This window comes from Panthera onca, chromosome E2, assembly GCF_046562875.1.
Source record: "Panthera onca isolate mPanOnc1 chromosome E2, mPanOnc1 haplotype 2, whole genome shotgun sequence".
Classification (NCBI taxonomy): domain Eukaryota; kingdom Metazoa; phylum Chordata; class Mammalia; order Carnivora; family Felidae; genus Panthera; species Panthera onca.
In genome coordinates this window covers 12,632,449-12,701,393 of record NC_138353.1, presented here as the reverse complement: position 1 = coordinate 12,701,393, position 68,945 = coordinate 12,632,449, and the positions used below count along the sequence as shown (strand labels likewise).

Sequence of the window (68,945 nt, the reverse complement as noted above, 5' to 3'; positions counted from 1 at the left end):
CCCGTATCAGGCTCTGCGCTGAGCACAGAGCCTGCTTAGGGTTCTCTCTCTCTCCCTCTCTCTGCCCCTCCCCCACCCTCATGGGTTTTCTCTCTCCCTCCCCCCCCAAAATACATGCATAAATAAACGATGTTCTTATCTGTAAAATGGGGTGGTAGTGATTCTAAGGCAACAGGGTTGTTTCGGCATTCAGGAGGCGTTCCTACTGCACCGTGTCAGGAGTAAGAGACAAGGCCCTCGCAAAGGGACACCCAAGCGGGGCACGTGCATGAAAACCGAGGAGGCTTCCGACAGAACGTCAGGTGGAGAGAACTGCTGTGTAGAGAAGTACAGCCGAGCGAAGGGATGGGGGGCTGGGGGTGAGGGAGGCAGGCTGCTTTTGATAAGGTGGTCAGGGAAGCCCACTCGGAGGAGGTGACCTGCCAGCAGACACGGGAAGAAGAGGGAGAGGAAGCGACGTGCAGCTGGAGAGGGAGAGCCTTCCAGCAGAGCGCACAGCCAGTGCAAAGGCCAGGAGGTGGGCGTGCAGGTGGTGAGCCTGAACGACGGAGGAAGGCTGGGGTGAGGTGGGCACGGAGCAGAGAGGCAGGAGGAAGTGAGTGTCTGAGCGGCCCGCAGTGACGGGATCATGAGGAACCAGGAGCTTGCACATTGTCCTTGCGAAAGTGAAACCAGTTAATATGTGGGAAGCGCTCAGGACAGTGCCTGGGTCGTGGTGAGTGTCCAGGAAGTGACGGCCTTTACTTTCCTATCGGCACCTTATCCACAAAATGCGGTGTCTCCCTGCTTGGGGGTCCTAAGAGGAAAACCCCCGTGGGATGGTTGCCCTTTCCTGGAACTAAGGAGAAAGAGGCTCACTGAGGGAATCCTGACAAGGGAAATGCACTTTGGACTCTGAGTCGGTGCCGCTTGAGTTCCTGTAAGACTGAGTCCAGGGGTGCCTGGCTGGCTCAGTCAGTAGAGCCTATGACTCTTGATCTCTGAGTCATGAGTTCAAGCCCCATGTTGGGCATGGAGCCTACTTTAAAAAGTAAATAAGGAGGAGCGCCTGGGTGGCTCAGTCGGTTGAGCGTCCGACTTCAGCTCAGGTCCTGATCTTGCGGTCTGTGGGTTGGAGCCCCGCATCGGGCTCTGTGCTGACAGCTCAGAGCCTGGAGCCTGCTTCGGATTCTGTCTCCCTCTCTCTCTGCCCCTCCCCCGCTCACGCTCTGTCTCTCTCTCTCTGTCAAAAATAAATAAACATTAAAAAAATAAAAAATAAATTAAAATAAAACAAAAAGTAAATAAGGAGCCAGGGAACCTGGGTGGCTTAGTTGGTTGAGCGTCTGACTTCCGTTCAGGTCATGATCTCCTGGTTTGTGAGTTTGAGCCCCACATGGGGCTCTCTGCTGTCAGCACAGAGCCCGCTTCCGATCCTCTTTCCTGCCCCCCTCTCTCTGCCCCTCCCCTGCTCATGCTCTTTCTCTCTGTCTCTCTCTCAAAAATAAACATTTTTTAAAGTAAATAAAATAAAATCCTTTAAGAAAGACTGAGTCCATGTATTATTTATGAGATTTAAAAAATAACAAAATGGGGCACCCAGGTGACTCAATCGATTAAGTGTCCAACTCTTGATTTTGGCTCAGGTCACCATCTCACGGTTCGTGGGATCGAGCCCCGCATCGGGGTCTGCGCTAACAGCACGGGGCGCTTGGGATTCTCTCTCTCCCTCTCTCTGCCCCTCCTCCACTCATTCTCTCTCTCAAAATAAACACATTAATTAAAAAAAACAAACAGAAGGTGCTCCATAACAGCTTTTAGAATGAACAGAAATAGTCTCTTCCTTTTTTAAAGTCTGTACTGGCAGCATAAAAAGCTGACAATCCCATGTATGACCCTCCAATCTTGTCTTCGCAATTTGCCGGCTCCCAAACTCCAAACTGGGTGATGTAACAAAATCCCAAGGCCAAGGTTCTTTGGCTAAATGGGCCGTGGCCTATTTCTGCAGCCACATCTGGTGACTCCCTCCCACGCCAAGCTGCACACTCTTCCCAGAACAAGGCGGGTTCTCCCGCGCCTTTGCTACGTGTGGGGTAAGGCCCTGTTCCAACGTCGCCTCCTCCAAGAAGACATCCCAGAGCCCAGGCAGAGCCACTCTCGAGTGGACACAGTGTCTCTGCTCCAGGATTTGGTTGAATGTCTTCCCCGCGACAGCCAGAGAAGCCAGGAGCGGACAATGCTCCTCGCAGCCACCAGAGGGCGCTTTCAAAACACCAACCGGCCCTGTTGGTTTCAAAACCCCCAGTGTCTCCCAGGTGCTCTTCCGGTTACCAGTTAAGACACCTGCTGGGTTCGAATCCTGGGCGGGCCACTTATTCTGAAACTCTGAGCCAGTGGCATCACCTGTCCAGGCCTCTGTTTCTACACAGTGTCGTCAGGTGGGTTAAGTGGATGGTTTCCTATAAAGCATTTGGAAAAGTGTCAGACACGTAGGACGTTCTCAGCACATGCTGGCTTCTGCATCCCTAAGTTATTTACTGTTTTTAGTTATTAGTTATATGCTAATATTTTTTAGTTATACTATTTTAGCTATACTATTTTTATTTATTAGTTATATACTATTTTTCAGCAGGAAACAGCAGACTCAAGTTGAGCGACTGGGGAAAGTTAGCGGCTAACACAAGAGCAGAGGCAGTGAGCAGGGAAAATCAAAAGGTGGCTCCGAAGCCCCAGGGCTGGGAAGGAGTGATGGACAGACAGAGGGATGGAAAGAGGGGTGGATGGGATACAGCGAGCAGAGTACAATGTTAACTGTAGAATCTAAGTAACGGGTATGCAAGACTTCACTGTAAAATTATTCCGACTCCTCTGTACGTTTGAAATTTTTCATTAAAAGAGTTTGGGGAAAATGTAAAAATAAAAGCTGGGGAGGATGTTGAGTCAGCAAAGAAATGTGGACGGAATTGGTGAGAGAAGCCAAGAAAAAAAGAATTTCACTGGGACTTTCCACAGAAACCACAGCCTGCAGCTTTCAGGAATGAATTAGGCCAACCATCAAGCCTCGGCTCCTGAGGAAGCCTGATGGCAGGAAAAACGAAGAGAAGGGGCGAAGACAGTGCTCCCACTTCTCAGGAGTCCCGCCATCACGTCCTGAGGTCCGTCTCCCTTCTGAGCTCATCTGTTTCTCGTTCAACAAACATTTACTGGAACCTCTGTGCCTGGCCCTGAGCTGGGCAGTGCTAAAAACACAGCCCGGCGCTGCCCTCAGGAGACTCGGGGTCCAGTGGCAGAGCCAGACTCGCTCCTCTGACCATCTAGAGTGTCAGAACACCTATGGGGGAAGCCCAGGGACCGTGGGAGCCCCAGAGGAGGCGCCCGATCCAGATGGAGGTCAGAGAGGGCTTCCTGCTGGAGAGGACATCAGAGCTGAGTCTTGAAGAAGGAGGGGGTATCGGCCAGGTAGAGAGAGGGGAGGACAAGGGAAAAGCATCCTGGGCAGAAGGAACGGCACACGGGAAAGCAGGACGGTGCTGAAGGGCATGATGCTCACAGTGAACTATGTGTCTAGGTCTTAAATTTTTTTTTTAATGTTTATTTATTTTCGAGAGAGACAGAGCACGCATGGGGGAGGGGCAGAGAGAGAGAGACGGAGACAGAATCTGAAGCAGGCTCCAAGCTATCGGCAAAGAGCCCGATGCGAGGCTCAAAACTCACCAACCGTGAGATCATGACCTGAGCCGAGATCAAGAGTCAGATGCTTCACCAACTGAGCCACCCAGGTGCCCCCCTTTTTTTCTTTTTTTAACTGAAGTATAATTAACATTCAATGTTATATTAGTTTCAGGTGTGTAATATAGCGATTCAAGATTTCTATACACACCTGGTGCTCATCACCTATTTCACCCATCACCCCCCCCCCTTCCCCTCTGGAAACCACCAGTTTGTTCTCTGTATTTAAGAGCCTCTGCTTTTTGTTTGTCAATGAGAGTAAATCTTAAACGTTCTCAGTACACATACAAAACGTGGTTAACCATGTGAGGTGACGGACGTGTTAATTAACTTGAACGTGGTACATTTCAAGGCACCCAAATCATCCTTTTGTGCACCTGAAATCTATACAAGTTTTAATCATCAACTATACCTAAATAAAGCTGGAAAAGCCAATCAGGTGGCTGTTGAAACAAAAATGGACTAGTGCTGCCCATGACAGGAGCTAAAATTGGTACACCCAGCACTTGTCTAAACCAGCACCACCCGAAACCAACTTTATTTTTTTTTTAATTTTTTTTTTAACGTTTATTTATTTTTGAGACAGAGAGAGACAGAGCATGAATGGGGGAGGGTCAGAGAGAGGGAGACACAGAATCTGAAACAGGCTCCAGGCTCTGAGCTGTCAGCACAGAGCCCGACACGGGGCTCGAACTCACGGACTGCGAGATCATGACCTGAGCTGAAGTCGGCCGCTTAACCGACTGAGCCACCCAGGCGCCCCAAAACCAACTTTAAAAAATAAAAAAATAAATACTAAAAGAGGGGCGGGGGGACCTGGATGGCTCAGTCGGTTGAGTGTCTGACTTTTGACTTTGGCTCAGGTCATGATCTCACAGTTCATGGGTCTGAGCCCCACGTCAGCCTCTGCACTGATGGTGCAGGGCCTGCTTAGGATTCCCTCTCTCCCCTCCTCTCTCTCTCTGCCCCACCCCTATTGGTGCTCGCTCGCTCTCTCTCAAAATAAATAAATAAACTTTAAAAAATAAATAAATAGACCATCACCATCCAAGAGAAATATAATGTGAGCCACATGTATAATCCTAAGTTTTCTAGTAACCACATTAGAAACAGCAAAGAAACAGGTGAGATTGCTCACAGTTCAACCCAACATGGCCAAAATATTATCATTGTAGAATGTGAACAATATAAAAAGTATTAATGAAGTCTTTTACATTCTTTCATTTTTCCTGCTAAGTCTTCAAAATGAAATGTGGGGGCGCGCCGGGGCAGGGTGGGGGTGGGGCTCAGTCAGTTAAACGTCTGACTCTTGGTTTCGGCTCAGGTCCTGATCTCGTGGTTCGTGGGTTCAAGCCACGCGTCGGGCTCTGTGTTGATGGGACAGATCCTGCTTGGGATTCTCTCTCTCCCTCTCCCTCTCTCTGTCCCTCCCCCACTCACACTGTCTTTGTCTCTCTCAAAACAAATAAATAAACTTAAAAAAAAAAAAAAAAAAACAACCACCAACCTGCAGGGTATTTTACATTCACAGCACATCTCTATTCCGACCAGTCACTCTTCAAGGGCTCAGTAGCCACATGCGGCCACCGTACTGCACAGTGCAGATGTAGACACATTCGCCAATTACTGTGTCTTCACCACGGCCCCAAAAATAGTTCCTGCTTCCATTTTACAGATGAGGAAACTGAGGCACAGAAAAGGCAGCGACTTGCTCAAAGTCGCAAACTGGGGGAGGAGGAGGGCTGTGGACCCAGGCAATGGAGCTCCTTGTATGTGGAGCCCAGATGGGCTGGTACACAGGCTGGGTGAGCGAGAGCCCCGGAAGCACCCCCCACCCACGCTCACCGGAGGGCCCCGCAGAGGAAGAGGATGATCCTGGAGAAACCGGAAGAAACTGCACTGGACCCAAGTGTGGGGGAGTGGGTGGGATGAAGAGCCGTGGGGAAGGACTGGATCACCTGCCCCCTCACTTGCCCCAGACCGCCCAGGACTTAGGAAAATGCCCTGTGCATCTGGCTGCAGACCACGGGCTGCGGTGCCACGGACCGTGGGGGATGAAGCGGAAAGTTGGAGGGAGTCCCCACGAAGGCCCAGATCCAGGAGGGTCAGGGTGGGAAGGCCTGTCTCTTCATTGGCCCACCTGGTGTGCAACTCCCCAGCGAGAGCCCGGGTCTCTCATTTTAATGACCGTCCCTTTCCAAACGGGGAAACTGAGGCTCAGAAAAGCCCCACCACCCGTCCAAGATCACACAGGAAGAACGGAAAGGATGCATCAGGAAGGATGAATCCCATGGCCACCCAATTTTCCCTTTCCGGAGGCAAGGGTACTCACGGTCTTGGGGGTATCTCCTGAAATATTTTAGGCCTGGATCATCGCTTTTACACAGAAGTGGGACCCTATTCGGCACCTTATTTGTCACTGAGCAATATTATCTTCACGATCTCTCCAGATTAATACATCTAGATGTGCGTTTTTTTAATGCCCATAGACATGAAAGAGTCTCCTCTTTTTTTTAATGTGTATATATTTTTGAGAGGGGGGTGGCGGGGCAGAGAAACAGGCTCCAGGCTCTGAGCTGTCAGCACAGAGCTGGACGTGGGCCTCGAACTCACGAACCTCGAGATCATGAACCGAGCCGAAATCCAGAGCTGGACGCTTAACCAACTGAGCCACCCTGGCGCCCCAACAGGCGCGCTGTTAATAAACATTGAGGCTATCCCTAGTTTTCTGTCATTACAAGCCGAGCTAGAATCATTGTCACTTGGGCAGACCTTCAGCCAGCCGCCAGCCACGAGGCCGCACCTGTAAAACAGATTCCCTGGAGGAAGACGGCCAAGTCAAAGGGATGTGCATTTGTCATTTTGAACAACATTTGCTTGCTACGCTCCAAATTCTCCCCTCCACTGCTGGTTGACTGCCGGTCTCTCAAAAGGGCCTTTGGCTCTCTCTGTGTTGTTTAAATGTTTCACACGGAGAAGGTATCCACGTACTGCTTATGTAATTAAAATTAAATAAGCCCTTCATTAAAAACACAAACCTGGGAAGGAGAGAAACCAGAAGGGCCAGTCCCTTCAGAGCCTCCCACCCTGTCCCCTGTCACACCTGCCTTGTCTCCAGCAAGACCTGCCTGATGGCGAAATCCATTTCTCAAGCACAAACATGGGCCTCAAAGACCTTGGGGAAAATGCAGGGATGAGATGACGCCATTTTTGCCTCTGTTGCTTTTTTTTTTTTTTTTTTTAATTAAAAAAAAATTTTTTTAATGTTTATTTATTTTTGAGAGAGAGACACAGAGCATGAGTAGGGGAAGGGGCAGAGAGAAAGGAAGACACAGAAATCGAAGCAGGTTCCAGGCTCTGAGCTGTCAGCACAGAGCCCGACACGGGGCTTGAACCCACGAACCGCGAGATCGTGACCTGAGCCGAAGTCGGCCTTTTAACCGACTGAGCCACCAGGCGACCCTCTGTTGCTTTTCATCTGAGCTAGATTCTTCTGCTCATGTTCTTCTTCCTTCTCCTCCCTCTTCTTCTCGCTCAAACCTCTGTTTTGGTGAGCACTGGACTGAAGACGTTTTTAAGAAGGCTTAAGTTAGGCAGAATCTGGCCTTTTTTCACCAGAAAGAGGAAAGAAAAGCAGAGCTAGGAGCTTAGAAGTAGAAATCAAAGAGCGAAAACAACCATCTATTCTATTTTAAATACTTTAATCTCTTCCTTTCCCTTCCCTTCCTGCACCCAAGCAAGCAGGTCTGGAAGAGAGATCAGAGCAAGGGGGCACAGGGTTCAGAATTGGGTGTCAGAGACAAGTGGGATCAGCAGGGCGTACGTCCCAGGGGCTGGTGGCGCGGGCAGATGGCAACCACAAGAGATTAGCTACATTCAGGGGGATCAAGCAAATAAGCAAACGTATTAAGATTTCTCACTGATGGAGACATGAGCTACAATTATGCGAACAGAGAAAAGGAGAATGGACTGTGCAGTGTGGGGTTGGGATTGGAGACAGCAGGGGACGCTCATGGCTTTCGATGTGTAAAAACAGATGCAGAAATAAACACAGACGTAAGTCTGGGTGCATGTATATATGTAGGTGTATGAGTATATATTCCCTACCTCTGTCCGCTGAGAGAGCCTGGGTGCAGCAAGAGCCCATGGCAACAACCCCATGTAGCAGCCAAATCCAGGTTTCTGAATCTCAGTCTCCAGCAAAATATAGCAAGGCTTCTTGGGGTGAAGGCTACTTCTGGGACCGGGCCGGGTGGGAAAGCACATCTTGTTGTACCAGGAAGCAAAGAAATGCTCCAAGAATGAGGGGGTCAGGCCAAAAGGACACAAAAGTCAGCTCCCAGGGGCTCCCTCTGGTCCAAGTGGGGACACTTTGAACATCAAAGTAAACAATGGTTATAATACATTGGAATCCGTTGATGCTGAGTCTATTTTGAGGGGACTAAATGAATAAATCAAAAGTTTGCATGAGGAATGGGATATTTGCATAGCCCGAAAATATCTCCCTAGAGCACACATGAATTACCAAGGGAGAAAGAGTAACTTTACAGTGGGGAGGCCTGGAAGACACCACCTTCCTGAAGTAGCAAAGCACAAGTCCCGGTAGGGGTATAAGAAGACCCCACATCGCTTCTGTGTCACTCCTGCCAAAGACACTTAACCAGGCTCTGGTTGTGGGAAGATACCAGGCGAACACACATTCATGGACACCCAACCCCCAAACTGGCCTTTAATGTTGTTCACGAGAGTCATGAAGGTCAAGGAAAGAATGCAGAATGTTTCCAGACTAAAGGAAGATACAGACCACGACAAGGGAGGAGGGGCGCCTGGGTGGCTCAGTTGGTTGAGCATCCGACTCTTGGTTTCAGCTCAGGTCATGATTTCATGGTTCATGAGATCGAGCCCCACGTCGGGCTCTGCGCTGACAGCATGGAACCTGCTTGGGATTCTCTCTCTCCCTCTCTTTCTGACCCCCCTCCATGGTCTCTCTCTCTCTCTCTCTCTCTCTCTCAAAATAAACTTAAAAAAAAATTTTTTTTTAAAGAGAGTCACGACAGGGAAATGGAAATACAAGGGTCTAGATCAGAATCTTTGCCACAGAAGCCATTATTGGGATAGCCAGCAAAAACTGGAGTATAAAAATTGAGTGGCAGTAATTTAATGATGCTAACACTTTTCACTTTTGAGGCTCTAGTTTGGTTATACAGGAGAAGGACAGGGTTCATAGGAAACACACATTGAACAACCTATCCAGGGGTGATGGGGGCATAACACCGGTAACTCCGTCTTGGACAGTTTAGGAAAGATCATTTCTTTGTACCGCACAATTGCAACTTTTCTGTAATTTTGAGATCTTGCCACTGAAAAAAAATATTACAGCAGTGCTTTTAAAACTTGTTTGAGGGGCGCCTGGGTGGCGCAGTCGGTAAGCGTCCGACTTCAGCCAGGTCGCGATCTCGCCGTCCGTGAGTTCGAGCCCCGCGTCAGGCTCTGGGCTGATGGCTCGGAGCCTGGAGCCTGTTTCCGATTCTGTGTCTCCCTCTCTCTCTGCCCCTCCCCCGTTCATGCTCTGTCTCTCTCTGTCCCAAAAATAAATAAAAAACGTTGAAAAAAAAAAATTTTTAAAAAAAAAAAATTAAAAAAAAAACAAACTTGTTTGAGCACACTGGGAGTCAGAAATAGATCCGACATCAAGACTACTGTGGAACACATTTGCAACACTGAAATAAAAATGTCACAAAATGAAACATATCCTTGCTTCGAAAGATAATATCAAATATGGGTTGTTGTTGTTGTTTTTTATAAATTATTAACATAACACAGGAAAGTAATTCCAAGAGAAACCAGTGAGGAAACAAACCCCCAAAATATTGGTGGAGACTAAGTTGACTTCATGACCTACAATTTTTGTCCAGACTTTTTGCAAGGACATTATAATAAGGACATACACGTATATAGGTTGCTTCAGGCCCCGGGCACTGTTGTAAGTACTTTGTAGCTACTGCTTACTCCTCAGGACAGTCTTATTCCCAACGTAGTGAAACTAAGGCTGCCGAAAGGTTAAGTAACTTGCCCAAGCTCACATTACTAGGAAAAGGTGGGGTCGGCTTAGAATTTTAGCCTGACTTCACAATACCCTGCAGAAGGGACGTCATCCCCCACTTGACAGACTGCGTAACTGAGTTTCGGAGCAACTAAATGGCCAGCCCAGAGCCGTGCTGATTTTGAAAAGCATAGACTAGTCCCCAGGAACAGTCTGGCAGAGTCAGGGAGACAGGATGTCCATGTTAAATCCCAGCTCAGGAACCTCTATTTGTTCATCGAACCCAATTATGAGAAGTTTCACCAATACTCAGGAGGTCAGTCTAGAGCTTTGCCATCCAATACAGTAGCCACTAGCCATATGTGGCTATGTAATTCTAATTAATTAAAATTAAAACTTTGGGGGCGCCTGGGTGGCTCAGTCGGTTGGGCGGCCGACTTCGGCTCGGGTCATGATCTTGCGGTCCGTGAGTTCGAGCCCTGCGTCGGGCTCTGTGCTGACAGCTCAGAACCTGGAGCCTGTTTCAGATTCTGTGTCTCCCTCTCTCTGACCCTCCCCCGTTCATGCTCTGTCTCTCTCTGTCTCAAAAATAAATAAACGTTAAAAAAAAAAAAAATTTTTTTTTTTAAATAAAAAAAATAAAATTAAAACTTTGGTGTCTCACACTCACTGCTTTTCTTTCTTTTTTTACAATTTTTTAAAAAAATGTTTATTTATTTTTGAGAGAGACAGAGCATGAACAGGAGAGGGGCAAGGAGGGAGACACAGAATTGGAAGCAGGCCTCAGGCTCTGAGCTGTCAGCACAGAGCTCAAACTCATGAACGGTGAGATCAGGACCTGAGTCAAAGTTGGACACTTAACTGACTGAGCCACCCAGGCGCCCCGCTTTTCTTTTTAAAGATTTTATTTTATTTTTTAAAGTAATCTCTATACGGGGCGCCTGGGTGACTCAGTCGGTTGAGCGTCCGACTTCTGCTCAGGTCATGATCGCGCAGCTCGTGAGTTTGAGCCCTGCGTCGGGCTCTGTGCTGACAGCTCAGAGCCTGGAGTCCACTTCGGATTCTGTGTCTCCCTCTCTCTCTGCCCCAACCCACTCGCATTCTGTCTCTGTCTCTCTCAAAAATAAATACACACCAAAAAAAATTAAAATAAAGTAATCTCTATACCCAGGGCACCTAGGTGACTCAATCGGTTAAGCAACCCACTCTTGATTTGGGCTCAGGGCATACTCCCAGGGTCACAGGATGGAGCCCCGCGTTGAGCTCCCCGCTGGGCATGGAGCCTGCTTGGGATTCTCTCTCCCTCTGCCACTCTTCTCCACTCCTACTCTCTCTCTCTCAAATAAAAACACGTTTGTTTTTTTTTTAAGTAATCTCTACACTTAACGAGGGGCTCAAACTCACCACCCCGAGGTCAAGAGTTGCACACTCCACTGACTGAGCCAGCCAGGCGCCTCTCACTGCTTTTCAACATGCACTCACAGCCACTGGGCTGCACATCACAGACTCCAGGACATCTCTGTCACCACAGGAAGTTCTATTAGGGTGGAATCTAGAAATTACTTTTCTTGTCTTTTTTTTTTTTTTTTTTTAGAGATTACTTTTCAAGGGCTCAACAATTATTCTTTCTAAAGGGGGGCAGGGGGATGGAGCATTCCAGATTAATTAAATGACAAATTTGATGAAATGACAAATGCAAGAGGACATTCTATCAGGCTGGGGGGTTAACAACCACATTCCATCGTGTTTGCACTGGGGTAACACTGTCAGATTTGTCACATAAACGAGTTAAGTCAGGGAACAATGCCCACTGGCTCACAAACCCCCAGTGGGTTTCAAACCATGGTCATGACACCTGATGGTACCTATGAACGCTCACTTTGTAGATTTCTTTTCTTTTTTTTTTTTTTAATGTTTCTTTATTTTGGGGGGGGAGGGGCAGAGAGAGAGGGGGACAGAGGATCTGAAGCGGGCTCCACGCTGACAGCAGAGACCCGATTCGGGGCTCGGACCCATGACACCATGAGATCATGACCTGAGCCGAAGTCGGACGCTCGACCGACTGAGCCACTCAGGCGCCACCCCCCCCCCCCCCGCCCCCACTCCTGGGAGATTTCTAATCCATTGCACTGAAACCCCGGATCTTGCTCTGGCATTTGGCATTCTGTGTCACACAAGGTACCTATTTCCTTGAAGAACTCCAAGTGGAGAAAACAGAAACAGAGTTTCAGCAGCGACCGATAACTAATCGCTCTCTCTAGCCAGGGCTGTTTACAGACCTAATCATCATTCTCACGCTACCCCTAGGAAGCACGCGTGATCACGGCCGTTTTACAGATATGACAGGTGGCTCACAGAAGTGAAGTCACTGCCCAAATTCACACAGGTAATAAACAGAGAATATGAGCTTGGATCGGTCCCACCTCAAACTCCACATCCTGCTTCTTCCCATGAATAGATTTACCTAATCTAAAGCAAGCCCAGGAGAGACACGGATTCCGCCACAAAAGCGATTCTGACTCAGCCCACGGGAAGGCTGGGAAAGTTCAGTCAAGACCACTGGCACAGAACACACTTGGGGCCCCCTGGGGAGGGGGCTCAGGCGGTTAAGCGTCCAACTTCTGCTCAGGTCATGACCTCGCAGTCTGTGAGTTCGAGCCCCACATCAGGCTCTGTGCTGACGGCTCAGAGCCTGGAGCCTGCTTCGGATTCTGTGTCTCCCTCTCTCTCTGCTCCTCCCCTGCTCTCTCTCTCTCTCTCAAAAATAAATACACATTTAAAAAAGAAAGGATTACAGCGTGCTAACGACTGAATTCATGCTAATGATAGGTCAGAGGTAGGGTGGAAACTAGGAAAGAGTAACAGGCATATGAGGGCAGATGGAAGGTTTAAAAATAGAGTGAAGAGTGAGGGGAGGAAATGTCCAGCTGGTTAGGTTTCCCCCCAGTCTGGTGCTGCCATATTCTCTAACCGATGCTCACTGCCCACTGTCACGTGGGTTGAAATCACAGGTCTTTTCCACTGGAGTCCAGTGTGCTAATAATGAGAATTTTGATATCTGTGCCATCCATACGGCGGGGCTCGAACTCACAATCCACGAGATCATGACCTGAGCTGAAGTCGGATGCTTAACTGACTGAGCCACCCAGGCGCCCCTAATTATTATTTTATTTTATTTTATTTGAAAGAGAGAGTGCACGTGAGAGTCGGGGACAGGGGCAGAGGGAGAGAGAGAAAGAATCTCAAGCACATTCCAGGTTCAGTGTGGAACCTGAAGCGGGACTTGACCTCACGACCCTATGATCATGACCTGAGCCAAAATCAAGAGTCAGACACTCAACTGGCTGAGCCACCCAGGCGCCCTGAGGAACTGAATTTTAAATTGTATTTAACTTTAATGAATTTAGACTTAAAAGCATACACTGCCCGTGGCTAGTGGCCACCATACTGAATGGTGCTGTGCTAAACAGGGAGCTGTAGAAGGTTAGGGCAGGGCCTCCCCATTTGTGTCCCGCAATGTCGAACATATCTGGGGGGCACCCTCTGGGGTCAGATTCCCCTGGGTCCAAATCCCAGCTCAGGAAAACCTTCAGGAAGTGACTTAATCTTGTTTGCACCTCAGTGTTTGCATCTATAAAATGCAGCATCATTAAGTGGGCCTGAAAAAAATGTTAGAAGTTACTGAATCTAGGGGCGCCTGGGTGGCTCAGTCGGTTGAGCGTCCGACGTCAGCTCAGGTCACGATCTCACGGTTCGTGAGTTCGAGCCCCGCGTCAGGCTCTGGGCTGATGGCTCAGAGCCTGGAGCCTGCTTCCGATTCTGTGTCTCCCTCTCTCTCTCTGCCCCTCCCCCATTCATGCTCTGTCTCTCTCTGTCTCAAAAATAAATAAACATTAAAATAAAAATTAAAAAAAAAAAAAGTTACTGAATCTAAGTGAAGCGCAAAGGAATGTGCATTGCATGATCTTTCCAACTGGTCTGGGTGAGATTTTTTTTTTTATAATAAAAGTTGGAAAACCAATGCTAGCTCTATTCTACAAGACCATGCAGGGCATTCAATGGTGCCTATAAAATGCTTACCTCAGTGCCCGGCACATAGAAACAATGGATGCCTTAAGGAGCAAGCATTTACCTGGCAAACATCTACTTTCTGTAATGTTCCAGAGACATAAAGATAAAATAAATAATAGGGGTGCCTGGGTGGCTCAGTTGGTTAAGCGTCTGACTTCGGCTCAGGTCGTGATCTCGTAGTTTGTGGGTTCGAGCCCCGCGTCAGGCTCTGTGCTGACAGCTCAGAGCCTGGAGCCTGCTTCGGATTCTGTGTCTCCCTCTCTCTCTGCCCCTCCCCTGCTCCTGCTGTCTCTCTCTGTCTCTCAAAAGTAAATAAACGTTAAAAAAAAATTTGTTTAAAGAAATAATAACACGGATCCAGCACCTTCTAGATGCCAGGTACTGTCCTAGCCGTTTATATATATGAACTTATTTTAATCCTCACAACTCTCTGAGGCAGGTACATTATTATTATTTGCTTTAGTGGGGTACTATGGTTCCCTCTTAATTTTTTTAGGTGTTTGACATAATTTCAGACTTACAGGAAAAACTATAACAATGCAACAAAGAATTTCCACCTACCCTTCAACCACATTACCCTGAGTTAGCATTTTACCACATTTATATTATCACTTTCACTATCTCTGTATAAATATTTTTTTTCCTGAACAGCCTGACAGTAAGTGGTAGACATGTTGCCCCTTGACCTCTAAATACAGGTTGATGTGGATTTCCTAAAAACAAGGACATTCCTCCTACATAAGCATAGTGTATCTATCTAGTTTTTTTTAACGTTTATTTATTTTTGAGACAGAGAGAGAAAGAGCACGAATGGGGGAGGGTCAGAGAGAGGGAGACACAGAATCTGAAACAGGCTCCAGGCTCCGAGCTGTCAGCACAGAGCCCGACGCGGGGCTCGAACTCACGGACCGCGAGATCGTGACCTGAGCCGAAGTCGGCCGCTTAACCGACTGAGCCACCCTGGCGCCCCGCATAGTGTATCTATCTAAATCAGGCAATTAACACGGAACATAAATGATCTAATTTGTGGACTTCCTTGAGATTCTTTTCAATTGCTTAAATAATGTCTCTTGTAGCAAAAGAAAATCCTGACTCATACACGCACTCTGTTGTCAGGCCTCTTTATCCCCCTTGCATGTACAACAGGGCCTCTGTCATTCTTTGTTTCCTGCCAGGGATATTTTTGAGGAGCAGAGGTCAGCCACTTCGTCAAATGTTCCTCCGTTTGGGCTCGTCTGATGCCTCCCCACGGTTAGATTCAGGCTGGGCACGTTTTGCCCAATAGCACAAAAGTGAGGCCTGTCCTTTCTCGGGTATCGTATCAGGAGGTCCAAGCTGTGTGTCCGTCCCATTATTAGTGATGTTAACTCTGATCATTTGGTTAAAGTGGTGCTTCTGGGGTTTCTTTCCTTTTCTTTTTTTAATTTTTAGACAGAGAGAGCACTTGAGCTGAGGAGAGGGGCAGAGGGAGAGAGGGAGAGAGAGAGAGAAAGAGAAAGGGGGGGGAGGGGGGAGGATACTGCAGGAGGGAAAAGAAGCCAGCGCTCAGTCTGAACTCAACTGAAACAAAGAGAAGGTGGGTTTTTAAGAGCTGGAGTTAAGGGGAGATCTTAGATCACCTGCGTTTGCTAACTGGCTTTCCCCAAAGGAAAAGGAAATGTGCTTGTGTCTCTGTGACAGGAGGTAGTTTTACAACTGGGAAAAAGGTGCCCACAGAAGTTAGGCTCTCACCCCCTTAGGGAAACTGGGAGATAGGGGGGCAATCTCCTTAGATGTTTACATTCCAAAGAGATGGTTCCCAGGTCCCCTGAGACCGACATTTCCTGGATTGTAAAACTGGCAAGCGGCTTTTAAAGATATTTACATATCTCTCAAAGGGACGGAGCAAGAATTTATAATGACAAGTTTTCTAAAGTCAATGCTCTAAGAAAAGCGAGGTCTGGGACCCCTGTGGTTAGGCCATCTGGATTCGGGAAGGGCCTGGGTGAGAGGGAGGTCAGCGGTTTAAAAACAGAGAGAAGTAGGGGTGCCTGGGTGGCTCAGTTGGTCGAGCATCCAACTTCGGCTCAGGTCATGATCTCACAGTCCGTGAGTTCGAGCCCAGTGTCAGGCTCTGTGCTGACAGCTCGGAGCCTGGAGGCTGCTTCGGATTCTGTGTCTTCCTCTCTCTGACCCTCCCCCATTCATGCTCTGTCTCTCTCTGTCTCAAAAATAATAAACATTAAAAAAAAAAAACTTTTCAATAAAATAAAAACAGAGAAAAGACTATCTAAAGTTTAGTCAAGCTGAGGGAAAAGTCACAGCTATCTTGGTCACGCTCAGTAAGGCCAAACCACGCCTCTTGGGTTCAAATCTGGATTCCAGTGACTTTTAGCTGGGTGACCTGGGGCAAGTGTCTCAACCTCTCTGGGTCTCGTCTGTTCATCTTGTAAAATGCAGATGATTAATACTTACCTCACAGAATGGTTGTACAAATTAAGTGTGTTAATGCAAGTACAGCACTGAACACAGTACCGGATACATGGATGGTCTGCTGTGGTGCTAAATCACTTTACCAATTGTGAGCTTTGGTCTCCCCAGCCATCCCTTCTGAGAATCTAAATGGAAAATAAGACTGTGGACGCAAACATCCTTGGTACAGGCCTGGCATGTGGTAAGACTTTTTAAAAAATTGGGGCGCCTGGGTGGCTCCGTCGGTTAAGCGTCCGACTTCGGCTCAGGTCAGGTCATGATCTCACGGTTTATGGGTTCGAGCCCCGCATCGGGCTCTGTGCGGTCAGCTCGGAGCCTGGAGCCTGCTTTGGATTCTGGGTCTCCCTCTCTCCCTGTCCCTCCCCCGCTCATGCTCTGTCTCTCAAAAATAAATAAAACAATCGTTAAAAATCTTTTAAAAAAAGCAAATGATTAACATTCCATAACTAGTTATTATTGCTGTTGCTCGTGCTCTTATTAATTTTCTATTTTGTCCCTGTAATCATTATTTACTACCGTTTTGTCATACTACTACTCCCCATTAATAGTGATGTCGGAAATATCACTGTTACTATCTCGCTCCTGCCCACATCTGGTCCCCCTTCCATCAAGCAGTTGCAAAGCCTGCCGGGGCCTCAGGCTGAAGCCAGGCTTTTTCTCCCTGGGGCCCCTACACCTTCACCTGATTGGAGGAGACGGAGGTGGAGCTTAGACGAACACAGACTGACAGCGGCACCCGTGAGACCTCTGGACAGGTGCGAGGCGGTGGCTAAGCCCACCACACAATCCTTGGGAAACCAAACAGATGACAAGGTGGGTGGGGCCTGGCAATGGGGGACAACCCATTAAGCAGAGTTCCCCTCTGAGCCCAAACCTTGCTAAAAGCCCCAGGCACCCTCGCCACTGCCTAACGCTTTCACCTGGCATCCCCTTCACCAGTGGTGGGATTGCCCACAAGCTGGCTAAACCCCAGGAGAGCACAGGAGTTCCAACCCCAACCTCCCCCCTGGGCTGTGGCTCCAGGTCTCAGCTTCTCTGCGAACGGTCTTGACACTCCCGCCCTAGCTCGGCTAAGAGGCGACACTAAGAGGTCAGTGTAAGAAATGAGTCCTTTGAAACGCTTATACAAAGGAATTACACTTTTATTGAGACCTTCATGTGCCAGAAACTGACCACATGGAGGCCTGAGGCGCGGTCCCTGCCCTTGAGGAGCTCACAGTCTAATAAGGAAGTCAGATGCTGAACCGATTCCCACAGAGAGGGGACGGGGAGCAGGGACACCAGCCAGCAGAGGAGGGAACCATTATCCTGCTCCGCACCCCCCCCCCAAATTCCGGACTGGCTATAAGAAGGTGAATAGAAAGCTTATCAGTGTTTCTCCCATCTTCCCTGTAACAACCCTGACTTTTCTCTGCCCAGAGACACCATGAGGAGACCAGGGAGAGACAAAGAAGAGGGAGATACACCTGTTGCCTTCCAGAAGCTACAACACCCTGGCAGGATATATATACAACGGTAAATTTATTTCCCAAAGCCGCAAACCAGTGCAGCAGAAGCTGGGGATAGTGGGGGGCGGAGATTGGAAGAAGAGGGGCTGGGCCAGCCCAGTCCAGTGAGGAGAAAGGGAAGTCATGGGAAGAGAGGGTACCCAGGGCTGGGGAATAAGGCAAGACAGAAGTTTCTAGATGGCAAAATTCATGGTAGGGTGCCAGCAGCCAAGGCCAACACTAGAGCTGCCAACCCAGCCGAGGAAGTTGAAGAGCCTTTATTATGGGCCCCCCCTCCTGTAGGGTGCTGTCCCATATTCCTGCGGTCCTGGTGGCCAGCGGCACCTCCAGCCAAGCCAGATTCCTCTTTCTGAGAGGTCTCAGGATGTACTTCCCGTGGGGAAGTCTGGCTGGCCGTGGTGGGTTTAGTGGCAGAGACAAGAGTGGTTGGGGCTGGAGTAGAGGTTGTGACAGAGGTGGTTGGGGCCTGAGTGGTGGGCTTAGGAGGGGGCAGCAGGACAAGGGGTGGGATCCGAGGGGAGAAAAAGGTCTTGTTGTGGAGGTCCGAGTTACAGCGGGACCCCTGGCAGCAGGAGCCACTGAGTGTGAACCCTGGGCCTGTCACCGCATCCCGCGTGCAGAACTCGTCCTGGACACAACCCCGCACAGGCAAGGATACAGTCACATTTGCTGCAGGAGGGAGACACAGGGAGGTCGGTGGTTGGAGGGTTGCAGAGCCAGAAGGAAACTTAAAGGCAAGACCAGGGCAAGAACCCCCAAAACAGGGGACGGGGGGCTCTACATCCATTAATCCAAAAAGCGCCCCTTTGAGAAACACTGTCCCACTGTCTTTGGCACTTGGTGGACCACGTTTCCCATTTTGGAGAGGAAAGGTGTGTAGGACGAACTACAAGTCCCACAATGCCTTGGAAGAAAGTCTGGAAAGTTTGGACAGAGATACACCTCTCATGAGACCAAACAGTGAAACAAACATCCCTCTCATCGTATTTCCCATCTCCCTCTCTCCTGCACCTGCCAAAATTTAGTGTTAAGAATCAGAACTACATCTCCCATAATACACCTGGCAGAAGAGGCGTTTGAAGGACGTCTCCCAGGGTTCCCTGAGACAGAGGCCAGGAGGTGGCCTCTCTCCTAGGTGGCTGGGTGGGGACCCTGACCCCTTGAGTTTTGAGGAGTCACAACTAGACTCCCTGGATTCTAGAAGCTTGGAGGCTTCCATTTCCCAAAGCACGTCGTCCCACTCTGCACCAGGCAGACCTCTATGGAAATGTATTTCCCCAAAAAACCTCTAGGACAAAAGCAACCGTAGCCCCACGCTACGTTGGGGATAGGCCTGCATTTCTCACGACGCTCTAGGGTGAGACGAGAACTTTGGCCTACAATTTTCCAGAATGCGCTGGAGATGGGTCCCTCTGGGTAAAGGGACTACCCACCGCCCATGAGGCCAGAGAGGGCACTACAACTGTAGGCCCCCTCCTCCTGGCTCGCTCACCTGCCGTCAGAGTGACGTTACCGTCGAAACAGCCCTTGTAGACGCGCTCACTGGCGTTGTAGCAGCTCACGACAGGTGGAGACGTGCCCCGGCACGCCTTGTGGCTCAGCCCCACGCAGCTGTAACACTCGGCACCGTTGGACGGGTACGCACTCTCATTGCCTGCGAGGGGAGCGCGACGGAAGGAAGGGGTCGAGAAGGTTCAGGCAGCACGGCTTCGCCCAAAGTCCCTCCAGCCTAGTACACCGAGCTCAGCCTCTAGCCGGGCCCCAGCGCCGGGCCCCGCGCTTAGCGTCCCCGCTACGTTGCCTACAGCGACGAGGCCCCGCCCGCCGCCGCGTGGCCCCGCCCCCCGCCCGTGCGGAGTTCTCCCGCCTCCAGCTGGGGATCACCCCAGTGGCTCAGCCGCGGTGTGGCTCCGCCCGCGGGCCTAGGGCCCGCCTCCACCGACCTGCGGGGTTGAGCGCTCGCGACGTGAGGTTGAGTTTGGCGTTGCAGCGGTCCTGGGCGCATTGCTGCAGCTGCATAAAGGCCAGAAGCCCGTGAAGATCCAGTCCGCGGTCATTCTTGCCCGGGAGTCCAGACCCGCAGCCCCGCACTGCCACCGAGAACTGCCCGTGGACTGCGGAGAGGAAGGGGCGGGGTGAGCGGAGGCGGGGGGGGCGGGGCCTCGAGTGGACTCCTCCTCCTCCCCCCTCCCCCCGCCACGGCCAGACTGTAGCCAGGCCAGAGTCGAAGGGCAGGGGCCTCAGAAAGCCGATCGCCGGGGGAAGGACGACAGACGGAGGGGCAGAACCTCAAAGAGCTGAGTCCGAGGGAACAGACAGGCTGACAGACTCTGGACAAAATCGAGGAGGAGGGCCAAGAGTGGAGCTAGGACGGGGCTCGGCGGCAGAGGGGCGGAACGGCAGAAAGCATCCTATGAAGGAACTGAGAGACTGACAGAAAGGGCACCGGGTCAGACCGAGGTGGGGTCTCCGGGAACTGTAGCCTCAGAGAAGGGCGGGCTTTCCCCGGGGGTGGGCCAGCGGGGCGGAGCCTCAGTCTAGGGAACCTAGGAGGAGAGCCCTAGAAAGGTCTGCATCACCGCGGACCTACCTGGATAGAGGATTCTGGCAGGGACAGAGTGGGTAGGGAGGTCTCAGGGGTGGAGCAGAAATGGATAGGGTGTGCCCTCGAAGGGGACCAAGTCCCCGATCCCGGATCTCCCAGTTCACCCCAGCCAGTTACTCGGCAGCCCCTCACCCATCTAAGCCCTAACGGTAGTGGTGTTAAAGGGCCCCGGCCAGGATGAAAGGGAGTCCTGGAGGGCGTTGAATGGGTGCGGACAAATTCAAAAGAAGGGGCGGGGCAAAAGGAGGCGGGGCCTGGCTGGAGGAGCTTCGAAGGGGTACGAATGGACCCGAGGGCCCCACTCACTGGTCTCCACCGCCCCCACGGCCTCGGTGCAGACGTCCACGCCCGGCGCGCACTTCACGGTCTTGGTCTTCTGCGGAGAGCATCCGTCATCTGCTTTCTGCACGCAGCTGTAGCACTCCAGGGCCCGCGCTCCTGGGGGCGCAGGGCCGAGCAGAACTAAGCGATTCCTAACTGAAGCCTCGTCCCCGAAAGGAGAAATAGTCTTTCCCACGCCCTCTGTCCCCGGGACGTGACAATGCTATTGCCCACCATTTTCCGGGACAGGAGTAAAAATCTCGCCACAAATCTGGTGCCGCTCTCCTTCCAGCCGCCTATGCCTACAGTGGGAGCATCCTCCCCACAGCCCCTTCTGCCCAAGATGGGGGGATCCTTGCTATGGATGGGAGGGACATCTTCCCCCCCCCCCCGCCCCGTTCTCCGCTCAGGATGGGAGAACTTTTCCCGCAGTCCAGTTAGCTCAGTGAGGGATCCTTTCCCACTGCTCCTTCGGACCGGGGCGGGGGACCCTTCCCACAGTCCCCTCTGGCCAGATTGGGGGACCTCTCTCACAGCCCCCTCGACCCGGACAGACGATCTTTCCCACAGGCCCCCTCTGCTCAGAATGGGAGATCGTCCCCACAGATCTCCCTGTAGGAGAGACCTCCTTCCTAGAGCCCCTACTCGACCTCCTCCATCCCCTCCCGCAGCAGACCCACCTTCTCCAAGCAGCAGCGACAACAGCAGCAGCCAGCCCGTGGTCCAGATCACTGCCTGGGCGCCTGCTTTCCTGGCAGGGTCCATGGCTAGGTCCTGCTCCCTCGGCGTCCCCCCTGGGTGTGCCGCCTCCCAACCTGGGCCCTCTTACCTGAGCCCGGGATGAGTAACCTCCCCCCAGGCAACCCTGGCCTTGCCCAACCGGGCTAAATCAGCGTCCGCTGTGGGGCGGAGCACCCGCCCCTGGGTGCGTCACCCAGCAGCTGCCAAGGAGGGAAAGGGTGGGAGTCAAGGTTCCCCGACAGCTCCCAGGAGAAAGTCTGTGTGTTTGGGGGGTAGAGGGGAAAGTACGGAGGCTCAGAATGGGGAAAGGGTCTACTCAACACGGGGCCCTTGCTATATTTAATGAGTACTTACCATATGCCAGCTTTGATCGGGACTACTGTTGGAGGTTAAGACAGAACCGGTGCCTGCCCTCACAGAGCTCACTGTCTGATGGGGGGGGGGGGGGAGGGGACAGATATTAAGTAATCACACAAATTGTTGTATACAACTGGAACAATGAAGGAAGAAGTGTAGGTAGCTCCAAGGAGGTATGGAGTCTGGAAGTGGGGGGTGGTTGGTCAGTGAAGCTTCCCTGAGGATGTCATTCAAGTTGTGCTCTCGGAGACCCCGGGGGGCAGAGCAGATTACAAAGCAGAGGGGGGCAGTGCAAAGATCTAGGGGTAGGAGTAGCCTGGACCATTGTGTGCCTGGAGCTCAGGAAACAAAGAGGAGGAAGGTGGAAATGGAGGCCGAAGAGCCAGGCAGGGGCTAGACGGATCAGGACATTACAGGCCCAGTGAAGAGATTTGAATTAATTCTGAGAAAGGTGGATGAGCTTTGAGAGGGTCTAAATCAGCAGCAGGGAAGGACACAATCAGACTTGCTTTTTAATATGATCAAAATCTGGGAATTAATGCGAATATCCACAAAGAAGAGAGCAGAAAAAGAATGAGTGGTTCACTCACCCCATGGAATATTACACAGCAGTGAGAACAAGCCAACTATTGGCATCTGCAGCCGCGTGGATGAATCTCAAAAACTTCATGTGGAGCTCAAGAAACCTTATGCAGGAGCACCTGGCTGGCTCAGTGGGTGCAGCATGCAACTCTTGATCTTGGGGTTGTGAGTTCCAGCCCCATGTTGGGTGTAGAGGATACTAAAAAAAAAAAAAAAAAAAAACTTAAAAAGAAGAAGAAGAAGAAAAAGAAGAAGAAGAAGACTTACCCAAATAAAACATACAGTGAACTCCATTTACATGAGGTTCTAGAACAGGGGTTACCTTGTCCCAAAGGGGCAATAGTGATGAGCCCCCACTGTCTTCACACAGGCAATAGTTACATGTGTGTACAAATATGTGAAGAATTATCCAGCTATAGAGGTGCCTTGGTGGCTCAGTCCGTTAAGCATCCTACTATTGATTTTGGCTGAGGTCATGATCTCACAGTTCGTGAGTTCGAGCCCCGTGGCGGGGCTGACAATGCAGATAGGGATTCTCTCTCTCTCTCTCTCTCTCTCTCTCTCTCTGCCCCTCCCCTGATCGTGCTCTCTTTCTCTCAAAATAAATAAATAAACTTAAAAAAAAAAAAAAAGAATTACCCAGCTGTATACTTACATATTTCACTAAGTGTACATTATTAAAAAAGGAAGTAGGGGGTGGGGCGAAAGAAGAAATGTCACTGTGGCCTCCGTGTAAAGCAGGACAAGATTCTGGAAGGAGAGAGAAATGCAGGAGACCAGTGAGGATGCTGGACAGCCTTCCAGGTAAGGAAGAAAAGCATCCCCGGACAGCAGGGAGCTGGCCAGGCACCCACAGCGAGGCCATGGTGTTCTGTTACACCCTAACACAGACGGGGCCACACTGTGACCTGGGGGAGCGAGACACTCAAGACCGCTGCATTACCGTGTCTGAATTCAGAAACAAACAAGAACATTGTGCAAACCGCAAAATGACTCAGCGTCCCCATATCCAGGCCAATATAAGTGACTGCTATGTTATGGTGTATTATTCTGTTATGTTATAGTATTTATATAATGTATTATTTATATTATATACTATATTACATCATTATATAAGTTACATCTCTCACCTTCCTTTGTTTCTCCCGGCTCATAGATGATTTATCTCTGCCGGGAAAACGAGCGGCTGTGTTCATAAAAATATTACCTGTTCCCCAGACCCTGTTCAGCACCCCCATTCCCAATAATGACTAGCGCCTCAGTCATATAGGTGGGGTCACTTGGGATCATGCTGAGGCTCACAGAGAGAAAGTGAATGACTACTTCTGAAGTCATCCAGCATGGGCCCCTGCCTCTCAGCCTTGAAATCCCAGCCCCACTTATGGTTTGCTGTGTGACCCTGAGAAAGTGTCTTCACCTCTCTGAGGCTCTGAGATATCTGTTTTATAATAAAGGAAGGAGTGTCTTTCATGGTGGAATGAGGCAGTGGGCAAAGTATCAACTCTGGCATCAGACAACCTGAAAACTGAATTCTGCCTGCACCATCCTCTTGCTGTGTAACCTTGAGCAACTGGGACTCCCTCTCTGAACTTCAGCTGCTTCCTTTGCCAAAAGGCTCTGAAAACCCCTATCTCCTGAGACATAGAATGAGGCAGGGTAATAATACTGTAACTATTGTGCGTTCAGGAGCAGGAGGCCCTGTAGGCCCCAGCCGCGTGGGAGAGTTTCAGGGAGGAACCCCAGCTGGCCAGACCAGAAGAACTAGCATCTTGGGAGGGAGTGGTACCCAAGGGTGGGGACCTTCCTCTTGCTCAGGCCTGCCTGGATCCCGGGCGCTGACCCCCACCTGGCCCAAGACCAGAGAGCAGAGGGAGGTGTGAATGTGGGGCCTCCACTTACTCTTCCCTGCTCCTGTTCACGGAGGTCACTGCAAAGTGATTTAGAATCTGGTTCCCCAGAGAGGTGGACGCAGGGGTCAACATGGAGGCAGCTCTCCGGCCGTGGAGGTCATGCCTGGGCCTCAGACAACCCTGGGGCCCAATTTACTATGTTTTCCTGTCCCCTGGGCCAAGGCAGGCTCTGAGGCCAGTGGTATTCCCAGCCTGTCTCAGACCCACTGCCTCTGGGACACACAATTTGGGAAGGGGTGGGGTCAAGGGGCAGGGCTGGCTACCTAATTTGTGAGGCTTGGTGCAAAATGTAAATAGGGGGACCGGGTTCAAAAGGCAGGAAAGAGTGCCATTAAAGGTACTAAAACAGAATTGCATTTTTCCTTTCTTCTGCCATCTTTCTCCACCCCTCCTGGTGTTCAATGTCATGTTCCCAAAGACAAACCTCTTGGGCGCTTGAGAGCCCAGACCTTCACAGGTACCTACAGACCCTGTCCCGCAACCAGAGATCGGATTGCTGGGCTCCCCTTCTAGTGCGCAGCTGCCCGCTGCCATGCCCCACCCGGAGATGCCATGAGGCACAAGCGCATGGCCCTGATTGTCCCAGGTGCACCCAGGCCCTCCGGAAGCTGGAGGGTGGCAATGATCACAGAGCAGGGGCAGGGAGGGTAGGGCAGACAGAACCCGTCCCAGGGAGGCGGGAGGTGGCAGGAGGTGGAACCTTGTGTGAGCCAAGGTTCCAATCCCTCCAACTCAATGCATGATATCCCTTCCTACCTCACCTACAAAACACAAATTCAAAACGAAAATTAAGGGGGCGCCTGGGTGGCTCAGTTGGTTGACTGTCTGACTCTTGATTTCAGTTTAGGTCATGACCCCAGAGTTGTAAGATCGAGTTCCGCATCGGGCTCTATGTTCATCGCTCGGTGTAGAGCCTGCTTTGGATCCTCTCTCTCCCTGTCCCTCTCCCCCACTCATGTGCTCTCTGTCTCTCCAAAATAAACACACACACACACACACACACACACACAGAGAGAAAATGAACAATTCCTGCTCTTGTGAGCATTCAGTTTGTAGAGGGGCTGGGAATGGATTGATCCAAGAATCCAGATGTCTCGCACCTGGAGGTGAAGGCCAAGGGACACCGGGGATCCCTGAGGGCCTGAGGATTGGGGTGTTTGCATTCCCAGGACTCAGGAGCACCACATCTGGATCCTCAAAAAATCCTGCAACGGGACACCTAGGTCCTGGGGAAATGGGGACCAGAGGGACTGAGTACCTACTTCCAGAGAGGTCTTCCCAGTGGGTGAAGACCTGTCTCTACACTCTGGTGAGTGGTCCACGCCAAAGTGAGTGATCCCAGGGGACTGTGGATCAAGGAGGGCTTCCTGAAGGAGGAGCACCTTGAGGAAGACCTTAAGAAAGAAGAGCCCTTTGTCTGCCTGTTCTCCACTGTCCCTCAGTTCTCAGCAGCTCTTTCTCGTCAGTTTATTCAGCTAGCAGACATTCCTTCAACACCTTGTTTGCACTTAGACCTTGTGCCAAGGACTCAGTAGTGACCCAAACAGCCCCAATCCCTGCCTCCTGGGACTCCCATTCAGCACAGGAAGACACCCTCATCAGCAGTGAGGACCCAGTGTCTTCAAGGCTGTGATGGGAGAAGCACAGGCAGAGTGATCAGGGCTGGCACAGAGGAAGCCCAGAGGAAGCACCTGTCTCAGCCCGGAAAGTCAGGGAAGGCCTCCTGGAGAAGGAACCACCTGAGCTATGACCTAAGTGATGAGTAGTAGGGTGGGCTGAGTAAAAGTGCCTGAGCAAAAGGAACAGTATGAACAAAGACCAAGAGGTGAAAGGGAAGCATTTTTCCTCCACTTTCATGGAATGAAACGTGTCCTATGGTGCCGAGGACATGGCAGTAACCAGGACACCCCTGGTTCTGACCTCATGGGACTCCCAGTCCATAAGGGACGCAGACCCATTACCAGTGATGACCTAGGGTGTTCAGGGATGGGAGAGGGGAGCTCAAAGTGGGATGCCTGGCCCAGCTGAGGGAGCCACGAAGGGCTTCCTGAAGGAGGGGACATCCCAAAGAAGACCTGAGGAAGGAGGAGCTAGCTGGTCAAGGGCAGGGTACAGGGAATAATTATGTGCCAAGGCCTGGAGGACAGGAGCCTAGAAGTTCCTAGAAATTGCCAAGAGCTCAGTCAAGTCAAAAAGGGTGGAAGCGGGGGGGGGGGGGGGGTCCCACAAACTGAAAATAGCAAAATTACCAAAGACTAAAGACGCATGCCTCCCCATCCCCTTCTCCCCGCCTTGACCTTAATGATGAAGGCCTCCATTCCTAAAGAGAGGAGAACCGGCCGTGGGACGCTTCGCGCTCAGAGATACCTATAACTCGAACATCCTGCCTAGGAAGGGGCCCGGGACGCCTGTGCTAGAAACCACGGCAGCAATCACTGTTTTCCTCCGTGTTTAATTCGGTATCACAGGAGCACCAATAAATAGTTCCTTCCCGCCCCTGCAATCTTCCTCCTGCCCGGGGCAGGGCCCCTGAGGCTGGCTTCCCGTAGCGGGAAGGCACCTGCAGCCCCAAACGCCGCGGCTCGGGCCCGCCGAGCCGCGGCACCTGCAGGATTCCCGGAAGTTCCGAAGGGGCGGGCCCGGGGCTTTTCGACAGCAGGCGAGGCCGTGGGCGGGGGCGGGGGCGGAGCCTCGCCAGTACGCCCCCCGGGAGGGCGGGGCCCCTCAGGGGGCGTGATTCTCGTCCGCGGCGGTCACGATGACGTCCATCCAAATGCGCATGGCCTCGGGGCTCGGTGCCACCATGTAGAAGAGGCGTTCGTAGGTTTTCACGCAGAACGTCAGGCGAGGGTTGGGGCTCTGGAGTAAGCAGAGTGAAGGTGGTTAAGAGGGCATTTGGGTTCGAATCCCAGCCTTGCCACTAAGTGCCGTGTGGCACTGGACACGTTACTTAGGCTCTCTGAACCAAGTCCCCCATCTGTCTTCGTAAATAATGCTACCTACCTCACTGGGTTATGAAAACCAAACGAATTAACATTTGGAGGCTTCGAATTTGGGGAGCAGGAGGAATTTAGATGGAGGACTCATGTCCCCTCTGTAGTCTACCTTATATATTAGAAATACAAGCTTTCAAATTTCCCCTTTCCAGAATCTAGGTTCTCCTGGTTTGTCACTGGGGAAAGCTAGTATCTACACTCCATTTACTAAGTACCTACTTGCCAGCCCTGAACTGAGTAAATCCCTTACACACCATTGCCTGCCGTTAACCTTCTCAACTCTGAGGAAACGGGGTTGAACTATGCCCGTTTTGGAGGTGAGAAAAATAAAGCTGGCTAAGGGAAGTCACTTTCCTGAGGTCCCACAGCTGGGGTTCCAATCTAAGCTCTAAAAGGCCATAGTCAGGGCGCCTGGGTGGCTCAGTCGGTTAAGCGTCCAACTTCGGCTCAGGTCATGATCTCGCGGTTCGTGAATTCGAGCCCCGAGTCGGGCTTTGCGCTGACAGCTCAGAGCTGGAGCCTGCTTCAGATTCTGTGCCTCCCTCTCTCTCTCTCTCTCTCCCTCCCTTCCCTCAAAAATAAACATTCCTAAAAAATAAAAGGCCATAGTCGGTTGCTCTCCAGAGCTCTCTAAATACTATACCAGTTGCCAACATTTACATTTCTGGCACTGCACTTGTACCAGTTTCGAATTCCTGAGTCCTCTAGGGTAATAGAGTATGAAGTGACACCATGTGGCCCATTCCCATTTGGCAACTATGGGCAGAGGCTGAGAAACGATCATCTCCTTAAGATGGTCCCAGGCTGCCTGGGTCCTCACCCTGCCGTCTTCAGTCATTTATTCCCAGCTTGGCATCAGAGCCTGCCAAATTTTTGCTCTAGATCTTTTTTTTTGCCCCAAGACAAGTAACAGTGGCAGAGAGCCAGAGACTGGGCTGTTAATTTTTGGTTGCTACAGTGAGATGACCGGTGGGCTTTTGTGCTGGGTGGAGTACCCTGATGGTGCAGTCTCTGGGTGGCCTTTCCCAGGGACAAGCTAAGGTTTGACTGCAGGGGCTCTGACCAGGAGGGCAGGGGGGCACCACACGAGGGCTTCACCTTGAAGGCACAGCGTAAGTGGTCGTAATAGACTTCCTCTATGGCCTGGAAGTAGATGACGCCTTTGAGCTTGGTCTCTTCCTTGTCTGATGGAGGGAGGTGAGGGAGAAACAGCCAGTGAGAGGTTTGCATCTGTGCGTCAGGGCGGGGATGGCCAGACCCAAGTCCAGAGACTGGTGCTGGGGTGAGGGACTGGTGACAGAGTCTGAAGGTCCCTAAAATACCCTGGTTGGGAGGTGGGTGAATGTTGAGGTTGGAAGGGAGACGGACAGGACTGGGGAATGGGGTCTGGGGAGCTGGAATCCTAGGTCCCTGAGTGCCTTGGTCTTGGAGAAGAAAAGAGACTCAAGGAGAGGTTGAGAATCATGGACTCTCCTGGAGAGGGAGGGTGAGGGGCCTGGACCCCTGGGTGTTGAGGGTGGGGGAGGACCCGGACAATGTCGGTTCAAACTCTTCCCGGGTGTCTTAGGAAAATGGGGTCTGGGGGGCCAGAATTGTATGAAACTGTCACCCGTGTTACTGAGGAGGGCTGGGGGGTTGGATTCCAGGTTGCTCCTGGGGCTGGGGAGCCAGACTCGTGGGCTTAAGATAGAAGGGGGCGGGGGGGGGGGGGGGGGGGGGGGTCTCTTAGGCGTCTGGTGGGGAAGGCCTCCGCTGTGGCCACTTCCAGGGTCTTGGGGTCCCAGGTCCCAGGTGGCCAGGCGGGGCTTACCAGCGTAGTAGGCCAGACGGCGCGCCTGGCGGTCAAAGCAGAACCACCGTTTCTTCCAGGTCTTGATGCGGCCGCCCATCTTCACCAGGGATCCGCGGCAGCAGCCCCCCGACACCCTCACGTGCGGGCAGTTTTCCGGGTTGTGGCCCCAGCGTTCCAGGTGCTGCCTGAGATCCAAGACCCGGGGGCCTGGGGGGCGGGGTGGGGGCGTGGGCGGGGCCTGAGGAAGGAAGAGAAGGGGGCGGCTGACATCAAAGGGTCAGGGAGGGGGCGGTCCTGCAGCTCACCTGTGAGGCCCGCCACCGCCTTTCAACAGCAATATCCAGAGTGGCCATCATGAGAATGATCGTGACCTGGCAGCTACGTTTCTGGACCATGGCACCTTGCCCAGGGCTTTCTAGCAGCAACAACTTGACTCCCCAGGACTGCCCTTGGGAACCGGACTACTAGGAGCCCCATTTTACAGATGAGCAAATTGAGGTACAAAAATATAAAAAAATCCACCCGAGGTATCACAGGGCTTCTAGGTGGCAGAGCTAAAACACAAATCCAGGCCTTCCCGCCCCTAGAGTTCACTCTGAAACACAAGAGCTATGTCAGAGAAGTGAGGGAGCCCAGTGGGACCCTCATATCCTGTGCAACAGGGACCAAATAAGTGACCAATACCTGAGAGCAGTTTCTACTACTATTGTGGTTATTCTTGTGATGAAATCAGCAATTCTTACCTGTGCTAAGCGCTTTATAAGGATAATCCCTCGGCCCCCTCAAACTCTCTTGGGACGTAAGTACATTATTACCCCCATTTTATAGATGTGGAAACCAAGACTCAAGAGAGGTTAAGTCACTAGGCCCAAGTCACACAGCTAGAGCCGACAGAGCCAGGATTCACCAAGCACAGCGATCATCTCTGGTGGCCATAGAAGGGAAAAAAATTAAGGCAATGAAAGTGTCTACTGTTCGTAAGGCCCAGCCTGATCGCACCTATTCTTTTCCCTGCAAAGAATGGTATAATCCCCCACAGTCACACTGAGGCTCAGAGCACTGTGTCTCAGACTTGAGCGCACAGGCAGACCCCCTAGGAATTTTGTTAAAAATGCAGCCACAGGGGAGGGGTGGGGAGGGTGGCTGGATGGCTCAGTAGGTTGATCGTCCCAACTGAAATCAGTCGGTTGATTTCAGCTGGAGTGATGATCCCAGGGTCGTGGAATGGAGTCCCATCTCAAGCGTGAAGCCTGCTTGAGATTCTCTTTCTCTCTCTCCCTCTGTCTTCTCCCCCGATCCCATGCTTGCTCTCTCTTTCTCTAAAATAAAAACGATACAATTAAATTAAAAAAAATTTTTAAATGCTGCCTCGGGTTCGGTCAGGGGTGGGTGTGAGGTTCTTCATGTCCAGCAAGCTCCCAGGGGTCAGTGCTGCTGGCCCATGGGCCACGCCTTGGGTATCAAGGGCTGAGAAAACGAGTTGAGGAAACAGAAGTAAGGCCAGAGCACGGAGGGTTGAGAAACAGAGAAGACTCACTGCATGGAGATGGGGAAGGTGGAGGGCAGGTGCAGAGGAGCTGGAGGGATGCATAGGAGGGGAAGAAGCAGTTACAAGGTCAGCCAGCAGGGCCTGGAATCTTCTATGGGTCCTGCCGCCAAATCCAGACAGTGTCACTAACGGTCACCAACGTGTATGAAGGTCTCACTCCGTGTTCAGCACGGTGCGAAGTGATCACAGTGGTGATCACCTCCCTTCCTCTCAAAAACAAAACAAAAACAGAAAAACCAAAACCAAACCAAAACCAAAACCAAAACCAAAGCCAAAACCAAATCACCGTCTATTGTCCCCATTTCCCAGATGAGGCAACTGAGGCTTCTAGACAGGCAGTGACTCACCAAGGTTACCCAGGTAGGACGTGGCAGAGCGGGGCCCCAATCCAGGAGAATAGACGGGCTCGGGACTCGCGACTCCACCGCTGCCCCTCCATGTCACCCCCACGGAACCCCTGCCCCTCTAGGAGCCTCGGTTCCCCTGTGCTGAAATTCGGGGCTGTCACAGCACCCTCCTCGCGAGGGTGTTTCAAGGACAAGCTCTCGAGCTCTTGTTCAGGGTCCCAGCCCCGCGATGGGGCATGCGCACAAGAGGGCATGCGCACAAGAAGGCGGCCTGGGGCGCAATTGGGGCGGGGGTGGGGGAGGCGCGACCAGGCACAAAGCAGGGGGCTGATGAATAAATGATGATGCTCCAAAGCAGGACTGCTTCATTTTTAATGAGGCAGAGCTCATGCCTGACAGCCCGAAGTCTCCACTGCCCTTCCCGGTATATTTTCCTCCTTGGCTCTTATCAGCCCCTGACACGCTGTTTATTTTACTTATTGATGCTGGTGTTTTTTCGATGTGCCTCCCTAAACGCCAGCTTCCCCCAGGGCAGGGACTGTCATTTGGGTCACTGCCGTACCCCAGGGTCTACCACACAGTAGGCACTCAAATATTGGTTGAAAAAAAAGTAATAATAATAATAAGGAAAGGACAGATGGTTGAGAAAACAAAAAGCAGGTTGGGAGCAAAGTGATCATTTACGGGAAAAATAAATTCACAAAATATGGTTCGATCGGTGCACGTGAATAAGATTCGAAGTCTTCTCAGCAAGAGAAAACGCTTGGGCCTCCAGAGGTACAATGGGCGACCCTCACTTCCCCCAGCGCAAAGCATTTGTATTCATGCTATTAGCATAGATAAAAATAAAATTTTAATGAGGAACAGTCAGCTAAATCCAGAATATGCAAAACTCTACAGGATACATGACTCAATTTTTTTTTTCCCCACCAATAAATGGCATTGTTTAAAAAGTAGGGAGGGAGGATTCTTTTTTTTTTTTTTTTTTAATGTTTTTATTTATTTTTTGAGAGAGATACAGAGCAAGAATGGGGAAGGGGCAGAGAGAGAGACAGAAAGAGAGAGAGAAAGAGACAAGGAATCCAAAGCAGGCTCCAGGCTGTCAGCACAGAGCCTGAGGCGGGGCCTCAACCCGCGAACCTGGAGATCATCATGACCTGAGCCGAAGTCGATGCTTCACCGACTGAGCCACCCAGGCGCCCCGAGAGGGTTCTTAGTATTAGAGATTTGGGAGACATTTTAAATGCATTGTGTGTACTTTGTTTGGATCCAGATTTGAATAACCAACCATAAAAAGACATTTCGGCGACCATTAGGAAGATGTGAATATGGATCACACATTAGAATGTTACAGAATTATTAATCATCTCATAAAGTATGACAATGGGATTTTTGTTATGTTGAAAAGAGAACTTACCTATTGGAGATACACAGGTACGGACGAAATGATACAATGTCTGAATTTGCTTTAAAATATTCCAGTGCATGGGGTACCTGGGTGGCTCAGTGAGTTAAGCGAGGGACTTCAGCTCAGGTCATGATCTCATGGTTTGTGGGTTCGAACCCTGCATTGGGGTCTGTGCTAACAGCTCAGAGCCTGGAGCCTGCTTGTATTCTGTGTTTCCCTCTGTCTCTGTTCCTCCCTTGCTTATGCTCTGTCTCTCTCTCTCTCTCTCTCAAAAATAAATAGACATTAAAAAAAAAAATGCTTTAAAATATTCCAGTGCAAGATGGGAAGTAGGTGAGGGATCAGTAAAACAAAGCTGGCAAGTCAAACAAGATTCAAAACTGATTATCACTGGGGCGCCTGGCTGGCTCAGTTGGTGGAGCGTGCAACTCTCGATCTTGGGGTTGTAAGTTCAAGCCCCGCGTTGGGTGTGGAGATTACTTAAGAAAAAAAAATCTTTAAAAAAGGAAAAAAAAAAAAGAAAAAAGACTGATAATCACCAAAGCTGCATGTTGGGTATACAGGGGCTTATCAATCTATTCCACCTCTGCATATGCTTGAATATTTGTATAGTGAAGTTTTTTAAAGAATCGAACACATTTTTAAAAGTTTTGCAAAGCCTCAGCATATAGTTGCCCTCATTCTACAGTAACTGCTGACGTTGTCACCTACTTATAGAAGAGGAAACTGAGGCACAGAGAAGTAGAGCATGTTACCCGAGGACATGTCATGGATATAGTGGGAACAGAAACCAGGCCTTTTTAGTTCCCCTCCCCTTGCCGAGGTCACTTTTCTATGACTTTCGAGGAGAGGAGAGGGTGAGATAAAGGGCAGAGGCCAGGGCAGAAACAGAGCAGGGAGGTGAGGCTGAGGGCAGGGGTGGACTGACCATGATGGCAGGTACAACAGGGCCTGAGGAACCTTCTGTGCTTCTTCTCATCCCTTCCTGTGGGTTCAGGAGGAAGGACTCAATGAGGATGCTAACCAATAAGAAGTGGGGGAAAACTTACTGGATCCCTGGGTCTGAGGGAGGAGGGGCTGGGGGCCTGAACCCCTGGGTCTGAGGGGGGATGGGCTGGGGGGCCTGGATCCCTGGGTCTGAGGGGGAATGGGCTGGGGGGCCTGGATCTCTGGGTCTGAAAGGGGAGGGGCTGGGGGCCTGGACTCCTGGGTCTGAGGGAGGAGGGGCTGGAGTAGGATCTCCTGACCCTAAGCAGGAGGGGCTGGGGTCTCACCCTGGCCTTGAGCAGTCGCTCCCTTTCCGCCACAGCCTGCTGCAGGAGCCGCTCCATGCGGGCGATGTCTGGGTGGAGGGCCCCACAGCTGGGAGGAGGGAACAGAGACCAGGGCAGGCTCCAGTGGCCTGGCCTCTTCCCATTTCCCCACCTTCTCCCTGACATCTCACCTGTTCCCAGGGCCACAGTTCAGCAGCTGATAGAGTGGGTGTCTTCCAGAGTCTCCCGATGTTGCTGGGAGGGCCGAGCCCTGCAGGGGTCCTGGAAAAGAAGGGCCGGGGCTAGGGGACCAGGATGCTCCCTTGTCTAAGCACCCCCCACCCCTTACAGGCATCCAGATTCCTCCATCGTTGCCAGGGGAAGGGTGGTGGTGGGGAAGGAGGTACGTGGGAATAATGGGGGGGGAGGTGCGGGGAGACCCTCACCAGTACAGTGGAGGGATAGAGGTCGGGGGGATCCCCTCTGGCTCGCTCTCTCTCCCCTCTTCCGGGGCAGGCTTCCAGTCCTCTGGAGGCCGATGGAGCCCTACAAACAAACACACAAGGCCCATGCACACAACAGTCTCAACTGTTAAGCCGGAGGACCGCCAAGGAAAACCAGTAGCTACTCGGCTCCTATCAGAAAGCCACTGTACACGTGATGCTGGGGAAAAGCAGCTAGTCACCAAGGACCACACAGGGCAAGGCGCGGAACGGCAGATTTAGAGACAGGAAGTAGATTCGTGGTTGCCAGGGGATGCAGGAGGAGGAAATTGAGGGGTGACAGCTATAGGGTGCAGGGTTTCTTCTGGGGGTGATGAATATGCTATAAAACGGATCGTGGTGATGGCTGCACCACTCTGTGTGAATATACTAAAAACCACTGGATTGTATACTTTAAATGGATGAACTCTAGGGGCACCTGTGTGGCTCAGGTGGTTAAACGGCTGACTCTTGATTTTGGCTCTGGTCACGATCTCACGGTTTGTGGGTTCGAGCCCGGTGTCGGGCTCTGCGCTGATAGCACGGAGCCTGCTTGGGATTCTGTCTTCCTCCCTCTGCCCCTCCCCTCCCCTGCTCGCTCTCTCTATCTCTTTCTCTCTCTAGATAAATAAACTGGTAACCCAGGCTGTGCCCAGGAGGTGGACTGATGGATGGAAACAAGGGTGGGAGAGTCATCTCCCTGAATATCCTGCCATACCCTTCAAACGTTGAACAAGAGGAATTTTGGCTTTAAAAAAATAAATAAACATAACAACCCAATGTAACCTGTGCTCCTGGACCAGAAAAAACTTCGGTTTTTGCTAGAAAAAACAACGGTGGAACAGCTGACAAAATACGAATAGGATCTGGTTATTTTACTAGGATTATCTCAGTGTTAGTTTCCTGAATTTGATCACTGCACTGTGGTTATATAAGAGAGTGACCTTGACCTTAGGTAATAAATGTAGGAAGGGTTTAGGGGTAAAGGGGAATCATGCTGCAGAGAAAGATAATAAAGTGTGTGTGTGTGTGTGTGTGTGTGTGTGTGTGTGTGTGTCTGTGTGTGTGTGTGTACGGAGAGAAAGGATAAGAAAGCAAATGTCAAATGTGGTAAAATGTTAATTACAGAACCTGAATGCCAGGTATATAGGAATTCCTTCTACTATTTCTGGAGTTTTTCTGTAAGTCTTACATTACTTCAAAATAAAAAGTTACTAAAAAATGAAGACAAACTTATTTGACAGAGAGAGAAAGAAAGAAAGAAAGAAAGAAAGAAAGAAAAAGAAAGAAAGAAGAATGAAATCATTCTAAAAAGAAAAAACAGGGTTGCCTGGGTGGCTCAGTCTGTTAAGTGTCTGACTCTTGATTTTGGCTCAGGTCATGGTCCTGTGGTTGGAGAGATAGAGCCCTGCATCGGGCTCTGCACTCAGGGTGCGGAGCCTGCTTGGAATTCTCTCTCCTTCTCTCTCTGCCCACCCCCCCCCCCCCCATGCTGCTGCTGCTTTCTCTCTCAATAAAAAAAAAAAAAGAAAGAAAGAAAAAACAGCAACTCTGCATAGATAATAAGGAATGATAAAAATAGGAGCGCCTTGGGGCACCTTGGGGGATCTGTCAGTTAAGCATCCAACTTCAGCTCAGGTCAAGATCTCACAGTTCGTGAGTTCGAGCCCCGTGTACAGCTCTGTGCTGACAGCTCAGAGCCTGGAGCCCCATTCAGATTCTGTGTCTCCCTCTCTCTCTGCCCCTCCCCTGCTTGTACTCTCTCTCTGTCTCTCTCTCAAAAACAAACAGACATTAAAAAAAAATAATCATAAAAGCTCCTGGCTGGCTGAGCCAGTGGAGCAGGTGACTCTTGATCTCGGGGTTGTAAGTTTGAGCCCCATGTGGGGTATAGAGATTACTTAAAAATAAAAATTTTTATTTATTTTTTTAAGTTTATTTATTTTGAGACAGAGAGAGCATGCACATGTGCACAAGTGAGGTAGGGGCAGAGAGAGAGGGAGGGAGAGAGAATCCCAAGCAGCTCCCACAAACCACAAGTTCATGACCTGAGCCAAGACTAAAGAGTAGGACGCCCAACCAACTGAGCCACCCAGGCGCCCCCAAAATAAAACCTTTCCTTAAACAATGATGTGTGGGTTTTTTTAATGTTTATTTTTTTTTTTAGTTTTGAGAGATGGAGAGAGCCTGAGCAGGGGAGGGGCAGAGAGAGAGAGAGAGGGAGACAAAGAATCCCAAGCAGGCTCCACATCGTCAGCACAGAGCCCCGTGCAGGGCTCAAATTCCCGACCGTGAGATCACGACCTGAGCCAAAATCAAGAGTCGGACGCTTGACCCACTGAGTCACCCAGGTGCCCCCCAAATAAAATATTTTTTAAAAGAATAATAAAAACAATACACGGCATAATTTGAGCACCAGCAAGTGTACTCACTGCTGTAGATCACAACTCATCAAGATATTTAATCTGTGGGGCGCCTGGGTGGCTCAGTTAGTTAAGCGTCCGACTTCGGCTCAGGTCATGATCTCGCGGTTTGGTTCATGAGTTCGAGCCCCGCGTCGGGCTCTGTGCTGACAGCTGGGAGCCTGAAGCCTGCTTTGGATTCTGTCTCTCTCTCTCTCTCTCTCTCTCTCTGCCCCTCCCCCACTCACACTATCTCTCTCCTTCAAAAATAAATAAACATTAAAAAAAAAGATATTTAATCCGTGAGTTAGTAACAGTAAAGGAAGGCAAGTCTCTCGACAGAAGTATTGCAATGAATTGGTGAAGAGGAACAACAGACTAGAATTTTAGCACTTGAGACCCCTCATAAACTAAAGATGGAGGCACCCATGCCAGAAAAAGAGAAACAGGTGCACGGCGCCCAGCACAATGCTGACCCTGCATCTGCTCAGGGCCCCACAGTCAACTTTACAGGAAATACAAAGAGGCAGAGAGGTGACAATGACCCCCACGAGGCAATCAGCAAACCCTGCCTGAGAAACTCCACAAAACGCCCATCTGGCTTCCTCCCCAAGTAAACTGCCAAGGGGACAAAAAAAAGAAACAGAGGGGAAGTCTATAGATTAAAGACTTAAAGCATACAGCCACTTAAAAAAAAAAAAAAAAAAGAAAAGAAAGAAAAGACAGAAAGAAAGAAAAAGAAAAAGGAAGACTAAACTATAGTATGTAGGGACACACACTTAACTGACGGAACTTTAAAGCAAAGAGAAAGACTATAGATACTGTAAAGCTCAGGCTGGTGGCCATTCTCTAGGAGGCGGAGGGGGTCATCATTCAGGGGCATGCGGCGGGTTTCCGGAGCAGCTGTTGGGTCTACCTCCTGACATAGCTGGCAGTTCCAGAGTGTTCCCATGTAATCATTAAGCTGTGCAAGTGTTCCACGTGATTTTCTACACTCATGTTATCTCTAACAAAAAAAAAAAAAAAAAAGTTCCAGGGCGCCTGGGTGGCTCAGGTCATGACCTTGAGGATTGCGAACTCGAGCCCCGCATCGGGCTGTCCGCTGTCAGCACAGAGTCCTCTTCGGACCCTCTCTCTCTCTCTCTGCCCCTCCTTGGCTCACGCTCTCACTCCCTCTCTTCTTTCTCTCAAAAATAAACATTTAAAAAAAATTTTTTAAGTTTGAAAAAATAAGAACTGTGAGTATTTATCAAGTGCTCATTATATGCCTAATGATGTACCTGGCACTCCGCAGAGCTACCTAAACTTCTAAAAGCCCACAGGGGGGCTCCTGGGTGGCTCAGTCGGTTAAGCATCTGACTTTGGCTCAGGTCACGATCTCACGGCTTTGTGAGTTCGATCCCCTCATCGGGCCCTGTGCTGACAGCAGGGAGCCTGCTTGAGATTCTCTCCCTCTCTCTCTGCCCCTCCCTGCTCACGCTCTCTCAAACATAAATAAACATAAAAAAAAAAAAAAAAAAGTAAAAGCCCAAGGAGCTGGGAAAGTTTCGTTCCCCTTCACAGGGAGGAAACTGAGCCCATGTCTGTTCCCTCTTTCCTTGCTTCAAAAGATGTTCCCAGCACATCCTCGCTGAGACCTTAGACACCTGGCACTGAGGAAGTGAGTCGGCAAGATGGACTCAAGCCTTGTCTGCATGGCACTTATGTTGCAGGAACTAAATAAACCATCACACAAGTAAGTGCATCATCAGAAATTGCTGTGAGATGGGGCACCTGGGTGGCGAAGTCGGTTGAGCGTCCGACTTCGGCTCAGGTCAGGATCTCACAGTTTGTGAGTTCAAGCCCCACATCGTCCTCTGTGCTGACAGCTCAGAGCCTGGAGCCTGTTTCCGATTCTGTGTCTCCCTCTCTCTGTCCCTTCCCCACTCATGCTCTGTCTCTCAAAAATGAATAAATGTTAAAAAAAAAAAAATTGCTGTGAGCAAAGATAACAAGGTGTCAGAAAGGAGGATCACCTTCCAACTGGAAGGGTGGGTCTGGATGCTGACCCTAAGGCCCAAAGAATGAGAGTTGGCCAGGGAAGACTGAGGGGAACAGTGTTTCAGGTAGAAGCAGCGGCAAATGCAAAGGCCCTGAGGCAGGAGCAAGTATGGGATGTTGGCAGGTCAGCGCTCCTGCAGCTCAGCAGAGCGTGTATGGGGGACAGTGGTGAGAAGCGGGCAGGGGCCACATCGTGGAAGGACTCATAGGCTGAGGTGAGGAGGCCCAGAGGGCCGCTGACAGCTTTTGGTGGGGAGGACTGAAGGAGGAGGGGTCGCGATCGCTGGCTGTTGTGTGGGAAACATTGCTGGGAGACAAAAAGTAAGGTGGAGAGAGCTATCAATGAAGAGGCTGGTCTAGGGTCCCCAAACCAAAGATGAGGGTGGGAGTAGGTGGAAGAAGGGCACTAATAATTATAATACTACTAATAATTGTAATTATAATCATAGTAACAGCAGCACATTCACCGAACACCTACTGCGTGCCAGGCATCATGCTGAGCACTTTAGCCACTAACCAGTGGGTTCTGTGATTCCCATTCGGCCGCTAAGTAAACTGAGGCAAAGAGACATGTCTCAGTTCAACCACCTAGGAAGTGGCAGAACAGCTGGACCCAAGCAGGGTCAGGACTCTCAGCTATCACGTGATCCTGGGAAGGTGGGGGGAGGGTTGGATTTGGGAGGGATTTAACAGGACCTGGAGGCACAGAGAGGAAGGAGCAAGGAAGAGTATTATTTGTTAATACTCTTCATTTGTCTGTGTTTACCTGGCTGAGTAAATAAATACTCCCTGGGCTCATCATGTGCCTGGCGGTCCCCAGCTGTTCCCTCCGCTAGCCATGTTGCCCACTTGGATTCTGAAGGATTCCTGAGACACCCTTGCCTCCTGAAAGGCATGGGCCGTGGAAACAGGCAGACCTGGTTCAAAGCTATCTCGGCCACTTCCTGGGGGTGTGACCTTGGCGATTCCTGTCTTCTCAGGCTTGATTTCCTCTCTGTAAAGTGAGTGCCGTCCCACCACCCTGCTGCTGCGGTTGGTGCAAGGATGATGTGAGTGACCTCGTGCAGAACACCCAGGAGAGGGCCTGGAACGTTCCCCCAGGTGACATCCAGGCGCAAGGTGGGTATGAGATCCACGCAGTGGGTATAGGGCCCACGGGAGCCAATAGCTCAGGTAATAACTCCATAGGAATGGACAGGGCCTCCCAGCAAGTCTTTATAGATATGCAATTTACTTCTAAGGATCATAATTACCCGAGGTCGTGTTGCCTGGCAACCCAGTTGTCACTTCACCTTTATCAGGTTGCCAGGGGAACCAGCTGGAGAGTTCATTTCCCATAGGGAAGAGCTGCAAACCCTTCACCCAGATAATAATGGGACCTACTTCTGGGGGTTCTTCTGAGCAAAGAAGGAAATATTTTTTATAGATAGATTTATTTCATGATATATGTATTAGACGGTACCAGGTAACACTGCCAATATATGACTGCTTCTCACTCCCAAATAATAGCTTCAAAATGATAAAATGGCTTAGAGGGCACCTGGCTGACTCAGTTGGGTAGAGCATGTGACTCCTGCTCTCAGTGTGGTGAGTTCAAACCCCATGTTGGGCGTGGAGCTACTTAAAAAGAATGAATGAATGAATGAATGAATGAATGCATAAATAAATAAATAAGATAAAATGGCTTAGAGCAGACCCTGGCCTACCTTAAGCCTTCAAAAATCATGACTGCTGGGGCACCTGGGTGGCTCAGTCGGTTGAGCGTCCGACTTTGGCTCAGGTCGTGATCTCACTGTTTGTGAGTTTGAGCCCCGCGTCGGGTTCTGTGCTGACAGCTCAGAGCCCGGAGCCTGCTTCGGATTTTGTGTCTCCCTCTCTCTCTGCCCCTCCCCCACTCACACTCTCTCCTTCTCTCTCAAAAATAAACATTAAAATTTTTTTTGAAAAATCATGATTGTTACTAATCAATAAATACTATATATTACATATTACACGCTGCATATAATTATATCAGACAATACAATAACGTTAATAATAATTAATATTAACTAACGGTATCATTGTGTGTACAAAAAAGGACACATGCACACACGGGTATTCACAACAGCACTGCGTAAACTACAAAAGCCTCAAATCCCCAAAGCCCCATTGAGGTCAGGCTCAATGCCCCCCGTGTAGACTTCTGTACCCCACCAGAGCCTGGAGCGGTTAATGCACTGAAAACAGTGCCTGGGTTCAAATCCCATCCCTGCTGCATTCCAGTGAGATAACTACCTTCACCTCCCTGCCTCCATTTTTTCACCTATAAAAAAAATGGAGGCAAGAACCCACCTGGTAGTATCATTGCAAAGACCAAATGACTGAATCCATGCGAAGCATTTGAAACAGTGCCTGGGGGGCGCCGGGTAAGCATCGGACTTCAGCTCAGGTCATGATCTCATGGTTCCCGAGTTCAAGCCCGGCATCGGGCTCTCCCCTCTCAGCGCAAAGCCCGCCTTGAATTCTCTGTCTCCCTCTCTCTCTGGCCCTCCCCAGCTCACGCGCACCCTCTCTCTCAAAAATAAACGAACATTAAAAAAAAAACAAAAAACATAAAGATAAAATAAAATAAAACGGTGCCTGGCACACTCCAAGGACTCAACAAATGTCAGCTGTCACCATTACTATTGCTTATACTGTTGTCGTTAGAGTCATTAAAAATGATGAGCAGCTCTAAACGTATCAGTGGAAAACAATCTCCATGGTAGAGTGTGAAGTTAGGAAAAAAAAAAAGTTAGCCAACGAGTGGCTGATGTACACATTTTTTATTTTTTATTTTTTTTAATTTTTTTTTAACGTTTATTTATTTTTGAGACAGAGAGAGACAGAGAATGACCGGGGGAGGGTCAGAGAGAGGGAGACACAGAATCTGAAACGGGCTCCAGGCTCTGAGCTGTCAGCACAGAGCCCGAGGCGGGGCTCGAACTCACGGACCGCGAGATCATGACCCGAGCGGAAGTCGGCCGCTTAACCGACCGAGCCACCCAGGCACCCCACACACTTTTTAAAAAAACCGCCTACGTGATATGCCAATGTCTAAGCGTTTACGATGCGACCGCGCCCCTGAAACAAAGCTTTTCACCTAATATTCACCCCTACCTCGTGCCCACCTCTGACACTCTCTACTCTGTTTCATTTTGAAGAGTTAGCAGCAACCCCTTCAACGAATGTTGTAACCCGTTAAAAAGTGGGGACCCCCAGTGTTAGGGAGAGCTGGAAGGAGGCGTACCCAAGAAACAAGTAGCTGTGCCAGGGAGGGGGGCTGGGGCCAGTGGGGTGGAGAGAGGAGGCCTTTTTATCAATCTTTTAAAATGCTACTTTTAAAACGCACTCCTGGGTGAAAGGGGGAACACTTCTGCACTGCTGGTGGCAATGCAAACTGGTGCAGCCACTCTGGAAAACAGTGTGGGGGTTCCTCAAAAACTGAAAAATAGAACTACCCTACGACCCAGCAATTGCACGACTAGGCATTTATGCAAAGGCTACAGGTGTGCTGTTTCAAAGGGGCACACGCACCCCCATGTTTATAGCAGCACTAGCAACAAGAGTCAAGTTATGGAAAGAGCCCAAATGTCCACTGACGGATGAATGGATAAAGAGGATGTGGTATCTATATACAATGGACTTATTACTCGGCAATCAAAAAGAATCTTGCCATTTGCAACTACGTGGAGGGAACTAGAGTGTGTTATGCTAAGCGACATTAGTCAGAGAAAGACAAATATACGATTTCACTCATACGTGGAATTTAAGATACAAAACAGATGAACATAAGGGAAAGGAAGCAAAAGTAATAAGAAAACAGAGAGGGAGACAAACTGTAAGAGATGGTTTGAACAATACAGAGAACAAACTGAGGGTTGCTGGTGGGGTGCTGGAGGGAGGGGGATGGGCTAAATGGGTGAGGGGCATTAAGCAGGACACTTGTTGGGATGAGCACTGGGTGTTCAATGTAAATGATGAGCCACTAAATTCTATTCCTGAAACGATTACTACACTATATGTTAACTAATGTGGATTTAAATGAAAAAAAAAATTCTATTAAAAAAGTAATTAATTAATTTTTAAAAATAATAATAAAAATAAAATGTCCTCCTGGAGGCAGCCGGTTCCATTTTGCCAGGGGAGCGGGGGGGAGGGGGGGATATCAGGCAGAAGAAAGAAAATCGATACGGGAAGCTTGAGCCTCATAAAAATTAAATTAAAATATCCCTCGATCACGCCTCCCTGTCCCCCATGCCCCCGTGGCAGAGAGAGCCACCGTGAAAGTTCTGGAGACGCAGTGACAGGAAGACATGGGGGGGAAGGTACCTGCAGAGAGCTGTGCACAGAGAAGAGGCAGGAAGAAGTGGCGGTGGCAGTGTGGGCGGCGGGGTCCTGCAGCACCAGCAGCTGGCGGTCTGTCTTCTGGGTGAACAGGAGCTTCAGGAGAGGGGGCTGAAGGTTAATGGGAGCCACAAAGATCACAGATGACCCACCAGTTCCCAGATGCTCTGGCTCATGGCTCCAGCGTCAGCCCATCTCTCAGACGGAGAGACAAAGGCTCAAGGTGACAAGAGAGCGAGACCCTGGTCTTAGGGAACAAGGGCTCTGGGCAGAGACTGTTTGTTGGTTCCCTGGGGGGGCGGAGGGGGGGCTCCGGGGCCTGGACTCCTGGGTCTGAGAGGGGAGGGGCTGACAGGTGCAGGACATCCCCTTACCTTAGTGAGGGCCTGGCTGGACTCAGAGAAGTCCCCTCCAGGGGTTCCCTGAAGGCAGTTAAGCTGGAACAGTCGGCTCCGTTCCTAAGGGAGAGCAAAGCGATCACCACTTCCCATATCGCAGTCGAAATGGGATGCCCCAGCAGCCTTCCCTGACGCCAGGAGACATCCTGGGGTGCCGCGTGGCAACGGGATGCCCCCAGAGGGAAGTGAGGACAGCTGCACGGGCCTCCAGGAGGACTTACCTGTGTCAGGGCCTCAAGGGCCTCCTCCTTCTTCTGGCTCAGCCCCCTGCTCTCAGCTGCCATCTGCTCCCCCAGCGCCTTGAGCTGCTCCTCTAAGACCTGGATCCGGCGCTGCAGGGCACACCCGAGTGACCTGGTCACTCAGCTGCCCCAGGGCTCCCGGCTGGCTCCCACAGAGCCAAGTCCTCCTCAAGAGCCCGGGGTTTGTCGGACCGCGTAACAGAGACCCTGGGACTTGGGAGCTGGGGGCTCAGAGTTAAACTCCCTGGTGCCCTCTTCCCTTTTAGGGGTCCAGAAGAGACCTGGGGTGGGTTGGAGGGGCTGGAGGGTCCGATGTACAGATAGAGACCGAGGGAGACAGAGACCCAGACAGAGTCGCGGTGAAGAGAGAAAGAGACAGAGAAACAAACCGGAATAGCTACAAAAAAGAAGGACCGAGATAGACCCCCAAGAGAAAGATGCAGAGAAAAGAGACAAGATGCGACAGAACGGAGACAGACAGCAGCTGTGTGAGACAGGAAGGGAGAAGAGACAGTGACAGGAAGAAGATCCAGAAGTGGAGGTGGGCAAAGGAGACCCATGTCAGACCCTTCTAATTGAAAACTTTAGAAAACTTTGTGTTAAATATAATCAAAACATGTCACTTTTTCCAGTAGGACCTGTCCGACCATTGAATACGAAACTCCCAGAGAGGGCCGGCAGGGTTCTCTTTTTGGGCTTGGGTTTGAGAGGCAGAGAACGCAGTGGCGAAGACCGAGTAGGTTCAGATCCCAGCTCTATCCTCTGCAGACTGAGTGACCTTTGGAAAAGATTACTCGAGCACCTTGACCTTCAGTTCCTGTACTTATAAAGTGGAAAGAAGGTAAGGTGTGCCTCCTAGGATTCTTGAATGATTCAATGAGCAAAGACTCATGAAACATTTAGGACCGTGCCTGGAACATAGTAAATGCTCCATAAACATCAACGCTTGTCCCTGCTCCAAAGAACGGGACCCAGGCGGGAAAGGAGGACAGAGAAAGGGCCAGTCGTGGAATGGAGGAGACAGAGGGCAGCAGCGAGGGAGGCAGGGCCAGCCCGGCCCGACTTACCCTGTGCTGCGCCACGCTGGCCTGAAGTTCCCGGACCTTGGGGTCCAGTGCCCGGGCCCCGGGGCTGTCCCGGTCCTCGTCCTCCCGCCGGCTCTCCTGCTCCAGCTGCTGGAACTCTAGGTCCTCGTAGGCATGCTGGGCCACATCCAGCTGTTCCCTCATCTGCGGGTGGGAATGCAAAAAAAGACTGGGGCCCAGGGGGGTAGTGGGCCGGGGCCAGGAGTCCCGGTCAAGGAGGTAAGAGGGACCTGGGGATCTAGCCTCCAGAGTCCTGGGGCTTACAGGGCTGGGGCCTGAACTCCTAAGGGAGGGAGGAGGGGACTGAGGGCCTGGACGTCTGGGTCCGAAGGAAAGAACGGCTCAGACCCCAGGTCCCCGAGTGTATCTGGAGGAGCCTCACCTCCTGCACCCCCTGCAGAAGTCGCTCACGCTGGTCCTCTGGCTGTGAGTCGAGTTGTCCCTGGGCCTCCTGGAGTCGCTGGCGAAGAGCCTCCACCCGATCCCGCTCCTGGCTCAGTTGCTTCTGTTCCTGAAAGAACAGCCGGGCTCTGAGCCACAGTCTGGACACAGGAAGTGAAACAGAGGCCAGCCCAGCCAGAACTCAGAAGCCTGCCTGGGTGCCAGGGCCAAGAGTGCAGGGACCCTATCTGTCTGGTTCTGTCTATCTGTAACGGCTGGGTCCGTTACACTCAGAACAGACTGAGACAATCAGGGCAGTGGGGCACAGAGACCGGGAATCGAGAGTCGGGAGCAATTTCTACAGGGGTGATCCAAGACTTCCTGGGTGGGAGGAGTTTAAGGTAAGCCTCAAAAATCAGGGAACATTTAGGGGCGCCTGGGTGGCTCAGTCAGTTAAGCCTCCGGCTCTTGATTTCGGCTCACATCGTGATCTGATGGTTTGTGGGATCGAGCCCCACGTTGGGCTCTGTGCTGACAGTGCAAGCCTCCTTGGAAATCTCTCTCTGCCCCTCCCCTGCGCGCGCTCTCTCTCAAAATAAATCAACTTGGGGGCGCCTGAGTAGCTCAGTTGGTTGAGCATCCAACTTTCGATTTTGGCTCAGGTCATGATCTCACAGTCTGTGGGTTCAAGCCCTGCATCGGGTTCTGTGCTGACAGCGTGGAGCCCACTTGGGTTTCTCTGTCTCCTTCTTTCTCTCTGTCCCTCCCCTGAGCTCTCTCTTTCTCAAAATAAATAAAGAAACTTTAAAGTAAATAAATAAACTTAAAAAAAAAAAAAGAATGAGGGGCGCCTGGGTGACTGACTTCAGCTCAGGTCATGATCTCAGGGTTCGTGAGTTCGAGCCCAGCATCAGACTCTGTGCTGACAGCTCAGAGCCTGGAGCCTGCTTGGGATTCTGTGTCTCCCTCTCCCTCTGCCCCTCCCCCACTCATGCTCTGTCTCTCTTAAAAATAAATAAAAATTTTTTTAAATTTAATAAAAAAAAGAGAACGAATAGGTTCTTAAAGAATTTACATACAATATCATAGCTGGGATCGGTGTTTAAAACTGGGGACAGGGAAGCAAATTGGGGGACAGAAAACAGAACGGGAAGATTAATCACTGCTGAAGCCAGTGGGCACAACCACACGGCCACCATCCGACTATTCTGTTTGTTGGTTTGACATTTTTCCCAGTATGACATTTAAAGACCAAAGAGGCGGGGCGAAGGAAGACCCCACTCCCGCAAACCCCCCCCCCCCCCCCCCGACCCCCCGCCATGAGTCAGGTTCTAGAATCACGGTCAGGGAGGGAGAAGGAAAACAAGTACATCTGCCCATTCCCCACCCCACCCAGACCAAGTATCCCCACTTGGGGAACGGGGATAACCCTGGGGCTCGGGTCCCAGGAGCACCACCAGGAATATCCGTCCCACAGGAAGGAAACTGGTGGTGAAGGTCCAGCAGGACCAGACCTGTTCCCGCTGTTCCCGGCTGCCCTGCTCCGTTTCCACCTGCTGTCCAAGCAGCTCCCGGAGTTGCTCCTCCTCGCGCCGGGCAGCCACTCGCTCCCCAGCCAGCTCACCCCGCAGAAGGGCTACCTCCACCTCCATCTGTGGAGAGAATGCAAGGACTGGGGCCCAGAGGCCTGGGTCCGAGGACGGTGTGGAGGCGGGGCACTCGGACGCCTGGGAATCTTTGGATTCGGAGGGAGGATAGGGCCGGAGGCCTAAGAATCCGATTCCGCAGGAGGAAAGGCCTGGGAGCCTGGCCTTGAGGGCTTCCCTGGAGCTGGGGCCAGACTTCCCACGAGGTCCGCGGCCTCACCTCGATCCTCAGCTCCTTCCTCTGGCGCTGTAGCTCCTTCACTCGCTGCTCCATCAGGGCCACGCGGGTCAGTGCCTCCAGCTGCTGCTCTCGAAGCCGCCGCGCGGCCCCTCGCACCTTCTCTCCAGGCTGGGTGGATGCGGGGGCCACGATCTGTGCTGGGGGCGGAGCCTCCCCCTGAGGTTGAAGGGTGCGTGGTCAAGAGGGGAGGCCTCACCCCTCAGCCACCGGGTAGGTCCGTTCCCCACCGCATTCCCCGGACTGGGGGTCCTGATCAGCCCCAGTCAGTCGCCACGCCCGGTTATTCAAGTGGGGGAGGATGTAGGTGCTGTGTCCCCCGGCCTGGGAGGAGGCCCAGGGGCTGGCAATAGGGGAGGGGGTATGTGGCCGACTCAAAGAAGGTGCCTTTTTGGATACCCAGGTCCCATTCCCGGCGCTGCGTTTTCATAGGCCCGGATCTCTGTCTCTCTGTCTCTCTGGCTCTCTGGCTCTCTCTCCCTCTCCCCTTCCCGCTCCCCCCCCCCCCCCCCCCCCGGGTCTGAGTCTTTCCCTCTGTTTGGGCTTTGTCTCTCCGACTTAGTATCTGTCTCTATCTCTGAATCGCTAGGTCTGTCCCTCTCAGAGTATGTTCCTTTCTCAAAATTTGTTTCTCTGAGCATCTCTGTCCTTTGTTTCTGGGTTTCTGTCTGTGTCTCTATCCTCATCTCTCTGAGCCTCTGTCTCTGGTCTGTGTCTCTGTCTCTTTTGGGTCCTTGTCCTTGTCTCCCTGTCTCCGGGTCTCTCTATACCTGTCCCTCTGTCACCCGCCAGTGCCTCTCTCTGGGTCCCCCCGTGACCCCTCCTTCGCCCTCCAGGTCCCTCACCGTGTCGCGGCTGCTCTCCGTGCTGCTGCCTTCTCCCACTTCTTCCTCTTCCTCAGCCTGCTGCTCAGCTCCTCGGCCGCTGGGAAGCTCCTTCACTCTCTGGGGCTCCTCGGGGGCCTCGGGGACCTCGGGCGCCTCCGGCTTGTGGGCGTCCCCCGCGTGCACCTGGGGCTGCGTAGCCCCATGGGGCCGGTCCTCCGCGTCGCACTCCGGTACCGGAGGCGGCTGGCACCCCTCCTCCGGGCCGCTCGGCGTCCCCATGGCCGCTTCGGGCTCCGGCGGAGTGGGCTGGCTCTTGCGTTCCGGGGGCGTGGTCTGGCAGCGTGGGGGTGTGGCCCACGAGGCCAGAGCAGCTCCCGACCGCTCGGGCGCGTGGAAAAGAGCTCCAGGAGGCGGGCCTAGGAGATCAAAGACTGGAACTGAGCACTCGGAGGCGCGGCCTGGAGTTTCTGGGGGCGGGGTTCGATGGCTCCCAGGGCGCCACACCCCCGAAGGCCAGACCGGAATTTGAGTCGGGGTCTTAGCACGCCCCCTAGTGGCCTCTCCCTCCTACCCAAGGGTCTAGCCTCCGACCCTCCCCGCAGCCCCTCACAATGCCTTAGACCACCCAAGAGCGACCCCATCTCCTTCTCCCTCCGGGACTCCGGCGTCCGGACTCCCGTATCCTCCTTTTCCGAGCCTGGGAGACTTGGCTCCGACTCCACCTGAAGGGGGAGTAGCGCCCCTGCCTTCTCACTCAGGGATCTGGGAGTCGGGGCTCCTAGTTTCCCTCTCTACGCAAACCAAGAGTCTGCGTCCTCTGCTCCTCCCCGGGGCTAGATTCCCAAACTGCAGCCTCCCTCCTCCCCCGGGCGCCCAGAAGGCCGAGCTTCCAGCCCCGTCTTCCCCCGCAGCCCCGGCCGCCTCACCAGCTCAGGCTTCGGCGCGCTTCCCTCTGCGCTCCGGGCGCTGCCTTTTCTGTCTAGAGGACAGGTGGCTGGGGAAGAGGGAGGAGAGAAGCTGTTCTGTCCCCCTCCCCAGCAGCCCGGAAGTGGAGGGGGGGGACAACAGGTCCAACAGCTCCCGAGGGAGGAGGGAGAGACCAGCTTGCCCCGCCCGCGGCCGCGGCATCCGGCCATCCCGGCCCCACCGGCCCCACCGGCCCCACCCTTGGAAAACCCAGCATCGCGACCCCCCACTCTGCCTCCAGCACCCCCCGTTCCTGTCCCCTAAAGGGCTAGTCGTCTTGATCACCTATGTATAAATGCCTCCCTAAGACCCAGACCCCGGGAATCCTGAAAGAAAAGGGGGGGAAGGGAGATAGGGGCCTCTCCCCTCTAATGAGCCCTTTAGAAGGGCTCCGACCGGTTTGGGGAGCTGGGCAAGGGGAGGGGGTGCCCTGAGCTGAGCCAGAGACCCGCCCACAGACCGGGAAAGTGTGCCCCCCCCCATCTGTTATGGGGTGGAGGGCAGAGGTTAAAGATCTCAGCCAGACCCTTTCCTCTCTGGGCAAAAACAGGAAAATAATCGGCACGTGAGAAAGGATTATTGGATGTCAGGAGCTGTGCTAAACACTTTATACACGTTAATTTCATCCTTACAGTAGCCTAATGAGAAAGGGATTACCATCTCCATTTTATAGCTGGGGAAACTGAGGCTGAGAGGGACAAATGTGCACAAAGTCTATACATGTTGTTAATCTTAAAGCTGGAGTTGTTCTCTGGAAAGTCTGTGTTCTTAACCATTAGGCATACTGTCACTCTGGCGCAGCCAGGAAGTGCCTGGAAGATCATTCCAAATGATAGTTACAATAATTGTCACCACTGATAGGAACCCGGCCATGCGGGGAGGGTGCCAAGCACCTCATACATGTGGATTCTTTGGGTCATCATGACACCCTATTATTAGTATTATTTCCATCTTACAGATTGAAACTGAGGCCCGGAGAAGTGGAGCACCTTATCCTGGGTCTTACATACAGGTAGAAGTGGTTCAAACTCAAGACCGTGTTCTAATCCAAGGAGGTGAGAAGCCCTGCCCCAGATACGAGTGTCTGATCTTGTGAGTTGGAAAATTTCCTCCTTCCAGGCACCCTGTATCTTCAGTGACCTTGCTCACCCCCTTGGCCTCTCTAGACCAGACACCTCAGCCCAGAAAACCAACTGGTTCCCCCAGAAAATGGACAGAAATAAGATTCAGAGCAACAACAAAACAAAACAAAAAGAAACTTTTTAAATTTTATTTAAGAAGCTCAAGGGCTGGTGAGGGAGGGGAAGAAGAGAGGCTTCGGTGATGGCGCCCCCCTCTGTACCCCACCTAGTGCATTCTTAACGGATATGAGCACCTGACAAAGCCAGGTCAGGAAAGGGGAGTCTGGATCCCACAGCGCATATTAGCTGGAACCGCAATGTCTGAAAGGAAGAAACCAAGGTTAAAACAAAGGGCTCCAGCAGAACCCCTCACGCCCCCCCTGGGGACCCAGAAATCCTAGGAGCCCCTCTTCTTTGGGAAACTAGAGTTCTGGCCCTTGAGCCCCACCCTCCCTCAGACCCAGCAGTCCCGGCCCCCAAATGCTCACCTATCTGCTGAGGCTTGGGCAAGTTCAGGTTGTCCATGACCTTGACAAATTCCTCACAGCTGAGAGTGAGCCGAGGGTTCAAAGTCCTCTCCTCCTCCACAGTGGACACTGTGAGCCCTAGTGGCCAAGGGAGGGGAAGAATGTCAACCTGGCAAGTGCCTGGGGCTTCCTAGGACTACACTTCCCAGGAGGCTTAGGGTGCATCTCGGGCCTGGGACTAATAGGCTCTTCCCAGAATGTTTCTGAGGTCGCTGGCTCTCCTCAAAGGGCACTATGGGAAATGTAGTTTCCCACCTTCCCTAAGCTCTATAAGGAAGTCCCAGGAAAACTCCTGCCCTCCGGAATTCTAGTTGTAGTTTCTCCATCCACACTCGGCACACCTAAGCACTTAATCTTTTTTGGCCAGAGGAATTTCTAGGAATTGTAGTCTCCATGCCCCACAAGGACTACAGCGGTTTGGTACGCCCTCTCAAATGGAAAGTTATGGAAGTCCCATACCTCCCCCAGGAAGCCCTCACCATGGTAATCATGAGCAGGGTAGACCAGACAGTCTCCTGGAAGCGTGAAGATCTTTTCATGGACCGAGTGGTACAAGGTCTTAGCACAGCCTGGGGAGGGAAAGTTCAGAGGAGTGAATCAACAGGACAGGAGCCCTCTAATCCCTTCCTTCAAGAAAAGGGTGGGAGGATAAAATCACATAGCTAAACTGCCCCCCCTCATTTCCTGCCAGGACCCCTCTGCCTAGGCACAGAAAGAGAGGAAAGGGCATTCTAGACAGATGGAACAGCATAGGTGAAGAATTGAGGAATGGTGAGAAATTCACCATGGTGGTAAGTAAGGTTGGGGTGAGATCCTGAAGCACCAGGGAGTTGTGCCCTCAGCCTGGGGATGCCAAGAAAAGCTTCAGGGCAGGGAGGCTGGACTAGAAGGTAAGAAACTGAAGACATGAGGCCAAAGAGAATGGTTCCAACAACAATCTCTGAGTCCTCAATTGGGGCGGGGGCAAACCTCTCTAGACCATCATTCCCGCCATTCATGTCAGCCCAATCCTTCAATTTCGTAACTGTGCCAGGAGTGGATAAATGGGAGATGAGGCACCTCGGAAAGAAACAGACAGACACAGACGGAGGCATGAGGAGAGGAAGAGGAAGCAAGAGGCAGCCTGGGGCTCTGGTTACACACTTCCAGCTCAGGGTTGTCCTATCTTTCCTCTGTCTTTATCAGGGCAGCTAAATCCTCCCAATCTAGTGTCAGCCCCGTAGTCGCACGCACACGCTGAAGGGCGGGCACACCCAGAGGTTCTGAAACTAAACTCCCTTCCCACAGTGAAACTCCTGAATCTAACTGCCCCTCTAGCAGCCGAACTCCTGAATCAAACTCACACCCCTCCCCGCTGCGACACCTCCAGCAGCCAAACTCCTTACGGGGTTTAAAAATATGTCCACAGGGGCGCCTGGCTGGCTCAGTCGGTAGAGCATGTGACTCTTGAGCTTGGGGTTGTGGGTTCAGGTCCCACGTTGGATGTAGAGATTACTTAAAAAAAAATAAATAAATAAAAAAGGGCTCCCTTGGGCGGTACATACACTACAATTGGAATGATACAGAAAAGGTGAGCGTGGCCCCTATGCTAGGGTGACATACAAATTCCGTGAAGCATAAATATTAAAATATTATTAAAATAAATAATAAATATATGTCCACAAACTCACTGACACTTTTGTGTTCAAAATGTGATCCTTTTCCCCTCGCCTTGACTTAGTGGTCTCCACTAAGTGACTTGCAACGAATAAATAGGATATTGCAGAAATGACAGAGGTTAACTTCTGAGACTAGGTCATTAAGAAAAAGTTAGGGGGCGCCTGGGTGGCGCAGTCGGTTAAGCGTCCGACTTCAGCCAGGTCACGATCTCGCGGTCCGTGAGTTCGAGCCCCGCGTCAGGCTCTGGGCTGATGGCTCGGAGCCTGGAGCCTGTTTCCGATTCTGTGTCTCCCTCTCTCTCTGCCCCTCCCCCGTTCATGCTCTGTCTCTCTCTGTCCCAAAAATAAATAAAAAACGTTGAAAAAAAAAAAAAAAAAAGAAAAAGTTAAAGTTAGGGCTTCGGACTGCTTGCCCGTTGCATCTCTCTGATCATGCCCTCTGGAGGAACCCCGCTGCCAGGTCATGAAGACAAAGCACCCCCATGGAGAGGTCACATGGTGAGAAACTGAGGCCTCCTGCCAACAGTGGGAGCCAGCTTGCCAGCCATGTGAGTGAGGCACCTTTGGAAGCGGACCCTCCAGCCCCAGTCACGCCTTCAGATGACGGCAGCCCAGGCCCTAGCTTGACTGTGCCCTCCATGAAAGATGCTGAGCCGGAACCACCCAGCTAAGCTACTCCCAGAGTCCTGACTCTCAGAAGTTATGCGAGATAATGTTAATCATTGTTTTAAGTCATTACACTCTGGGGTCATTTGTTTCACAGCGATAGATAACTAACGCCCCCCCTTGAATCTAACTGTCCCTCAATACAGTAAACCACTGCATCTGCCCCCCAAGGGCCATGACTCTAACTCTCCCCGACTCCAGCATCTAAACTTCTTGAATCTAATCCTGACCACCTAAAACCCCCATTCATTCATTCTTACAACAGGTCCTTAAAACTCTGGTGTCATTCTAACACCCATTCATTCATTCTTACAACAGGTCCTTAAAACTCTGGCCCACGCATAACCATCCTACGATCTCAGGCTGGAGAAGGGGGTCTGTGACCTTGCTGGAAGTCCGTCCGCCCACACCCTCGGATGAGCAGGGCATCTCCAGTGAAGGCCATGCTGTGGTCATTCAGGACGAAGGTGACACAGCCTGGGGTGTGGCCGGGGCTGGCCCGGGTCTCCAAGGCCTGGTGGGGAAGGAATGTACAGACAGTTATCAATAAGCCAAGGACTCTGGTCTGATGGCAAAACTGACCCCAGAAGTACCCATCCCACCTCAGGATCACATCTAGCTAGCATAGTTTTTTGCAAAAAGATTAGGTGTGCCTGGGTGGCTCAGTCAGTTAAGCGCCTGACTCTTGATTTCAGCTCAGGTCATGATCTTGCTGTTCATGGGATCGAGCCAGGCATCGTCTGCCTCTGCACTGACAGCATGGAGCCTGTTGGGTATTCTCTCTCTCCCTCTGTCTCTGCCCCTCCCCCACGCACCTGCTCGCTCGCTCTCTCTCTCTCTCTCAAAATAAATAAATACACATTTAAAAAATTAAATAATAAAATTATGTTATTGAAATGAAATTAAAGATGCTATACACAAATATTTAATGACATAAAAATATGTTAAATATCCGGTAAGTGCTAAAAGCAGATTAAAAAAAAAAAAAAACTTGTACAGTGTCATCTTTTTTTTTTTTTTTTTTAATTTTTTTTTTCAACGTTTATTTTATTTTTTGGGACAGAGAGAGACAGAGCATGAACGGGGGAGGGACAGAGAGAGAGGGAGACACAGAATCGGAAACAGGCTCCAGGCTCTGAGCCATCAGCCCAGAGCCTGACGCGGGGCTCGAACTCACGGACTGTGAGATCGTGACCTGGCTGAAGTCGGACGCTTAACCGACTGCGCCACCCAGGCGCCCCTACAGTGTCATCTTTTAAAAAAAATTTATTCATTCACTCAAAATATATTTTTTTCTTTAGGCTTTTCCTACATTAACAATTTTTAAACAGAAAACATGTCATTTTATAATTAAAAGTAAAACACAAAATTCAGGATAAACTAAAGATGTAAACATTAAAAGAACCGTAAGAATTCTAGAGAGAGAAAAAAGAATTCTAGAGGAAAATATATAAGGATATTATGAGTATATAAGAATATATATAAAATCATATAAAGATATATATAATCTTTTTTTAAAACATGACTTTTTTTAACGTTTATTTATTATTGAGAAACAGAGAGAGACAGAGTATGAGCGGGGAGGGGCAGAGAGAGGGGGAGACACAGAATGAGAAGCAGGCTCCAGACTCTGAGCTGTCAGCAGAGAGCCCGACGCGGGGCTGGAACTCACGAACCGTGAGATCATGACCTGACCTGAAGTCAGACGCTCAACCGACTGAGCCAGCCAGGTGCCCCAAAGATATATATAATCTTATAAATACATAAAGAGATTATACACACACATACACACACACACACACACACACATATAAGGAAAAACAGTGACAAGGATGACCACATAGTTTAACTTCATCATAGAAAAGAACAAAATAAGAGTTAAAAGACAAAAAACTCAGACAATATTAGCAGCATGTATAAGAAAGTATTATAAAGTGTGAATAGCCATCATATATAAACAGCTCCTAAGCATCAATAAAAACTCCCAAAAGAAAAATGCACAAAAGAAAAAAAAAAAAAGAGGCAATTATGGAAGAGGAAACAAATAGTCAAAAACCATCTGAAATAATATTTGACCTCCCTTTTTTGGGAGAAAAGGAGGGAGATTTAAATGTTAAAAACCCTCACTTTTCACGTACCAGATTGGCAACTGTTAGGGTATTGCTCAGGGTGTTTGAGGCAAGCCCTTTTGTTTCCCCGGGACGCGGGTATGACTCCATGTAGCCATTTCAGAGGGCAAGTTTGTAGTGTTTACCAGCATCTCAAATGTGCACTCTTTCTGACCTCTCAAAGTTACTGCTGTTAAGTACTGTTAAGAACTTCCGACACATGTGCAAAAAACGCCCACTCAGGAAAATCCTCATTATCTAAATTCCCACACTCAGTTCAGGGAAGCAACTGTCAGAAAACAATTGTTACCCTAATGATCTAACAACCACTTAGAAGATTAGTTCCCCGCTCACATAGCACCCTTCCCACCAATTAGCATCCTGGTCCAGGTCAGTCTAATCAGCAGATTATAGAAGGGCACCATGTGCAGACCCTGTGTCCACACCCAGCACCCATTCTGCCCTTCCCCACTCACAGGTCTCCAGTTCGGCTCGGGGCATCCGTGTGCCCAGCCAAGCACTTCCTTAGCCTCCGTGGTAGCTTGGGTGGCTTCTGACACGGTTCTCTGGCCACCAAGGTCTCCGTAAATGTCTGAGAACGTCTGAGAAAGCTTTTCCCTTCCTGATACAAGAGTTTGCCACCTCTCCTTCCCACCTCATCTGGTTCTGGACAAAGGTGTGATGGCTGCAGCTGCAGCAACCACCTTGCAACCATGAAAAAGAATCCCCAAAATGATAGCGCTGCTTAATCGGACCATGACTGCCTTCTTCCAGACTCTATTACAGGAGAACATTGAACACCCGATTATTTAAGCCACTGTATGGTTTTTTAAGTCATGTATTGGTTTTTCAGCCAAACACCTTCCTAGCTCATATATAATAGGATAGATGCGCAATGCCAAACAAATGCAAAGCAAAATCACAGACCTTGCAAAAGCTTGTGGGAAAAATCGCAGGCATCCTGCACCAAATTAACACCTTTTGGTGGCAGCAAAGGGATGATCTTTCACTTTTTATTTGGTCTGTTTCTGTACTCTCTGAATTTTTCTTTCTCAGGAGCCTTTATTTCATTTTATTTTTATTTAAATCCAAGTTAGTTAACATATAGTGTGACAGTGGTTTCAGGAATAGAATTTACTGATTTATCACTTACATAGAACACCCAGTGCTCATCCCAACAAGTGTCCTCCTTAATGCCCCTTGCCCCTTTAGCCCACCCCCCACCCAACACCCCGCCAGCAGCCCTCAGTTTGTTCTCTGTGTTTAAGGGTCTCTTATCACCTGTCTCCCTCTCTGTTTTTATCTAATTTTTCCTTCCTTTCCCTTGTGTTCATCTGTTTTGTGTCTTAAAGTCCTCAAATGAGTGAAGTCATATGATTTCTGTTTTTCTCTGACTAATTTTACTTAGCATAATACCCTCCAGTTCTATCCAGTGTTGCAAATGGCAAGATTTCCTTCTTTTTGATTGCTGAGTAATACTCCATTGTATATATAGACCACATCTTCTTTATCCATTCATCCATCGATGGACATTTGGGCTCTTTCCATACTTTGGCAATTGTCGATAGTGCTGCTATAAACATGGGGGTGCATGTGCCCCTTCAAAACAGCATCCCTGTACCCCGCGGATAAATGCCTAGTCGTGCAATTGCTGGGTCGTAGGGTAGTTCCATTTTTAGTTTTTTGAGGAACCTCCATACTGTTTTCCAGAGTGGCTGCACCAGCTTGCATTCCCACCAGCAGTGCAAAAGTGTTCCCCTTTCTCCACATCCTCGCCAACATCTGTCGTTGCCTGAGTTGTTAATGTTCGCCATTCTGACAGGTGTAAGGAGGTACCTCATTGTGGTTTTGATTTGTATTTCCCTGATGATGAGTGACGTGGAGCATCTTCTCATGTGGCGGTTGGCCGGCTGGATGTCTTCTTTGGAGAAGTGTCTATTCATCTCTTTTGCCCATTTCTTCACCGATTATGTGTTTTTTGGGTATTGAGTTTGATAAGTTCTTTATAGATTTTGGATACTAACCCTGTATCTCTGAATATTTTTTTAAAACAAAAGACATGGGTGTCTTTCAAACTAAATGTTGTGATGGATGATCAGGAGTAGTGTTCAAAGTAGTTAATCACAGTTGTAGCAATGGGTATTGACCAATCAGAAGGACATCAGCCATGAACAACCAGTACAGTTAGAAACTATCTATATGGTCTATATGGTACGGTGAAAGTATATATATGGTATATGTAATTGTGTATGTGTATAAATTGGACAAGATTTTAATATCGATTGAGCAAAATCCTGCTTGCCACGTAGATCAAGATTCCTTAGGCCCTTGGTGATGGAATCTGTGTCGCAGGTGGCTTGGCTAGTGAGCAGGATCCCTGGCCGTTCCCTTCTCTGGAATATCTAGAATCCGTCCTCCACCACCATGTACCTCCCACCGTCCCACCCATCTTGGGCCTCATCCTCTCCTGCTCGGAACAACCACCAGCATCCTCCCTGGCCCGCCGGCCTCCATCCGTCTCCCGCATGACCCTGAAGGGGGTTTCTATTGCCCAGATTCAAACCTGCTCCTCTCTGCTCAAGACTCTTCCTTGGCTCCCACTGTCCCCAGGGCAGAGTTCTGGGTCCTCGGCCTAACTTTTGAAATGCCCCTGCTCTGGTGCCTGTCCACCTTCACAGCCCAGGGTCCTGTAACATCCTCCATTTCTCAACACGCCCAGCTACTCTGAAACCCAGGGTCATTTCCAGAAAGCACCAGGTTTTTCCACACCTCTTGCCCATGCAATTCTCTCTGCTAGGTACACCCTTCCCTCTTCACCCATTAGTCAGATCGACTCATTTCCAAGAGCCCTGACATTGACTGACCCCTTCTCCTGTGCCGGGCTCTCTTCTAAGTGTTCAACTCGACTGAACTCACTCAGTCCACACACACCCTTATGACGTAGGTACCGTTCCTGTGCCCATTCTGCAGATGAGGAAACTGAGGCACAGGCTGCGAATAAGAACGTGCCAACTATAACCATGTACTAGAATATGAACGAATCTCACGGATAAGACAAAAGCAAATAAAATGCACTAGACACAGAAGAGCAGAAAGGTGTGGAATGGAATAGGATGGATGGGGCAAGGAGGGGGATAGGATACAGTGAGAAATCTCAGGGTGCCCATTACACAGTACAGGGAAGTGGTATTTCATGAAGTGGAGGTTTCATTGGCGAATCCAGAAGGAAAACATCCCATCTCATGGCGAAGGTGCATGGACCAGTGGTCAAGAACAGTTTCCTGAGCCAGGCGACATGGGTTCCAAATTTGGCTCAGCTATTACTAGCTGTGTGTCCTTGCACAAGTCACTTCACCTCTCTGGGCTTCTCTACTCATTTGTAAAATGGGGATAATAAGTGTCCCACCCCATAGGGCTATTACAAAGATCAAATTATTTTGTATCTGTAAAGCACTTAGAAAAATGCCCAGCACACAATATTTGCTGTATAATAAAAGTAACATAATCATGATGATGTTTTAAAATTTGTCAAAACACTGATCTACTGGAACCACAAGGCCTCCTGGGTTCAAATCCCCGCTTGGCCACTTTCTCAGTGTAATTTTGGGGCAAGTCACTTCCCCTCTTTAAAAGGGGGAAAATATTTCCTTCTCTGTAAAATGGGGAGAATATTTCTGATCTCACTATGTGGTTATGAAGGTTGAGATCTATTTGTCAGAGAAGAAACAGCAAAGGCCCAAGGGCCAGATTCAGCCATAGAAGTGTTTTGTTTGGACTGCTCAGGAGTTATGAGAAGTCTGCATTTGTAGTCTACCCTTAAGGAGTAGAAGATTTCGGGGGTGTCTGCTGGCCCAGTTAGTTGAGCATCCCACTCTTGATTTCGGCTCAGGTCATGATCTCAAGGTCATGAGACGGAGCCCCGCATTGGGCTCTGTCGAGCTCCACGCTGACAGCACGGAACCTGCTTAACATTCTCTCTTGGGGCGCCTGGGTGGCTCAGCAGGTTAAGCATCAACTTTGGCTCAAGTCACGATCTCATGGGTGGTGAGTTCAAGCCCCATGTCTGTGCTGACAGCTCGGAGCCCGGAGCCTGCTTCGGATTCTGTGTCTCCCTCTCTCTCTGCCCCTCCCCAGCTCACACACACTTGCGTGCTCTCTCTCTCTCTCTCAAAAAAAAAAAAAAAAAAGTGGAAGATTTCTGAAGAACGTATATTTGCAGCTTCTATTAAAAAAAGAGAGAGAAGGCTTGGCAGTAGACAGACTACATTCCTAAACATGCATAATCAACTCGAATTGTGCAGTGGGTGTCCCGCCTCATACACAGAACACACACCCTAACATTTGCCACAGGCCCCACCACTCCCTGCTGCCTGCAGCAATGTTTGATTATGAAAATCCTTCCAGACAAAAGCTGAGGAAATGCACTTACAGACCTCAGCACAGTGTGTGGCAAGAAGCAAACCCACAATGCTTGTTAACTATTGTTAAATTCTCATTATTACCACTAACCGATATCAAAATATATACCATCTATTCCAGTTGCCAGCAAAGAAGAAGAAGTTGAATGACACCACGAGCAAACAACCGGACGCACCCAGCATGTGGAACGTTCTACAAGACAACAGGCCGGAAACTTCAGAAGTCAATGTCATGGTGCAGAAAGGGTATGAACCTATTGTAGAATTATTTGTTGTAGCTTTAAAAAAACGTTTATTTATCTAGAGAGAGAGTGAGAGGAGAAGGGGCAGAGAGAGGGAGAAAGACCAAGCAGGCCCCACGCTCATCACAGAGCCCAACATGGGACTTAATCCCACAACCATGAGGTCATGACCTGGGCAGAACTCAAGAGTCGGCGCTTAACCAACTGAGCCACCCAGGTGGCCGTAAAGTGTTCGAGATTTACATGAACCTCGTTGGGTCCTGGTTCCTAAAAACAGCCTTAAAAATGATTCATGGCCTGGATTTAAGAATGATTTCAGAATTATTGTATATTTTCTGTGACAAAGATTTTGTAAAAGAATTGTTCTCAAAGTGTGGTCAAGGGAACCTTGAGGGTCTGCGAGGTGAAAACTATTTTCACGATAGTAGGAAGACTTCTTCCACCCTCCTTACTGTCATTCTCCCATCAGAGTTCGGTGGTGTTTTCTAGAAGCTCCGTGGCTGGTGATGACGTCACTGCTCTGACGGCTGATGGGAGTACTTGGATATTCTTGTGTTAAAAAAAAAAGTCTCAGTTTTAACTTCCAATGCAGTAAATTTTGTTGGATCTCTGAATAGGTATGTTTTATTTATTTTTTATTCAGGGGCGCCATTCAGACCCTCTGCCTCCCTCTCTCAAAAAAATAAAAAAATTAAAAAAAAAAAAAGTTGTGGGGGTAAGCACCTAATATCTTGACCTCACGCAGGTCACCTGTTCTTGAAACTGGATAATCTCAGCGGCAGAATATTCTGCAGGGATTCCATAGGCCTGCCTAACCGCACATTCTTTCACATGTCTTCTTCCCATCCACGGTGCTGCAAATACGTGACACCTTTCAGCAGGTGCTCCTTCCCGGGGGGGCTTCCCGCTGCAGGGGTAGCTTCTCAAACTCGGTCCCATCCCCTGAACCAACAGGAAAGAGACCCGCCCCGCAAGCTCACTCGCCTCGCAGTTCCCACGGCCCACACTGCCCCCTGGTGGCAGGCGAACTCTTGCCTCCTATTCCATTTGGTCCCCAGGTTCATGCCACGACTCCTTTATTCAAAAGCACTTCATCTTGGGGGCTCCTGGGTGGCTCAGTGGGTTAGGCATCTGACTCCTGATTTTGGTTCAGGCCATGATCTCATGGTTTGTGAGTTCGAGTCCCGCCATCTGTGAGCGCAGAGCCTGCTTGGGATTCTCTCTCAAAATAAATAAGTAAACTTAAACAAAGCAAAACAAAACCCTTAATCTTGATATAACCAACCACTATTTCTGTGCACTCTGAACTCAAAAACCCAAAATGTCTTTTCCCACTGCAGCTAAATACTCTGAACCTCCATCAGCCTTCCTTTCCTTTGTGAAAGAAAACGACATTAGTTGTGATGTTCAGAGGACAGTGTACAGATATCTACAACTTGACGATGAGTCAAAAATTAAGACAGGTGATGGATGGACCCGACGTACACGGTCAATTTTTCTTTCAACTTTTCTGTATGCTTGCCATTTTTCATAAAATGTTGGGAGGGTTCCCCAATTCAAATAGTTCCAAATAGAAGGAAGCACTGAAATCCTCATTTGGACTACAAGAGGACCACCTGGGAGCTTTTATTTTATTTTTCTTAATATTTTATTTTTAAGTCATCTCTACACCCAACGTGGGGCTTGGACTTAACCTCGAGATCAAGAGTCACAAGCTCTGCTGACTGAGCCAGCCAGGCACCCCACCTGTGAGCTTTTAAAATATACTGGTTCCCTGTGTTCACCCCTAACAATTAAATCAGAATCTCTAAAGTGGGATCTGGGGGATCAGTATCTGGCAATGCTCTAAATTAACATATTAAACAAACAAGACTAACTTTCTGAATCTGCCACTCCTCATGGGAGCTGAAATGTTCACATCTCATTGCTCATTAAAACAGAAATTTATTTCTGCAGTGAAACCATCCAAATCTGGCCCACTGTGAATGCAAAATATACAACCAGCTCAAAAAAAACTGGCAATTTCTACTCAAGTTAAGCGTATGTCAGTCCTATGACCCAGAAAGTCCATTCCTTGGAATTGAGAATAGTGTCCACCAAGAGATCTGTATAAGGACCCCTCACAGTCGCATTAGTTCATAATAGCCAAAAACTGGAATCAACCAGCAAAAGGAAAATGGATAGACTGCCATAAATTCATATAGTGAAATGCTCTACATCAGGGGTTGGCAAACTATGGCTGCTGCACCAAATTTGGCCTGTCACCTGTTTTTGTATGGCCTGAGGGCTAAGAATGGTTTTTACACTTTTTTCATGGTTGGAAAAATAAATAAAAATGGGAGTGGTATTTCATAATACATGAGAATGCCGAAATGAAAATTTCGGAGGCCATAAATAAAGTTTTATTGGAGCACAGCCATGCTTATTCATTTATGCATTGTCTACGACTGCTTTCACACCAACACAACTGAGTGGTTACAACAGAGACCATATGGCCTGCAGAACCGAAAACAGTTACTGTCTGGTCCTTTACAGAAGAAGTTTGCCAATCTCTGCTATATAGCAACAGAAGGAAAGGACTACAACTATATACAACATTGTGTGGAGTAAAAGAAGCCAGGCACAAAAGAACACACATTGTATGACTCCTGTTGACAAGGTCCAGAACACGTAGAACTAATCTGTGATTAAATAAGTCAGAAGAGGGGCGCCTGCTGGCTCAGTCAGTAAAGCATGTGATTCTTGATTTCAGGGTAGTGAGTTCAAGTCCCACATTAGGCATGCAGCCAAGAAAGGAAGGAAGGAAGGAAGGAAGGAAGGAAGGAAATAAGGAGGGAGGGAGGGAGGAAGGAAGGAAGGAAGGAAATAAGGAGGGAGGGAGGGAGGGAGGAAGGAAGGAAGGAAGGAAGGAAGGAAGGAAGGAAGAAAGGAGCTAATATTGTAAATCTTAAAAGTCCTTCTCTGGGAATCCAAGCTGGTGCAGCCACTCTGGAAAACAGTATGGAGGTTCCTCAAAAAACTAAAAATAGAACTACCCTACGGCCCAGCAATTGCATGACTAGGCATTTATCCAAAGGATACAGGTGTGCTATTTTGAAGGGACACACGCAGCCCCATGTTTATAGCAGCACTATCGACAATAGCCAAAGTATGGAAAGAGCCCAAATGTCCATCGATGGATGAACAGATAAAGAAGATGTGCTATATATATATGTGTGTGTGTGTGTGTGTGTGTGTGTGTGTGTGTGTGTATACACACACAATGGAATATTACTCGGCAATCAAAAAGAATGAAATCTTGCCATTTGCAACTACGTGGATGGAACTGGAAGGTATTATGCTAAGTGAAATTAGTCAGTCAGAGAAAAACACAAATCATATGACTTCACTCATATGAGGACTTTAAGAGACAAAACAGATGAACACAGGGAAGGGAAACAAAAATAATATAAAAACAGGGAGGGGGACCAAACAGAAAAGACTCCTAAATATGGAGAACAAATTGAGGGTTACGGGAGGGGTTGTGGGAAGGGGGATGGGCTAAATGGGTAAGAGGCACTAAGGAATCTACTCCCGAAATCATTGTTTCACTATATGCTAATTAATTTGGATGTAAATTTTAAAAAATAAAAAATAAAATTAAAAAAATTCATCAAAAAAAAAAGTCCTTCTCATAAGGGAAAAAAAAATTAGAAATAAAAAAATAAGTAAGAAGAATGGTGTTTTGATGGGGGTGTCAATGGCCAGGGAGAAAGACAAGGAAAACTTCTGGGGTGATAGGTATGTTCTGTATCTGGATCTTAGCAATGGATGCTCAAGTGTAAACATATGTAGGAATTTACAGGGTGCCCGGGTGGCTCAGTCGGTTTAGCATCAGACTTTGGCTCAGGTCTTGATTTCATGGTTCATGAGTTCGAGCCCTGCATTGGTCTCTCTGCTGTCAGCACAGAACCTGCTTCATATCCTCTGTCTCCCTCTCTCTCTGCCCGTCCCCCCCCCCCCCCCGACTTGCATGTGCCCTCTCTCTCTCTCAAAATAAACAAACATTAAATTTTTTTAAATTACCAAGCTGCACATGTATAATATGTGCAATTTCTATCATACAGCATGCACGCTACAATTCTTTTAAAATGGGGGGAAGAAGGGGCGCCTGGGTGGTTCAGTCGGTTGAGCGACCGACTTCGGCTCAGGTCATGATCTCATACTCCGTGAGTTCGAGCCCCACGTCGGGCTCTGTGCTGACAGCTCGGAGCCCGGAGCCTGCTTCGGATTCTGTGTCTCCCTCTCTCTCTGCCCCTCCCCCTCTCATGCTCTGTCTCTCTCTGTCTCAGAAATAAATAAATATTTAAAAAAAATTTTTAATAAATAAATAAATACATAAAATGGGGGGGAATAAAATGAGGGAGGAAAAAAATGTGGCCATCGCTAAAGGTATCTAAAGAACACAAATGAAAGCCACACAGAACACTGAATAATCATAAAGACAGGTACTAGCAAGGGTTGGCAAGGATGCCCAGAAACTAGCACTTTCATTCGCTGCTGGTGGGAACATAAAATGGTGCAGCCACTTTGGATATCGGTCAGTCGGGTCCTCAAAGTATTAAATATATAGAGTGATTATTGATTTAGCAATTCCATCCTAGGTGTATATATATATATATATATATATATATATATATATATATATGCAAAAAGAAATGAAAATGGAGGGACACACAAAAACTCGTACATGAGTATTTTAGCAGCATCATTTATCATAGCCAAAAAGTGGAAAGAGCTAAAATGTCTATTGGCTGATGGATGAATGAATGAGGTATATTCACACAATGGAAGAGTACTCAGCCATAAAAGAGAATGAAATGCTGATAGGTGCTACCATACAGGTGAACCTTGAACATGTAGGGTCAGCAACAGAAGCGCGTCAAAAAAGGCCATATAACACATGATTCCGTCTCTATGAAATACCCAGAATACACAAGCCTGTAGGAGATTAATGGTTGCCTAAGGCTGTAGGGGCAAGAGGGGAGGGGGCTGGGGTGACAATCAGGGGGAGTGGGATTTCTTTTGGAAGTGACAAAAATATTCTAAAATTAATTGTGGTGACGGATGGACTCAACTCTGAATATACTAAGAAGTGTAAAGTTCCGGGGCGCCTGGGTGGCGCAGTCGGTTAAGCGTCCGACTTCAGCCAGGTCACGATCTCGCGGTCCGTGAGTTCGAGCCCCGCGTCAGGCTCTGGGCTGATGGCTCGGAGCCTGGAGCCTGTTTCCGATTCTGTGTCTCCCTCTCTCTCTGCCCCTCCCCCGTTCATGCTCTGTCTCTCTCTGTCCCAAAAATAAATAAAAAACGTTGAAAAAAAAAAAAAAAAATTTAAAAAAAATAAAATAAAAAAAAAAAAAAAAAAAAAAAAAAGAAGTGTAAAGTTCCAATGGATGAATTGGATGGTTTGTGAATTATACCAATTAAGTTGTTTAAAAAAACAGACACAGGGGCGCCTGGGTGGCTCGGTCGGTTACGCATCCGACTTCAGCTCAGGTCATGATCTCGCGGTCCGTGAGTTTGAGCCCCGCGTCGGGCTCTGGGCTGACAATTCAGAGCCTGGAGCCTGTTTCAGATTCTGTGTCTCCCTCTCTCTCTGCCCCTCCCCTGTTCATGCTCTGTCTCTCTCTGTCTCAAAAATAAATAAACGTTAAAAAAAAAAAAAAAAAAAAAAAACAGACACAGAAGGGGCACCTGGGTGGCTAGTTCAGTTAAGCATCCAACTCTTGACTTGGGCTCGGGTCATGATCTCAGCGTTCCTGGGTCTGAGCCCTACATCGGGCTCTGCGCGGACGGTGTGGCTCCTGCTTGGGATTCTCTCTCTCTCCCTCTCTCTCTCTGCCCCTCCCCTCTCTTAAAATAAATAAATAAACTTAAAAAAAAAAAAAAGACACTGAAGCTAAATTTGCCACAGCTAAACCCTTCAACATGCATGCATGCATGCATTCATTCAGTCAGTCTAACAAAGGGCTCATCTTGACACAAAATCCCAACAGTTTTTCACTCTTCTAAGCCTTCTCAACTCAAGAAGTGCTTGCTAATACCTGACAATTACGTGCAGTGTATGTAAAAGTACAGTGCATTTTTTTTTTTTACCCGCTTCCAGAAGAGGACTTGAAATGAAGAGGCCACATCCATGTAGCTAAGCCCTCTGATTCCACACACAGCCCTCATTTCCTCTAAATGCTCTGACTCATATAAACTATCCCCATTTAGCAAAACCCTCTAACCTGGAGGCCAAGACTTCATCCTATCCCTTGACCATTCTGTCCCCAAAGTCAGCCAGACTCTCCGTATCTTTAGCCAGTCTGATCAGAAAAACAAAAGCTTTGTTAGGTGTTTCTCCTCCCCCAGCCCCCCCCTCCACCTCTATCTATTGCTCTGGGTTGAATTTCTGGCTGGAAATCTGCTGACTAGGCCTGTGACAGTGAAAAAGAGGTAGGAACCTTCAGACCCTTCCTGTGTGAAGCAACAGCCATGCCAAGGGTGAGACAAGCTGGCACGTGGCAGGGGGAGGGGGGAGGTGGGTGGGGGGAGACATTTAAGGAGGTGGTGGCTTGAAGGTGCCCACCCTGCCCTTGCCTGGCCCTGAGGGCGGACACCTCCTTAAATGTTGTGCCCTAGGCGCCTCGATGGCCTCACCCTGATCCTGGCTCTGGGCAACAGGAGGCTCCTTCCTCCAACAGCGGCTCTAGAAGACAGCGCTGGGTCTCTCCCTCAGCCCCGGCTTCAGAATTTTAGCCCTCGATCAACTTTTATGGAGATGCCAGGCCAAAAGAGCTGCTCCAAGGTGGTAGGAAACTCCACAAATGTTGTTGACTCAAGGGGCCTGGCCAAAGACACACCTGCCCAGCCTCTTGCCCCAGTGCCCCACCTGCGTTTATGGCGCCCTCCTCCCAGAGACAAACTCAGGGATCAGAAATCCAGGCCAGAGGCCCCTCCTACCCCAAGATTCAGGAGCCCAAGCCCCCAGCCCCCTCTTCCCTTAGGTCCAAGAAGTCCAGGCCACCACCCTCTCGGGACCCAGGATCCAACTCACGAAGCGCCCGAAGTGGATGGAGTCCCCATCCTCAATGTGCAAGTCAGCCTGGGCCCCGCTAAGGCGGGAGATGACAGACTGGCAGCCGGGGAGTAGGGACCGGAGCAGCCCTGAGCCCGTAATGTGATCCGCGTGGCAGTGGGTATTCACTGGGGGAGAAAGGAGGGCCAGGTCCAGGAGGGCACAGAGGAGGACGCAGGCTTCCCAGCCCCCAACGCCCTCCTCCCTCAGACCCAGGAGTTCGGTCTCCAGACTGACCAGCATACAGCAGCCGCAGCCCCAGTTCCTTGACCAGCTGGGCATCCCGAGGCGCTGTCTCCAGAACCGGGTCGATCAGAATGGCCTCACGGGACTCTCTGTCACCCAACAGGTACGTGTAGGTGCAGCTCTTGGGCTCAAACATCTGGGAAGGGGGCGTGGGACAGGTGAGAGCGCAGAACCAGACTTCCACTCACTGGGGACCCAGGACTCCGAGCCTCGATTCGATTCTCTTCCTAAGATCCAGAAGCAGAAACCCTTCTTTCCCCTCGGCGTCGGGAGTCTGGGGCCCCTGCACCTTACTCCATCTGAACCAATGAGTCCCAACTTTCCAATACCCCCCCCACACACACACTCCCCCGCCAAATCAGGGTCTCCAGCAGCCTCTTCCGTCTAGGACTCAGGAGTCCGGCCCCAAGCCCCGGGGATCCCAGATCTCCTCCCTTTCAAGGAACCCGGAGTCCCGCCCCTGCCGCCGCCCAGCGCCCAGTAGTCCCGTTGCGGGTCCAGCGTCCTCGCACCTGCCGTAGGAGGATGGGGACTCCAGACCCGCTGCGCTGGCTGAGCTGCCGCCCGGCGAACCTCAGTGTAGCCCCCGCCATCGCGCTCGCGGCCGGGTGGGACCAAGCTGAGGCGCAGCGCCGGCGGAAGCCGGGTGCCCACTGGCTGACCTGGGCGGGGAGGGGCGGGGCGCGGCGCGGCGCGGCGCGGGCGGGGCGGGGCGGGGCGGGGGCGGGGCCGTCTTAAAGGGGCCGCGCCCGCGGCCGCTGGGGTGGGGGTGGGGGTCCAGTCTGGCGAAGAGACTTCAGACACCGAGAAGACGGTGAGACAGAGAAACGGCGAACGGGGATACACTCAAAAGGCGAGGGAGAGACGTTGGGAGAAGCACGGACAGAGAGAGAAATGAAAACCCAACAGGAGGCCCCAATACACTGATAGCGGGACTCCTTGTGTATTTCCGGTGGTTTTTCTCAGGAGAGAAACAGGCAGACAGAAAAGCTCAAAGTCAAGGAGAGAATTTTGCACATTTATTCCTCACTTGGGGTCTCCTGTGTGCCTGGCCCAAGCTGGGAGAAGCTGGGGACCTGGAGGTGAGCCCTGTCCGGTCGGTGAGGAGAATGGTGCAGACATCAGGGCTGAAACAAAAGAAGGTTCAGGGATTGCCAGGAGCTCAGGGGAAGGAGGAAACAGGAAAGCAGGGATCCTCAAGCACTCTTTACTGTGAGGTTCCCCCCAAATAAGACCTCTTCACTCTGGGGCCCATTCTTGCTGTTTCTGTAGGATTGCTAGACTGTTCACCAGTCCCTTGAAGGCATGCACACCTTCTGGGTCAGCTGTGAGAAGCCCTAAGAGGTAGAAACCTGGGCATACCCCTTCCCAACTGTGCGACCTTGGGCTCAAAACTTACCGTCTTCTGGGCTTCATTCAGTATAAGTATACTCATCTGTAAAATGAGGTTGAAAAGAGCTCCTCCCTTATTGTGAAGATCTAATAAGTTCAGACACGTAAAGAGTCTGGGAGAGCGCCTGGCACAGAACAAAACTATTATTGTGATTTCATCACCATCCTCAACTCCTTCCAATTCATCACTAGGCCCTGTTTTAAATTTTTTTATGTTTATTTATTTTTGAGAGAGAGACAGAGACAGAGACAGGACAGAGTGCGAGTGGGGGGAGGGGCAGAGAGAGAGGGAGACAGAATCTGGAGCAGCTCCAGGCTCTGAGCTGTCAGCACAGAGCCTGATGCGGGGCTCAAACGCATGAACCATCAGATCATGTGATCTGAGCCTAAGTCGGACGCTTAACCAACTGAGCCACCCAGGTACACCTATCTAGGCTCTGTTAAGTTAACCTCTCCAATCAGGCCACTTCTCCACCATCATGCCCTCAGCCCCAGTCAAGAGGCAGCAAGGCATAAATGCAAATTACGTGGGTTCCAGGGCCTGGCTGCAGGAGTTTAAATCCTGACCCTGACCCTGTGTGACCTTGAATAAGTGACCTCCCTCCTTGTGCCTCATTTTCCTTTTTCTGTACACTGGGGATAATAGTATCGCCTCCTCTTAAAAACTTGCTGTCAGGATGAGATGAAAGAACGTATACCAAGCACTCACGATAGTTTCAGGTATATAAGAAGT

General features: G+C 50.2%; 3 protein-coding genes and 1 pseudogene across 5 annotated transcripts; 1 reads left to right on the top strand and 3 right to left on the bottom strand.

The window, feature by feature from the left end:
- Window positions 1-17,415: 17,415 nt before the first annotated feature.
- Window positions 17,416-22,571, bottom strand: LYPD3 (LY6/PLAUR domain containing 3). Its single transcript, XM_078438369.2, has 6 exons — window positions 22,417-22,571; window positions 21,409-21,898; window positions 20,714-20,845; window positions 19,746-19,916; window positions 19,295-19,456; window positions 17,416-18,471 (listed from the first exon to the last, which is right to left on the bottom strand). Exons 2-6 carry the CDS (start codon window positions 21,491-21,493, stop codon window positions 17,990-17,992), a joined length of 1,032 nt encoding a protein of 343 aa, XP_078294495.1. The 5' UTR covers window positions 21,494-21,898; window positions 22,417-22,571; the 3' UTR covers window positions 17,416-17,989.
- Window positions 22,572-26,750: 4,179 nt separating this feature from the next.
- Window positions 26,751-48,819, bottom strand: PHLDB3 (pleckstrin homology like domain family B member 3). Of its 2 annotated transcripts, none has more exons than XM_078438362.2 (16): window positions 48,696-48,819; window positions 47,788-48,185; window positions 46,925-47,101; window positions 46,573-46,710; window positions 45,060-45,188; window positions 44,660-44,821; window positions 43,572-43,682; window positions 43,327-43,410; window positions 42,938-43,048; window positions 34,110-34,209; window positions 33,855-33,945; window positions 33,685-33,772; window positions 33,339-33,395; window positions 29,125-29,344; window positions 28,413-28,498; window positions 26,751-27,177 (listed from the first exon to the last, which is right to left on the bottom strand). In XM_078438362.2, the coding sequence occupies exons 2-16, from the start codon at window positions 48,046-48,048 to the stop codon at window positions 27,043-27,045; spliced, it is 1,950 nt and encodes a 649-aa protein (XP_078294488.2). In that variant the 5' UTR covers window positions 48,049-48,185; window positions 48,696-48,819; the 3' UTR covers window positions 26,751-27,042. The 2 variants fall into 2 exon arrangements, with proteins under 2 accessions (XP_078294488.2, XP_078294489.2); XM_078438363.2 differs by having other exon boundaries at window positions 46,612-46,710.
- A 1,170-nt stretch (window positions 48,820-49,989) lies between these two features.
- ETHE1 (ETHE1 persulfide dioxygenase) lies at window positions 49,990-67,493 on the bottom strand. Of its 2 annotated transcripts, XM_078438360.2 has the most exons (7): window positions 67,333-67,493; window positions 66,812-66,956; window positions 66,554-66,702; window positions 53,092-53,221; window positions 50,863-50,952; window positions 50,345-50,461; window positions 49,990-50,177 (listed from the first exon to the last, which is right to left on the bottom strand). In XM_078438360.2, the coding sequence occupies exons 1-7, from the start codon at window positions 67,411-67,413 to the stop codon at window positions 50,125-50,127; spliced, it is 765 nt and encodes a 254-aa protein (XP_078294486.2). In that variant the 5' UTR covers window positions 67,414-67,493; the 3' UTR covers window positions 49,990-50,124. The 2 variants fall into 2 exon arrangements, with proteins under 2 accessions (XP_078294486.2, XP_078294487.1); XM_078438361.2 differs by lacking the exon at window positions 66,554-66,702 and having other exon boundaries at window positions 67,333-67,447.
- LOC132676288 (U6 spliceosomal RNA) lies at window positions 51,907-52,019 on the top strand (annotated as a pseudogene).
- Window positions 67,494-68,945: the final 1,452 nt, after the last annotated feature.

Excerpts from the sequence above, each read along its gene's own strand:
- LYPD3 (XM_078438369.2), bottom strand. The coding sequence starts at position 21,493 with ATGGACCCTGCCAGGAAAGCAGGCGCCCAGGCAGTGATCTGGACCACG. Across the intron at positions 20,846-21,408 it reads GTCGCTGCTGCTTGGAGAAG|GAGCGCGGGCCCTGGAGTGC; the intron begins GTGGGTCTGCTG and ends CTGCGCCCCCAG. Across the intron at positions 18,472-19,294 it reads TAACGTCACTCTGACGGCAG|CAAATGTGACTGTATCCTTG; the intron begins GTGAGCGAGCCA and ends TCCCTCCTGCAG.
- PHLDB3 (XM_078438362.2), bottom strand. The coding sequence starts at position 48,048 with ATGGGGACGCCGAGCGGCCCGGAGGAGGGGTGCCAGCCGCCTCCGGTA. Across the intron at positions 47,102-47,787 it reads CGGAGAGCAGCCGCGACACG|GGGGAGGCTCCGCCCCCAGC; the intron begins GTGAGGGACCTG and ends CTTCAACCTCAG. Across the intron at positions 28,499-29,124 it reads CCGTCTGGCCTACTACGCTG|ACAAGGAAGAGACCAAGCTC; the intron begins GTAAGCCCCGCC and ends TCCCTCCATCAG.
- ETHE1 (XM_078438360.2), bottom strand. The coding sequence starts at position 67,413 with ATGGCGGGGGCTACACTGAGGTTCGCCGGGCGGCAGCTCAGCCAGCGC. Across the intron at positions 66,703-66,811 it reads GCTGCGGCTGCTGTATGCTG|TGAATACCCACTGCCACGCG; the intron begins GTCAGTCTGGAG and ends TTTCTCCCCCAG. Across the intron at positions 50,953-53,091 it reads GCGGACGGACTTCCAGCAAG|GCTGTGCTAAGACCTTGTAC; the intron begins GTCACAGACCCC and ends TTCCCTCCCCAG.